Source organism: Vulpes vulpes, chromosome 10, assembly GCF_048418805.1.
Source record: "Vulpes vulpes isolate BD-2025 chromosome 10, VulVul3, whole genome shotgun sequence".
Classification (NCBI taxonomy): Eukaryota; Metazoa; Chordata; class Mammalia; order Carnivora; family Canidae; genus Vulpes; species Vulpes vulpes.
Window position 1 is genome coordinate 80,300,789 of NC_132789.1, and position 72,089 is coordinate 80,372,877.

Sequence of the window (72,089 nt, forward strand, 5' to 3'; positions counted from 1 at the left end):
ATACAGCAAAAGCAGTCCTGAGGGGGAAATACATCACAATACAAGCATCCATCCAAAAACTGGAAAGAACTCAAATACAAAAGCTAACCTTACACCTGAAGGAGCCAGAGAAAAAACAGCAAATAGATCCTACACCCAGCAGAAGAGGAGAGTTAATAAAGATTCAAGCAGAACTCAGTGAAATAGAGACCAGAAGAACTGTGGAACAGATCAACGAAAGCAGGAGTTGGTTCTTTGAAAGAATTAATAAGATAGATAAACCATTAGCCAGCCTTATTAAAAAGAAGAGAGAGGACTCAAATTAATAAAATCATGAATGAGAAAGGAGAGATCACTACCAACACCAAAGAAATACAAACGATTTTAAAAACATATTATGAACAGCTCTATGCCAATAAATCAGGCAATCTAGAAGAAATGGACGCATTTCTGGAAAGCCACAAACTACCAAAACTGGAACAGGAAGAAATAGAAAACCTGAACAGGCCAATAACCAGGGAGGAAATTGAAGCAGTCATCAAAAACCTCCCAAGACACAAAAGTCCAGGGCCACATGGCTTCCCTGGGGAATTCTATCAAACGTTTAAAGAAGAAACCATACCTATTCTACTAAAGCTGTTTGGAAAGACAGAAAGAGATGGAGTACTTCCAAATTCGTTCTATGAGGCCAGCATCACCTAAACTCCAAAACCAAAGACCCCACCAAAAAGGACAATTATAGACCAATATCCCTGATGAACATGGATGCAAACATTCTCAACAAGATAATAGCCAATAGGATACAATAGTACATTAAGAAAATTATTCACCATGACCAAGTAGGATTTATTCCCGGGACACAGGGCTGGTTCAACAGTCATAAAACAATCAATGTGATTCATCATATCAGCAAGAGAAAAACCAAGAACCATATGATCCTCTCAATAGATGCAGAGAAAGCATTTGACAAAATACAGCATCCATTCCTGATCAAAACTCTTCAGAGTGTAGGGATAGAGGGAACATTCCTCAACATCTTAAAAGCCATCTATGAAAACCCCACAGCAAATATAATTCTCAATGGGGAAGCACTGAGAGCCTTTCCTCTAAGATCAGGAACAAGACAGGGGTGTCCACTCTCACCACTGCTATTCAACATAGGTACTGGAAGTCCTAGCCTCAGCAATCAGGCAACAAGAAGAAATAAAAGGCATTCAAATTGGCAAAGAAGAAGTCAAACTCTCCCTCTTCGCCGATGACGTGATACTCTACATAGAAAACCCAAAAGACTCCACCCCAAGATTGCTAGAACTCATACAGCAATTTGGCAGTGTGGCAGGATACAAAATCAATGCCCAGAAATCAGTGGCATTTCTATACACTAACAATGAGACTGAAGAAAGAATAATTAAGGAGTCAATCCCATATACAATTGCTCCCAAAAGCGTAAGATACCTAGGAATAACCTAACTAAAGAGGTAAAGGATCTATACCCTAAAAACTACAGAACACTTCTGAAAGAAAGTGAGGAAGACACAAAGAGATGGAAAAATAGTCCATGCTCATGGATTGGAAGAATTAATATTGTGAAAATGTCCGTGCTACCCAGGGCAATTTATACGTTTAATGCAATCCCTATCAAAATACCATGGACTTTCTTCAGAAAGTTAGAACAAATTATTTTAAGATTTGTGTGGAATCAGAAAAGACCCCAAATAGCGAGGGGAATTTTAAAAAGAAAACCATATCTGGGGGCATCACAATGCCAGATTTCAGGTTATACTACGAAGCTGTGGTCATCAAGACAGTGTGGTACTGGCACAAAAACAGACACAGAGATCAATGGAACAGATTAGAGAATCCAGAAGTGGACCCTCAACTTTATGGTCAACTAATATTCGACAAAGGAGGAAAGACTATCCACTGGAAGAAAGACAGTCTCTTCAATAAATGGTGCTGGGAAAATTGGACATCCATATGCAGAAGAATGAAACTAGACCTCTCTCTTTCACCATACACAAAGATAAACTCAAAATGGATGAAAGATCTAAATGTGAGACAAGATTCCATCAAAATCCTAGAGGAGAACACAGGCAACACCCTTTGAACTCGGCCATAATAACTTCTTGCAAGATACATCCACGAAGGCAAAAGAAAGAAAAGCAAAAATGAACTATTGGGACTTCATCAAGATAAGAAGCTTTTGAACAGCAAAAGAAAGAGTCAACAAAACTAAAAGACAACCTACAGAATGGGAGAAGATATTTGCAAATGGCATATGAGATAAAGGGCTAGTTTCCAAGATCTATAAAGAACTTATTAAACTCTACACCAAAGAAACAAACAATCCAATCATGAAATGGACAAAAGACATGAAGAGAAATCTCACAGAGGAAGACATGGACATGGCCAACATGCACATGAGCAAATACTCTGCATCACTGGCCATCAGGGAAATACAAATCAAAACCACAATGAGATACCACCTCACACCAGTGAGAATGGGGAAAATTAACGAGGCAGGAAACCCCAATTTTGGAGAGAAAAGGGAACCCTCTTACATTGTTGGTGGGAATGTGAACTGATGCAGGCACTCTGGAAAACTGTGTGGAGGTTCCTCAAAGAGTTAAAAATAGACCTGCCTTACGACCCAGCAATTCCATTGCTGGGGATTTACCTCAAAGATGTAGATGCAATGAAACACTGGGACACCTGTACCCCGATGTTTATAGCAGCAATGTCCACAATAACCAAACTGTGGAAGGAGCCTCGGTGCCCATCGAAAGATGAATGGATAAAGAAGATGTGGTTTATGTATACAATGGAATATTACTCAGCCATTAGAAATGACAAATACCCACCATTTGCTTCAGTGTGGATGGAACTGGAGGGTTTTATGCTGAGTGAAATAAGTCAATCGGAGAAGGACAAACATTATATGTTCTCATTCATTTGGGGAATATAAATAATCGTGAAAGGGAATAGAAGGGAAGGGAGAAGAAATGGGTAGGAAGTATCAGAAAGGGAGACAGAACATGGAGACTCCTAACTCTGGGGAATGAACTAAGGGTGGTGGAAGCGGAGGAGGGCAGGGGTTGGGGGTGAATGGGTGATGGGCACTGAGGGGGGCTCTTGACGGGATGAGCACTGAGTGTTATTCTGTATGTTGGCAAATTGAACACCAAGAAAAAATAAATTTATTATTAAAAAAAAAAAAGAATGCAACTAGGTGGGTCTCCCAGCTAGTAACAAAGACTTAGAGAATTTTTTCCCTTACATGTATTCTGGGACATTTACTACAGTCCAAATCTAAAGTTCAACACTTTTGAGGAGCTGTCATTTTGACACACATCAGAAATTGAAAAGAATTTTTTAGAGCTTATAAGTTTTAAGCTCTTATTTTCTCTCATTATGAGTTATTATAGAATAATAACTTCATACTTAAAAGGTAAGAATCACTTACCACCCAGGCACTGATGTGGGCACTTGACAGGATGAGCACTGGGTGTTATTCTGTATGTTGACAAATTGAACACCAATAAAAAATAAATTTATTTTAAAAAACATAAAAGGTAAGAATCAAATTTTCAAATAGGTGAAATTAAGCTCTCACAAAAATACATTTCAACTAAAATTTAGCTGGATGGATTTCAAGTATAATTTAGCTTAGAATTGACACCTTTGATGAAATTTAAGCTGCAATATAAATTTTTAAAAATTACACACATATATACTGAAATATTATTCAGCCATAAAAGTAGAATAAGATCTTGCCATTTGCAACAACATGGGTGGACCTAGAATGTATAAGGCTAAGTGAAGTAAGTCAGTCAGAGAAACACAAATACCATGTGATTTCACTTATATGCCGAATTTAAGAAACAAAACAAATGAACAAACATAAAAAAAAGATAAACAAATAATAGATTCTTAAATACAGAGAGCAAACTGGTGGTTGCTAGATGGGAGGTGAGTGGGGTGATGGGTGAAGTAAGGGTAGAGATTAAGAGTATGTTATCACGATGAGCACTGAGTAATGTATAGAATTGTTGAATCATTATATCGTACACCTGAAAGTAATATAACACTGTGTTAATTATAGTTAAATTTTAAATACAAAAATAAATAAATAAAAGTTTACATAAAAAATGTCACAAAGCTGGGAACATTAATAGTGTTTTCTATTAAAAATAATCGCTGGGTGTTATTCTATATGTTGGCAAATTGAACACCAATAAAAAATAAATTTATTATTATTAAAAAATAAAAAAATAATTTCTGTGGCATAGAACATGAACATGTGTTGGAGATGTCAGTCAATGTCTTGTTTCCACCAGTTTTCTTTTTAAGAGAACCTGCCTCCCACCCTGTTCCTGGTCAAGAGGTAGACCTAGGTAACTATGTTTGTACCCAGTGGTCCTGGCCCTTATTAACAGCTATGAGTCTAAGATGGACACCTGTAACAAACTGGACTACTCTGTCTCCTAACACTAGGAATTTGAAATTGAAATATGGATAGTAATGTACAAAGTACTCTAATGCTTAGCCAGTTGGAATTGGGGTGGACCAAACACAATGCACTTAATTAGTGGCAGAGAAACCTAGTGAAAGCTATTCTAGATAAAGATGAAGAATGACAAAAAGTGTATATACACTACAGTTGGTTACCAGCATGGACATGAATTTCAGTTCTTCCACTTATTGCAAAATAAATAAGAATTAACCAGTTAGGAGGCTACTTAATAGCCAAGTGGGAATTATTCATAATAATCTAGGGCACTGGTGTGTAGGGAAAATGTGCTTCAGTGAAAATTATGAATTATCTAGAGCATGGAGGATGATCTGGGTATTCTGATTCTATGGGAGCTGTTTTTAAGTTCTAAATTACAAATAACTGATACAAGTACAAAATAATTCTTGTCTATAGAAATGCAAATGTTGTCCTATTCAGTAGAGAGTAAATGGACGTCCTTCCCTAGTGTGGAAGAAGATAGTTTTCTTCCATTTGCAAGTTCCTTTCAACATTCTCTTACTTCACATATATTTGCTTTTTTGACTCCTCCTTTGAACTGGTTCAAACACCTCATTAATTTCTTCATTGGTGACTTAAATAAAGCATGCATATAACATGCATTCTTTTTCATGTAAGTGTCATTATTTTACTTCTTAAAAAATGTTCTGGGATCCCTGAGTGGCTCAGTGGTTTGGCGCCTGCCTTCAGCCCGGGGCGTGATCCTGGAGTCCCAGGATCCAGTCCCAGGTCGGGCTTCCTGCATGGAGACTGCTTCTCCCTCTGCCAGTGTCTCTGCCTCTGTGTGTGTGTGTGTGTGTGTGTGTGTGTGTGTGTGTGTGTGTGTGATGAATAAATGAATAAAATCTTTAAAAAAATGTTCTCTAACAGCTTCAGAAGTCTTCCACCAAGATGTCCAGTGGATTCCCCTAATAAAACCAGAGAAGTGCATCTCATGGGTAGTTGAAGCACACATTTGTCTTTTCTTGGCTCTTAGAGGTGAATCCAAAGCAACAAATTTGCAACACTGTTTTTATTTTAAATTTTCCTTTCTACAAATTTTGTGCTTTGTTTTTGGTTCCTCTGTATCTAATAAATTATTTTCCATTGGTGGCAGCAATGGTTGGCGATTTGGTTTTATGATCTGATCATTTGATGATTTCCCTTAAAGAATTAGGGTTTTGGGGAGACCCAGCCTCTGCTAGGTGAGAGACAACAGTATTAAATTTGTTGCCATATTTTTATCTATAAAATGGTGTATTTTATCTATAGTGTTTATTTATCTAGTTTGAACTCAAATCAATTAAGAATTTACTGTTGAGGAAAAATAGCTCTTTGATAGCTGGGCCAGAGACTTAATGTGATGTTGTGTTTACTCTTGCTTGCTTTGTGGTCGAATTCTGGGATTGAAACTGTAAGGGCTCTTTATGTCTATAACCCAGAATGATCTTTACTTGTGAATATGTAATGCTTTTCTATCTCAGGATGCTACTGACAGATTAGATTATAAACTCTCAAATAGTCCAATCCTGATTGGTTGGTAAAGGTAAATAAGCAGTTACATGGTTTGAATATTCCTAAAATTCCCAGAAAACAATTAACTATTATTTAAATATGCCAGAATCTAAAAGGAAAGAAAAGTGTTATTAGCAAAACTAACAGGTAACTTTTGAAGAGGACAATTAACAAAATTTAAGTGAATCTTTAGCAAACAAGACTAGCTCAATATTATTGGTTTAATAAGTCCAGCTATGTCTTCTCTGGTTTATCAGTGTTAAGTATAATGCAAGCCTATATCTTCTTCTGGTTGGGAATATTCTTCCTAAATTTACATTAGTTTATTGATCAAATAAACTAACATTAATTCCACTTAATGTTTAAGATTATAGAAAATATGAATTTGTGTTTAGCCAAATTGAATCAGTTTCATTTTCAACAGTAGTTACATTTTACAGTATGTTGGCTTGAAGATAATTTCTTTAGGTGACTTAAAACCTTGGAGTATCTGGAAATTAATTTAATTTCTAAGTAAAAAATCATTTCTTAGTAAAATATGACATGGAAAAATTGATTACTAAGCATAATTTTCAGTTTATATGCTTTAATTTTAATTTAATTTAATTTATTTTTAAAGATTTTATTTATTTATTCATGAGAGACACAGAGAGAGGCAGAGACATAGGCAGAGGGAGAAGCAGGCTCCTTGCAGGGAGCCCAATGTGGGACTCGATCCTGGATTCCAGGATCACGCCCTGAGGCGAAGGCAGATGCTCAACCACTGAGCCACCCAGGTGTCCCTTATTTTAATTTTAAATGCTACAAAGAGGCTATCTCTATAGGCCTGTTTATAAATGTTATTATTTTCACTGTTTTGAAAAGTCTTATAAAAGATATTTATGGCTGTACAACTTTCTTTTATGTGTATTGACGAGTTTTGTTAGTCTGCTAGAATGTCAGTGTATGACACGTAGCTTATAATTACTTACCCATAAGTTTTGTGTGACATAAAAGTTACTTTGGTTAAAAGTTACAATTACTCAAAACCAAAAGATACCTAGGGATAAACCTAACCAAAGAGGTAAGGTATTTATGCCCTAAAAACTACAGAACACTTCTAAAAGAAATTGAGGAAGACACAAAGAGATGGAAAAATAGTCCATGCTCATGGATTGGAAGAATTAATATTTTGAAAATGTCTATGCTACCCAGGGCAATTTACACATGCAATGCAATCCCTATCAAAATGTCATGGACTTTCTTCAGAGAGTTGGAACAAATCATCTTAAGATTTGTGTGGAATCAGAAAAGACCCTGAATAGCCTGGGGAATATTGAAAAAGAAAACCAGAGCCAGGGGCATCACAATGCCGGATTTCAAATTGTACTACAAAGCTGTGATAATCAAGACAGTGTTATACTGGTACAAAAACAGACACATAGATCAATGGAACAGAAGAGAGAGCCCAGAAATCGGCCCTCAACTCTATGGCCAACTCATCTTTGACAAAGCAGGAAAGACTATCCCCTGGAAAAAGGACAGTCTCTTCAACAAATTGGTGTTGGGAAAATTGGACAGCCAGATGCAGAAGAATGAAAGTAGACCTTTCTCTTACAGCACAGACACAAAGATAAACTCAAAATGGATGAAAGATCTAAATGTGAAACAAGAATCCATCAAAATCCTAGAGGAGAACATGGGCAACACCCTTTTTGAACTTGGCCACAGCAGCTTCTTGCAAGATACATCTATGGAGGCAAGGGAAACAAAAGCAAAAATGAACTATTGGGACTTCATCAAGATTAAAAGCTTCTGCACAGGGCAGCCCCGGTGATGCAGAGGTTTAGCGCCGCCTGCAGCCCAGGGTGTGATCCTGGGGACCCGAGATCAAGTCCCATGTCGGGTTCCTTGCATGGAGCCTGCTTCTCCCTCTGCCTGTGTCTCTGCCTTTCTTTGTGTGTGTCTCCCATGAATAAATAAATAAAATCTTAAAAAAAATAAAAGCTTCTGCACAGCAAAAAAACAGTCAACAAAACTAAAAGACAACCTACAGAATGGGAGAAGATATTTGCAAATGACATATCAGATAAAGGGCTAGTATCCAAGATCTATAAAGAACTTATCAAGCTCAACAGCAAAGAAACAAACAATCCAATCACGAAAAGGGCAGAAGACATGAACAGAAATTTCACCAAGCACACTAGAAAATGTTCTGAATCACTTGCCATCAGGGAAATACAAATCAAAACCACAATGAGATACCACCTCACACCAGTGAGAATGGTGAAACTTAATAAGACAGGAAATAACAAATGTTGGAGAGGATGTGGAGAGAGGGGAACCCTCTTGCACTGTTGGTGGGAATGTGCACTGGTACAACCACTCTGAAAAATAGTGTGGAGGTTCCTCAAAGAGTTAGAAATAGAGCTACCCTACGACCCAGCAATTGCACTGCTGGGGATTTACCCCAAAGATACAGATGCAATGAAATGCCAGGACACCTGTGCCCCAATGTTCATAGCAGCAAGGTCCACAACAGCCAAACTGTGGAAGGAGACTCGGTGTCCACCAAAAGATCTATGGATAAAGTAGATGTGGTCTATATATACAATGGGATATTACTCAGCCATTAGAAATTAGATTAGATTAGATATTACTCACCATTTGCTTTAATGTGGATGGAACTGGAGGGTATCATGCTGAGTGAATAAGTCAATCAGAGAAGGACAATCATCAATATAGAATATAAGAAATAGTGAAAGGGTTTATAAGGGAAAGGAAGGGAACTGAGTGGGAAATATTATAGAGGGAGACAAACCATGAGAGACTCCTAACTGTGAAACAACCAAAGGATTGCAACAGGGGAAGTGGGTGGGGGGATGGGATAGCTGGGTGAGGGTGACTGAAGGGCACTTGATGGGATGAGAACTGGGTGTTATACTCTATGTTGACAAATTGAATTTAAATTAAAAAATTAAAAAAAAACCAGTTATAATTAATACAACTGATTGAGAGTATACTTAGGAGCCATAGTTTCAGAGAAATAAAATTGTGCTTCTGTTTTTCAAGGAAAGGAGTAGTCTTTTCCAAAAATAGCCATTCTCAGTGTTTTTTTGGTCTATAAACTCTGCACTACATTTCCACTAGCAGTGTCTGGTTCAGTTTCTCTTTATTCTCAGCAGCATTTGATGTTATCATTCTTTTATATTTTAGCCATTCTGTTGGGTGTGAGATACTATCTCATTGTGGTTTTAATTTGCATTTTTCTAATGGCTAATGTTGAATATCTTTTCCTGATTTGCCATCTGTATATCTTCTTCAATAAAATGTCTCTTTACTTCTTTTCCCTGTGTTCTTTTTTTAAAAAATCTTTTTATTGGAGTTCAATTTGCCAGCATATAGCATAACACCCAGTGCTCATCCCGCCAAGTGCCCCCCTCAGTGCCCATCACCCAGTCACCCCATCCCCTGCCCACCTCCCTTTCCACTACTCCTTGTTCGTTTCCCAGAGTTAAGTGTCTCTCATGTTTTGTCACCCTCACTGATGCGTTCTTCTAAATTGTTTTTTCACTTGTTGAATTTTGAGCATTCTTTATATATTGTAGATATTCATCCTTTGTTTATATGTGTTCTGCAAATATATTCTCCTACTCTGTAGCTTGTCTTCTAATCTTCTTGATGGTTTTTCACAAGAGCAAGTATTTTTAATTTTGTGATTCAGTTTATCAATTTTTCCTTACATTGACCATGCTTTTGGTTTCAAAGTTTAGGAACTCTATGCTTAGGTCTAGGTCCTTAGCATTTTCTTTTTTTTTTTTTTTTTCTAGAAGATTTATAGTTTTCTGTTTTACATTGAATTCATTATTCACTTTGAGCTAATTTTTGTACAAACTGTGACATCTTTGTTTCTGTCTTTTTTTTTCCCTGATAGATGTTTCTCCAGAACCATTTGTTAGAAAGCCTATTTGAACTGAATCCACATATTTATTGGTAAGTTTTAGAAATACAGTTGATTTGTGAATGTCTATCTTGTATCTTGAAACTTGCATAACTCACTTATTAGGCACTGAAATGTTTTATGTAGATTTCTTGGGATTTTTATGTAGATAATCATGTCATCTGCAAATAGAGACATTTTTATTTTTCCTTTCCAGCTCCATATTGAATATTAGTGATATGAGCAGAATTCTTGCCTACTTCTGATCTTAGAGGGAAAACAGTCAAGTCTCATTAAGCATAATGTTAGCTATAGGTATTGTAAATCTTCTTTATCAAGTAAGTGGAGGAAGTTTCCCTCTCTTTTTTTTTTATGAGATTTTTTATCAGGAATGGGTGTTGAAATTTTGTCAAATGCCTTTTCTGCATCAACTGATATAACTGAGTGAGTTTTATATGCATATAACATTGGTTGACTTTCAAATAGCCCACCAGTCTTGCATCTCTGGAATAAATAGTATTTTGTCAGGGTACATGCTTTTCAAAATATATTTCATAACTGCATTTGCTAGTATTTTATTAAACATTTTTGTGTCTATATTCATCAGGGATATTGATTTTTTTATAGTGTCTTTGTTTGATTGGTTATAGTAATGTCATAAAATAAATTGGAAAGTGTACCCTCTTCTATATTCTGAAGGAGTTTATGTAGAATTGGTATAGAATTGTGCAAAAAATTTGGTGGAGTTCTCTAGGACATTATCTAGGCGTAGACATTTGTTTTGGGGAGCTATTGAGTTATAAATTTTATTTCCTAAATAGCTATGGTTCTATTTAAATTGTCAATTTCATATTATCTAAATTATGATAGCTTGTATTTTTCAAGAAAATGGTTTGTTTCATTTAAGTTGTCAAAAAATTTTTTTTAATTTTTTAATTTATTTATGATAGTCACACAGAGAGAGAGAAAGGCAGAGACATAGGCAGAGGGAGAAGCAGGCTCCATGCACCGGGAGCCTGATGTGGGATTCGATCCCGGGTCTCCAGGATCGCGCCCTGGGCCAAAGGCAGGCGCCAAACCGGCGCAGCGGTTTATGTTTGTAGTATTCCCTTGTTATCCTTTTTATGTTTTCAGAATCTATAGCAGGAACTTCTGTTTCATTCTTAATATTAGTGATTTGTCTGCTTACTTTGTCAATTTTCCTAGAAGTTTGTCAATTTTATCTTTTCAAAGGACTAGTTCTTTGTTTAATTTTCTCTAAATTTTTCTGATTTTAATTTCATTGACTTCTGCTTCTGCCTTTATTATTTTGCTTACTTTGGTTTTACTTTGCTCCTCTATTTCTAGGTTTCTGGGATGAAGGCTTAGATTTGAGACTATTCCCTTTCCTTAAATGTAAGTACTTACTGTTGTAGTTTCCCTCTTAGCACGTTATCTGTGTTCCACAAATTTTGATATATTGTGTTTTTATTCAGTTCAATTTACTTTTTCTCTTAAGGCCTCCTCTGAAACCCATGGATTATTTAGAAGTTTGTTGTTTAGTCTGGAAATATTCCTTGCAACTTTTGACTACTGATTTCTAGCTCAATTCTACTGTGGGAGAAGAACATGCTTTGTATAATTCCAATTTTTAAAAATTTGTTGAGGCTTGCTTTATGGTCTACCTTATATTTTCTATGAGTTCTTGAAAAAATGTGTATTATTTTATTAAATGGAGTGTTCTATAAATGTCGAGCAGATTCTGTCGGTTGACAGTGTCATTGAGTTCTTCTATATCCTTAATTTTCTGCCTAATTTTTTTATCAGTTATTGAGAGATGCTGTGGTCTTCACCTATAATTGTAGATTTCTTCTCATTTCAGTTCTTTCAGTTTTTGCTTTGCATATTTTGCAGCTGTGTCATTCGCTGCATGCACATTTAGAATCGTTATACCTTCTTGGTAGATTAACATTCTCTCTTTGTAAGTTTCTAATAATGATATAGCCACTCCTGCTTTCTTTTGAATAATGTTTGTGGCACATATTTTTCCATCTTTTTATTTTCAAACTTTGTATCGAAGGAATCCCAAATTTCTTAACCATAGCTTTGGCCATCGCTAATTCTTTTGAAAATATTTCAGGAGTGATGGTAGCTAAAATTTAACTTTGGATAATAATGTTTGGGTTCCTAGGAGAATTTTACCTAGAACCAATTAAATAAAGAAGAAAATATTTTTCATGAGTGGGAAGGAAATGCACAGAGAATTTGAATTTTTGACTTGTGTATATTAAAGAAAAGGCAACTTTAAATGATTACATAAATGCACGTATAAACACCCAACAGATACAAAGTCACCACCTGATGTGAGCTGGTGACCAAATATAAGGGTAATATATTTAAACTTTGTTTATTCTTTAAGAGTTTAATGTTTTTAACTGAAATGCTCTTACATGGCAAAAGACGCATGCAGAAGAATTCTGAAAATGATACATACAAGATGTGATCATTGGTATCTACTGTTGGAAATCTCCATTCACAGATTCTCACAAACTTAATACTCTTGTATTGTTTTCATGTAGTAACAGACTTTATTTTCCTAGGCTTTCATAAAATAAAATAAGTGTGTGATTAAGGGAGGCTCAGCATTCCTACTTTGTTCTTGATAAACTTCCTTAACTCCTTTCCCAGGGCACTTGTGTGGCTAGGTTGACTGTGTCTGCCTTCGGCTCAGGTCATGATCCCAGAGTCCTAGGATCAAGCCCCATTTCAGGCTCCCAGCTCAGTGGGGAACTTGCTTCTCCCTCTCCCTCTGCCATTCCCCCTGCTTGAACTTGCTTGCTCTCTCTCTCAATTAAATAAAATCTTTTAAAAAGATTAACTCCTTTCCCTTATCATTCAAGGCCAAAATGCTGAGAATTCTGGATTTGGGCATTTTTCGTCCTCTGGCAACATCTCTCTGTTCTACTCTCCAGCACAGCACATGCTGTGCCGGCACACTAAATCTAACCGAGGAAATTTCAAGTGTAAACAACATGTATTTGCATATTTGAGATGGAATACTAATATGTTTTTACATTGTAACATTCTATTTCTTGGAACATGTTTAAAGCAGCAATTTTTTTCTAGAATTTTCTTGAAATCATTCCTTTTACCTTTCTCTTTATTAAAAATATTATTCTTCCTCCAACAGGACTGATTCTTAGGCTTATGATTCCTCAGGATTAGAATACGAAATATTTGAACACAGAGCTCACTCCATGTCAGATACTGTATTAAACACACTACATGCACAATCTCTTTAATTTTTATGATGTCATTATAAGATTATTACCCCAATATAAAATTGAGATAATAAAAATACAGGAACACTGATTTCAAAGAAGTTGAAAGATAACTTGCCTGCATTCATGCAGCTACTAAGTTCTTGAGCCTGTGCTGGAATCCATGCTTACCTGACTCCGGGGTTACTCTCCTACCACTACACTAATCCTATACTACACTATCAATGCCAGAACTGGCTATTAATTTAACCTATTAGTCTCTGAAGAAAAACAGGTCTTTGTGGTTTGGCCACCATGTAAGTACTATATGCCTAACTTGCTAATATCCCAGTAGCTCAATTGCCCAGCATCCTGCATTTTCTGCAGCTTCTCTGCTTCCAGACCCTGCTCAAAATTTCTCTTTTCCTCATGTTGGATTAGTGGATTCAAACATTGTTTTCTCTTCTTTCTTCTGTATCTCTCCTCTACAATTTTTAAGATTCCTATACAGATTTTATATGCTTGTATGAGAAACTCACAGTATAAACGCACGTTAAAAGACAACTGCCACTTTAAAGGCAGTTTTATTTATTGCTTTTCTTGCTATTTATTGGTTCCCTTAAATAATCCTCAGACTTTTCTTTAAAAAAAGATTTATTTATTCATACAAACACAGAGAGGCAGAGACATAGGCAGAAGGAGAAGGCCCCCTGCAGGAAGCCGGATGTGGGACTCGATTGCAGGACCCCGGGGGGTCATGCCCTGAGCCAAAAGCAGACAAACACTGAGCCACACAGGCATTCCAGTAATTCTCAGACTTAAGAACCTTCCATTTACATACTTACATATATTTTTAGGGTTTCCAAAACAGGGCCCAAGATATGTATTATTATAGAGTGGAGAAATATTCCAAATATTAAATGTTATATTCTTCCTACTTAACAATGTCAATATTAAATACATTTTTATCAAACAATTATTTATTGTGTGTATATGTCAGATACCACCCTGGACACTAACTTTTACCCTGATACCTGAACTTTTTTTAGGTAAAAGAACATTTTTTAATATTAAAAATAAATTTTCTCAATATAATAATATAAAAAAAATTCATTTAAAAAATAAAAAATACAAACAGAAAAGAATTAGGACATATACACCACCACTTTCAATACTTTTATGAAGATCCTTTCAAATTTTATCTATATTTTTGAACTGTTAAAATTTTTTTTCAATTGACACTATGTACAATGAACATTCTTGTACTTAACGGTTGTTAAAAAGTTAGTAATAGTTCGTTTCGTGAGTGTATGGTAGTTTTAAAATCACAGTTCCATGTTAGATTCAGGCTGTTGGTAGCTTTTTGAATTGCATGCGAAGGCTCTGTTGAATGTCATTGCAGGTACTTTTCTAGTATATCCTTAGGTAGTTTCTTATGATCTCAGAAATAGCATTTCTAATGGGTTGGTGGATGTTTCCCAGATCTCAAAAAATTGCCATTTGATTAGTTAAAAGTTTGTAGTCTATACATTCTCAGGAGACCCTCTGTGTATGAAATTCCACATAATTAACCAGTTAGTTGAAAACTTAACTCCTGAAAACTGTCTCTCCTTTACTCAATAAACACTGATGGCATCCTTGGCAGGGGGATGCAAAGATGAGTAAGAGCTTGTGCAATGCAGATAACAATTTACTGTAATACGCAGATTTGCTATCCTACAGAATAGTGTGCTTAAATTCTGTAGTAGACCGATGCACAAGACCCTTAGGCAATGTACAAGTAAGTGTTTAATGAAAGAAAGTGAAAGGAGGTACTTTTTATTGAATATTTGGTGATTGAGGAAAACACAACCGACCGCCTCTCTTCCTTGGTTACTCGTTTCTCACATGGCCACGTGCATAGTTCTTTTTTTACTTTTAGCACGTAAATTTGAGGAAATACAGTCCAACTTGTATCGAAGTACCAGAAATTTAGAAATGATTAATATAGCTACCATGGGAAGACGGAAAAAAAAAAAAATCACACAAACTTTTCATGAGACAACAAGAAAGACGTCATTTGGGATAAGCGTAACGTCACCGCCATGGCGTCACGCCTATAAGCGCAGGCGATAAAGTGTTAAATTCAGCGCACAGTAGCGTTTCAGTGCGCGGCGCGAAATTCCGGCGAGTTCTCAGCCGGTGCCGTCCGCCCCCGCCAAGCCCGGGGGAGAGCACGGACGAGGACAGCCGTTAGACCCCGCGTTTGCGTCACGCCTCGGAGCGACGCCCAAACCTACGTCTTCAAACACTGCCCCGAGGCCACGCCCACTCCTCGCCCTGGAGGCCGCTGGGAGCCCTCAGGGGGCGTGGCCAAAGGTGAGGCGAGGGAACGCGCAGGCGCACTCAGAACCCAGTCAATTAGCCAACTATTAATCTCGCGAGGGTTGAAAGTCGGTGGCGTAGGTAGTTGTCCTGGATGCTGGTGAGATAGATGATTTTTTTTCCCAGAGGAAGAAAAGGGGGCGGCGAAGCTAGTTCCCGGTGTCGGTCTCTCTTTCGCTTTCCTTTCCCCTAACTCCGACCCTCCGCCCTCCCGTAAATCAACCCGCCTTCCCTGACCTCGGTGACCCAGGTGGCCCCGCCCACTCTTGTCGACGTGATTCCCGCCGTGAGGTAAGCGCCGGTCGAATCCCGAGCCCCGCGGAAGAGGAGGCAGACGAAAGGGGGAGGCTGCGGGCCCGGTTCCGGCTCGTCGGAGAGCCGCGGCGCAAGGGGGCATTCGGGTGGCCCTCTCGCTCCTCCGTCAGCTCGCTGCGACGTAACCACCCAGGCCCGGGCCTTCTCATCTCTGCCGAGCCGGGCCTCTGGCCGCAGCGGGTGACGCACACGGAACATCATGTCGTCCGCGGCGGAGCCTCCGCCACCCCCGCCTCCCGAGAGCGCGCCTTCCAAGCCTGCAGCCCCGGCCGCCAGCAGCGTGAGCAACAGCAGCAACAAAGGCGGCCCGGAGGGCGTCGCGGCCCAGGCGACCCCCTCTGCGGCTAGCTCCGGCCCCGCGGACTCCGAGATGGAGGTGAGAGTGGCTTGTGGCGCGGGGAGAGGGCGCAGTGGGGAGGAGGAGCCGGCTCCCTCGCCCGGATTTTAGTGATCGGACGCAGAGCCGTTTTCCACCCCTCCTGCATCCAAACTCGGCCTCAGACCCTTTAGATCCGAAGTGATTAACCCTGCGCCCTTGTGCTTAACCTACCCACGCCGACTCGGGCGGGTTTCTGGCACTTCATATTTACATGATTTGTCTCTAGCGAATCTTGCCAAATTCTCCAACGCTGTTATTAAACAGATGTCATTGATTACCGAGGCCGAGAAGGACCTACCCGGTTTTTGTTTATTGTGGGTTTTTTTTTTTTTTTCGGTAAACTCCCATAATTCCCTCACCCATCTCTGATTCTAGCTTTTAGTTTCCACTAAACTTGCGGGAAGGTAGGGAGAGATGCCCCTTAGTGGCGAGGGAAGGATGCGCGGGGTAGGAAGGCATTTAAAAGCAGTGCGTCCGAGGGCTCAGATCTTGTTTTCTTCATCCCAGGCCTTGTGGGGGCGGTATCCGTTTTGGGCAGAAACAATGGCTTGAGCTGGAAGGCCGAGTGCGCAGTGGGGATAAGCGGGGCGCAGCTGCTCCCATGAAGGGAGACGAAGCTCCTCCCAGGCACTGTTCCTTTGGGAGGGAAAGCGACCAAGGCAGCAGCAGCAGCAGCAGCTGTCTTGGACCCCCATCTAATTTGAGTCAGGGGATGGATGCGTGAATGGTGAATTAATGACAATGGGGCTGTTGGCTTTCAAGTTCAGCGCAATTCCTCTTTTTGGGCCTTGGCCTTCCTCCTCCCCCCACCTCCCCCCCCCCCCCCCCCCCCCGAAAATTGGTACTGCTCGCTAGTCGAGCCTCCCTTCCAGAGCTAGGGTTGGCCAGGGGATGGTGACAGCGCTGCGGGGGTGGAAAAGTTTGGGGAGCTGCCAGACGGGTCTCTTGGGCATGCTCCAAGACTTTGTGATGTCTGGGAACAAAGTAATTGCTTGCTCCTTCCAAATTTTATTCTTGGCCTTCAGTCTGTTTTGAGTTATTTTATAGTCATGGCCTACAGATTTCTGGGATTTTTTCCATCCTTAGGTAGAAGGAGTGAAGGTAATAATGCTCTGAAAAGGATCCTTGATGCAGAATTAACACAATAAGTAAATGGAAGTGCAGTTTATCATTGGAGCATTTGGCGTACCAAAGTTTTACTTGAGCACCAAAGGTTAATCTGGGGTGACGTAACATCACGTTAATAGTTTATGAGAGAATTTTGTGGTGAGGGTAGGTTTTAGTTCAGTAGGACATTGATATCCTGTATTTTTAAGTGATTTGATTTTAGCTTCAAATTCTTATCGAGTGTTGCTTATTTTTCTTAAGGTTTTAAATGGTTGTTTTGAATTACCAGGACTGTTTAACTTGAATTCTTGCTTCGTGGTGTATGTAAGTGGGTTTGAAAATCTTTGACACTGAAAGCAATTGTGTGTAAATAGACAATTCTCTGCAAAAGGGTGTCCATAGTTTTCATCAGCCTCTCAAAAGGGTCTGTCGTTCAAATTCTGCAATAACAACCAGTATCTCACTGGAGAGGTTAAATATTAGAAAGCAGAGTATTTTAAACTGCCTTTCAGTTGCTATTTTAAAATTTAAGTGGAATTAAAGTTTTAAGTATGGATATTGATGTGATAACAAGTACCAAATGAAGTCCAGGCCATATTTATTTGCCAAATAAAGAAATTGAGTCTTTTGATAAGTAGAATCTGTGATAGAACCCAGGTCTGGCTCTGAAATGGACCCATTTCCCACATATTTTACCCTGTCATATTCTTACAAGAAGTATGTTCAAGAATTTTATTTCTTGAGGAATGACTTATTTTTGCTTTTTTGAAATAGGAACATGAGTAATTTCATTTTTTAAATCAATTTCTTAATTTACTAGTTTTAGTCTTGATTTTGTTTCTCTTCGTGTTGATTTAAAAAAATTTTTTTAAGTAAATGTACCTTTAGTCATTTTCTTAACTTGGAAGTCATTGAAGTTCAGTGATAAAAACTAGGTTTGAGTCTATATATTTAATGTATCTGGCAATCCTAAATTAAATGCCTTTTTCTTGTTTAAAAGTAGAATTTAACGTGGATTTTTTTTTTTTCAAAATTAGAAAATAAATGAAGTCTTGCCTTTACAAATTTTTTTCTGACAAGGCTGACCTTCCCAGGAATATTAGCTAGCTTTCTTTGTATGCAGTGAAATTTTCATTTTTGCTTGGTACTGATAAGTTAAGGGAATAATTTCGTCTTTTTGTTTACTATGATTTTTTTTTTTTTTTTGGCAACATGGATGGAACCTGTTTTTTAATCTTTGTTGGTTAGACTGATATTTCAGTACACTGTATGCCAACAGATTAGACTGATAGGTACATTGTATATCAATAATCATCTGACCTGGAATCCAAATCTTTTTTTTTAAACTATGAAAGAAATAGTGACTATTGTTGGAAAACGCATTTTTTTTAAGGGTATATTTTGACCTTTTATGATACCCAGTACCATTTTGTGAAGTAAACTAGTAGAAGGCTTTATCATTTCTATTTGTGGACACCAGAGATTTGTGATGAGCCTAAAGATCTTAGCAATGAAGTTAGACTAGAATATAGATAATTTGACCTCTCAATTCTGGTACTGTACCTGCTCCAGTTCCCCAGTTTTTTAATCAGAGGTAGCTTTATTATAGTACATATTGCCAAGCACAGTTTTGTACGTTGTTAATGAAAATTATACTTTTATTAACTGTTCTTAGTTGTTTTTTTGACAGATGAGTAGAACTTTGCAGAGTAGTTGTTGCTGTTTTTTGTTTGTGGTCGTTTGAATGTCAGGGTGAATAAATTTGCAAGAAAGGATATTTATTACTAATTTAGGAATCAGATTGTAGTTAGGGAGTATTCGATTTAGGATGTATGATAATTTTTTTGTATTTTTTCCAGAAGATGGAAATCAGAGTGAGTAATGATAATTTCTAGGTGTATATTTGGTAGAACACAGTAGATATTGCAGTTTTATGAGTAGAAGGGAACATAATTTCTATGTCATTTAATTTGGTTTTATAATATTTATTGAATAAAAATAGATTTATTAAAAGTTATTTTATTATTATTCTAGGATGATGTAGATAATAATGTTGTGTTTTAATCTTGCAATAGTCCTACAGTTTAAATACTTGGGTTAAATAGGTTGTTGTCATCGTGGCATTTAATTTCACCAAGATACCCTATCTGGTTATACTACAGCCATGTAAGTATCTAGCAAGTTTGGAGTAGGAATGTATTTTTCAGATTGTGTTTTAAGTAGAAATTAGTTTAATAATAGTATGTTAACTAATTTTAAAGAACAATCCATGATTTTTCCCTCCTCCCAGGAAGTATTTGATGATGCATCTCCTGGAAAGCAGAAAGAAATTCAAGAACCAGATCCTACCTATGAAGAAAAAATGGTATGCTTTAGGTATATGAATAGAGTCTATAATAACTTTTCATTAGGTGGTGGCATGGACCAAACTTCTGCATTTAATTTTTATAATTGAAGCACTGATATCCAATTGAAATAGGTGTAACATGGGATACTGTAATTTTTGTTATTTGCCTATGTAAAACAAATTTAGAAGTATTACATGAACATGCATAATAGTATTATGTTAATATATGGGATATGTTACTCTCCTTTATTTTGAGATTTATTGTCAGGGAGTGAGGAGAGTAAAAAACCAGAGAAGTAGTTATTCAGGGTATATTCTGCATCGAACTATCATTCTGTTTCAGTGGGTACAAAGACAGTAATACATGCTCCTTGCCCACAGCTTTTTTACAATATGGGTGAGATCTTTACAAAACAGCATATGATGTTACTCTACTTGAATCCTCAAAGACCCTGAATCACATTTCATACCTTAGGAAACTTGTAGCATGACTTAACCATAACCTATGAAGAGCTTTAAGCTTAAATTCAGATTCAGTAATAATAATGGCTAATAGCAAATGCTTACTATGTACTAAGCCCTATTCTGAATGCTTTATATGGCTTAAACTCATTTAATTATACTGAGATTTTATTTTATTTTTTAAAATATTTTTTAAAGATTTATTTATTTATTTATGATAGAGAGAGAGAGAGGCAGAGACACAGGAGGAGGGAGAAGCAGGCTCCATGCCGGGAGCTAGACACGGGACTCGATCCCAGGACTCCAGGATTGTGGCAGGCGCTAAACCGCTGAGCCACCCAGGGATCCTGAAATCTTATTTTAACATGTTAAATAATAATACCACCATACAATACAACACAGTATATATGCTCTTTAAGAGTAAAAACAGTGTCTTAATCTTACTGTCTTCACCTAGAACAATATCTGGCACATAGTATATTTTAAGAACTATTTTTTGAAATTTACTTTTTCTTCAACCTTTGACTTTCTCTTCAAGATCAGTAAATATTTTTTGAATCTCTTAGTTTCAAAATCCTAAAAATACTTAGGAACACATGTATATATGGATACATAATGTACATGATACACATAGTAATATATAAAACATAAATGATATATTTTAATTTCAGTATAATTAACATACAGTGTTATATGAGCTTCAGGTGTACAGTACAGTTATTCACTAATTCTCTGCATTATTGCTTATCACCTATTTCGTCTGCCTCTGGTAACTAACTACCAGTTCTCTATATTTAAGTCTGTTTTTTCTCTTGTTTCTTAAATTCCACATGTGAGTGAAATCATAAGGTATTTTTTCTTTTTATTTTACTTAGCTTCTTAGATCTATCCATGTTGTAATGGAAAGATTTCATGAAATGACATATATATGTATATTTATATATGATTTCTATTATATTTTATATATGTGTATATCTGTAATTGTTCCATATTTTTTCTTTGCTGTCAGACTTAAAGATATATTTGCCAGCTCTGCTTTTCCCATTCATTTCCTCAAACCCATCACAATGGATGTTCTGTCACTAATACTGTACTAGTGAATCTAATTTCCCATTTATAGCTTAATTTTACTTTCATTCATCTCTCTTTTGTCTGGTACCGTTGACCACTCCTCAGAATTTTTGCTTGCCTTGTGAGAGCTTTTTTTCCTTGTCGATACCCTATTGACAGTTCCTTTGTCCTTTATCACATCCTAAAAATTTCTTGAACAGTTCAATCCTTGTCATTAGTTTTCTTTTTCTTTTTTCTTTTTTTAAGATTTTATCTTTAAGTAATCTGTATATCCAGCATGGGGCTCAAACAATCGCAAGATCGAGAGTAATGTGCTCGCTCCACTAGCTGAACCAGCCAGGAGACCCTATCACTGGTTTTCTTTAAACTGAATTCTCAGCATTTATCTCTAGCCCAGATGCTTCCAGCCATTGTATTTTCATTTGTTTGTTGGACATTTAAGTCTTTCTTAGGAATATCCAAAATTGCATTTATTCTATCTCACACATCTACATTTACTGATAGTGACAGTTTTTCTTAATTTATACCCAAGCTGTCCATGATGGTACTTCATTTTAATAGTCTTGCAAGTTTAACCTCATAATTCCTCTTTTTTCTCCATTGTCCTATTCAGTATTCTTTTATTGCATGGGTTATTTTCTTTGCGTCTGTATCTGTTTCCTTTTAATGATCTGGCCTCTTCCAAATCTCTCCATGTATTTCTTTGAAGTTTTTCAATCTCCTAGTTATTTCCTTGACTAATACTTTTCTTTTAAGCAAGCTCCCTTATCATCTGCTAGTTCCTAACCATAGGTAAGTCTCAGTATCCATTCTTCATTCTTGGTTCCAAAGGATGCTGAATACTATTTGAGAAAACTAAATAATAGTGTTGATTGGTATCAGAATAAATTTATGGTTTATGGTTTTTACTCCCTTAGACTTTCAGTATTTATTGTGCAACAACCCATTTAGTTATTTAAAAACTTTACCACTCTGGTTAAGTTTTCTATTTCGTTTCTGCCATCCTGATTTTTCAGGCTTCTTCTACAGTTACAGGCCTTTAATTTATTTCCCTTCTATTTCCAAATATGTATGGCCTGTACTGCCCTGTGTCATTTCCTCCTGTTTCAAAGAAAGAAGCTGATTTTAAGCTATTGATTTTAATCTATTTGATTTTATGATTTATGTCCTTCAGGTTCCTAATCTTATTGTTTCTACTTTTTAAGGATATTTTCTCTTTTCTCTTTAAGATCTCAAATCCTTTTTATTTTAATATTCTCATTCTCAGCCAAGGTCTTTGCTTATTTTTCCTTCAACCCTTGCCACAGTTCCACTAAAAGGTTAGTCTGTAAATGTTCTGAACTCCTTGGTTCTTTGCAACCATTACCACTTGGAAATGAATGAGTTGTGAGAATTTTGAAGTCACTGACTTTTGTGTAGAACTGTGATGAAATTTATACTTAATTCCTTAAGGCAGTAGTTCGAAACTTGATCATATAGAAGGTCTTGGATATTTTTGCTCTGATGGGTCGTGAAGCACACTTTGAAAACTTAAAACACCTAGAGCCATTAAAGGCTTTTGAACATTAGAGACTTGTGATAAGATCTAAGAACAGGAGTGGGGTACATATCCCCCTCTGTGTTGAAACATTATGTCTTAGGATTTTCCCGGTTATCCCTGTTAAAATTTTAGTGCTATTCCCAGTTCTTTTTACTCTGCTTTATTTTCTGAACATTTATCACCTTCTGACAATCTCATAATCCCTTAGGTTGATATTGGATTATAAGGGGGGAGGGTGCTTTCTTTGGTAGGTACACAAAACTAGTTGTTGAACTGAATGGCTATTTAAGAAGTTAATATTGATTGAACACTTTTGAAAGAAGTGAAAAATACTTAGTGATTTTTGAATACTCCAGAATAGATTTTACCTTAAAATGTCTAACTCTGACCTATCTGAATTACTTTCCAGAGTTTATTTATTCGATTCCAAATATAATTACAATAATTGAATAGATTTTTTTCATCCCCAACATCTTCTAGTTGCATGTTCTTATTTTATTATATATGCATTGAAAAGTGAAATAGTGCAAAATACACATAAGTATCACAATACTTTAAAATAGTTTGTAATCTTCAAAAACAAAAAAGTGAAGCTTGTCTTCTACAGGAAATTATCATGGGGAAGTATGTTGATTTCAAGGATCTTAAGTTTTTTTGGTTTAAATTCTTCCATTAGTGTGATAATAAGGAACATTTCAAAGTGGCAGATGTTAGTCATGAAAGGATGAAATAGTATTAACTGCATTGGGTTAATGAATATTTCATGAACAATAGATTTTTAAAAATTTTTATTTATTTATTTGAGAGAGAGAAAGCATGAGGAGGGGGAGGGAGAGGAAGAAGCGGATTCCCTGATGAGCAGGGAGCCTGACACAGGGCTCAGTCCCAGGACCCCACGATCATGACCTAAGTTGAAGGCAGATACTTAACTGACTGAACCATCCAGGTTGTCCCCCCCCCCTTTTTTAAAGTAAGCTCTCTGCCAGATGTAGGGCTCGAACTCATGACTGAGATCAAGAGTCATGTGCCCTACCCAACTGAACTAGCCAGGTGCTCTTTAATAATTGTTTTTTAACCTGATACCTTTTAAAAATTTGGCACAGCTTCACTGATAAATGACCAATGTATTTTTCCCATTTCTGAATAAATTCACTTGTATTTTTAAAAAAAATTTTTTTAAATTTATTTATTTATTTATTTATTTATTTATTTATTTATTTATTTATGATAGTCACAAAGAGAGAGAGAGAGAGAGAGAGAGAGAGGCAGAGACATAGGCAGAGGGAGAAGCAGGCTCCATGCACCGGGAGCCCGACGTGGGATTCGATCCTGGGTCTCCAGGATCATGCCCTGGGCCAAAGGCAGGCGCTAAACCGCTGCGCCACCCAGGGATCCCTAAATTCACTTGTATTAAATAATTTTTTGGTCAACTATATTGATGAATAATTGACCCAGTGCAGTTTTAAGTATAAATCAGTGAGTTTTGGCAGATTGATGCAATCAGCCACCTTATAGTCTTGATGTAGAACAGTTATATCATTCCCTGAAAAGTTTGCTCTCATCTTTATCTCCTTGACACTTCAGATCTGCTTTCTGTCACTAGCTATAATTTCATGTAAGTGGAATCACAATATGTAGTCTTTCGGCATTTGGCTTCTTTCACTCAGTATAATGCCTTGCCCTTTTTTTTTCTTTTCATTTAGTGCTTTCGAAACTTGCCTATGTTACATGTCTCAACAGTTCCTTTTTTATTGCTGAGTTCATTGTATAAAGGCATGCTGAAACTTTGGACTCTGAAATTGTATTAATATTTTGATAAAATGTTTTGTTTTTTCAGCAAACTGATCGAGCAAATAGATTTGAGTATTTATTAAAGCAGACAGAGCTGTTTGCACATTTCATCCAGCCTGCTGCTCAGAAGACTCCAACCTCACCTTTGAAGATGAAACCAGGGCGCCCACGAATAAAAAAGGATGAGAAACAAAACTTGCTATCAGTTGGCGAGTGAGTAATAGTTTATACTTCAGAGTTGACACATTAATTTTTGATAATATTCATTAGAAGCATAAAATCACTTCATTAAAAAAAATGTTTTAGGGCTGTTATTTATTTGGCCCCAGTTAGCTTGATGGGATGTAGCCATACTTGTATAAATAATTGTAATGCCTTAGCTCTTATGGCATTTTACTGTTTATGGAATTCAGATGTTATCCATTCCTCGTAGAAGAAATAAATGCAGAGTTTAAGCAGCCTATTTAACATCCCATAGGAGTAATTAGAATAATCCAAGCTTGACTTTAAGTCTGCTTTGGGGTATGCTGTAGGCATAAACCACATACATGCATCAAGGGGATCACTTTTATCTGAAGTCTTTGGTTGTTTAACAGAATGTTGTGATGATTTATGCCGTAGCAGTTTGTCTCAAATTTGTATTACTTCGTTGTCCTGCAGATTGAATTGTCAAGTTGTATGGTGCCCTTAGGTGGTTGTTTAAAATGTGTAAAGTAACTTACATGTTCAGTTTATAAATACTTTCTTGGAATTTTTGTACTGATTGGTTAATTAAGGTGTTTAATTAGTTATAACTAATAGATTTGATATTAACAGCTTTAGGATAATCTCAGTTCCCTGAAATGACCTCGTAATTCCCAAAGTGAAAAGTGAAAAATAATCCATAATTAAATCCACTAGATTATCTAAGAGAGGAGATTGTAGACTGTTATCAACAATGTTAAATTTACCATACAGTTTATAGAAACATGAAAACATGAGCTGTACCTTGAAGGAATTTTCATCAAAAGCATAAACACAATACCTTAATCTTTCTGGGCTATTCTACTCCTCTAATATATCTTATTCCTTATCCATTGTGTGTCACCTGTTTGTTTTAATACGTATGAAACTTCATAAGAGAGACATTTGCACTTCAGATGTATTTAAATTGTTCAGACTTGAGAAGTTTGCAGCTATTTTCATTTATTTTTTATTTAAAATTAAAAAAAAAATTTTGAGAGCATGTGAACAGGGGGAAAGGCAGTGGGAGGGAGGGAGAGAATCTCAAGTAGGCTCCACACCCAGAGCCCTACATGAACTTGGATCTCAGGACCCTAAGATCTCTACCTGAGCCAAAGTCAAGAGTAGGCTAAACTACCCAGGTGCCCCTTGCAGCCATTTATGCTTTGGAAATGACAAATACTGTAATGTGTATTTTTATGGTATAGGTAGTTACTATACCTATAAGGTAAAAGAAACACTTTTTAAAAAAAAAAATTTATTTATTTATGATAGGCACACAGTGAGAGAGAGAGGCAGAGACATAGGCAGAGGGAGAAGCAGGCTTCATGCACCGGGAGCCCGACGTGGGATTCGATCCCGGGTCTCCAGGATCATGCCCTGGGCCAAAGGCAGGCGCTAAACTGCTGCGCCACCCAGGGATCCCAAAAGAAACACTTTTATTGAGATTATATAACATAAAGATATTCTGTAGTAAATATATAATAAATTGTTTAGCTTGGTCTTAACTAGTGTTATTGAGGAAAAGAAGTCTTGGTTTAGAGATTTCTTCTCTATCCTTCAAGCCCTTTTAAGTGGAAAATTAGCTTATGCAAAGTCATTAGGGTGATGGTACTATCCTTAAGTATAGGAACGTATATATTTTTCTCTTCCATCCACAGTTATGGTCAACAGACCCTTAACTTGAAGTAATGAGCACATTCCAGCTTTTATCTTCAGTTTTATAACTAATAATCAACTATCTTGATAATAATAGATAATAATAGACTGTGATATATTTTTTTAAAGATTTTATTTATTTATCCACGAGAGACAGAGAGAGGGTCAGAGACACAGGCAGAGGGAGAAGCAGTCTCCCTGTGGGGAGCCCGATGTGGGACTCGATCCCAGGACCCCAGGATCATGACCTGAGCCAAAGGCAGACGCTTAACCCCTGAGCCACCCAGGTGTCCTACCTAGACTGTGAGATTTTATTTTTAAAAAAGTTCTTTCCTAGTTTGTGGAGAATAAATTAGAATTGAGGATATATTTTTGTACTCAGTGTCCTAGGATTAGAATGCAGAGAAGGACGAGGAATACTAAGACATTCTAATTTGAACCATATAAAACAAGCAAGAATACTCTTGAATATATTTCCTGCTTTGGTCTGAGTTTTTAAGAAATGCATCTTTAAGAAGACTGATTATCCTCTTCCATCAAGCATGTAGTTTTAATGGAAATCAAGCTATAAATTAGATTTACGGTTTTCTAATTTAAATGAAAATATTTGTTGAAAATATAAAGGTACAAAATTAGAAGCTTCAGAATTAGAGAGTAAGTACTTTTATTAACATGAGCCCTTTATAGACTATTAAATTTGGCAATATTAAAACTGCAGAAAATTGATTTTTTAAGGGGGTATATCCCAACTTTCTGGGGGTGTAGAATCTGGGCATTTCTAAAAAGCTATGAGTAATTCTGATAAATCCCTGGCTAAGAGTCATTGGTTAACCACTAAATCTCCAGTCTGCATATTCTGCAGCTTTTGGTGAAAGTTGTAGTTTTTACTTACTTTTATTTTTTATTTTTTTAATTTTTATTTATTTATGATAGTCACACAGAGAGAGAGAGAGAGAGAGGCAGAAACATTGGCAGAGGGAGAAGCAGGCTCCATGCACCGGGAGCCCGACGTGGGATTCGATCCCGGGTCTCCAGGATCGCGCCCTGGGCCAAAGGCAGGCGCTAAACCGCTGTGCCACCCAGGGATCCCAGTTTTTACTTATTTTAAAACGTAATATATTCTCAGTAGAAGCATGGTTGACACACAATGTTACATTAATTACAGGTGTACAGCAGAAATTCCACAGCTCTGTACATTATGCTTATGCTCACCATGGTGAAAGTTGTAGTTTATTGGATTCTTAAAAATATTTTATTTGTATTTGAGTATAGTTGATATACAGTGCTATATTAGTTTTAGACGTACAGCTTAGTGATCGGACAAGTTTATACATTATGTTGTGTTCATCACAAGTATGGCTATCATCTATTTTCTTATATTGCTATTACAGTATTATTGATTCTATTCCTATGCTCTGCTCTTTATTTCTGTGACTTATTTGTTCCATAACTGGAGGCCTCTATCTCCCTCTCCCATCATCTATCTGCCCAGCACCCCAACCTTTCCCCTCTGGCAGCTGTTCTTTCTTTGTGTTTATAGTTCTGATTCTGCTTTTTGTTTATTATCTTATTATTTTATTTTTTTTAGATTTCACTTACCAGTGAAGTCATATGGTATTTGTCTTTCTCAGTCTGACTTCTTTCATTTAGCATAACACCCTCTAGGTCTATCCATGTTGTCTCAAATGGCACAATCTCAACCTTTCGAAAGTTGTAATTTTTAAGGGTTGCCTGGGTGGCACAGTCAGTTGAGCGTCTGACTGTTGGGTTTCAGCTCAGGTCATGATCTCTTAGGGTCTTTAGATTGAGCCCTGCATTGGGCTCTGAACTCAGTGGAATCTGGTTAAGTTTCTCACTCTCTTCCTTTGCTCCTGCACCCTCCCCCCACCTGGCTCACTCTCTCAAAAGAAAAAGAAGTCATAGTTTTTAAAATGGGATTCCTGGAACTATTTTCTGGCAAAAATACTTTAAAAGGTAACTTTAAATTACAAACTTTGGAATACCTGGGTAGCTCAGCAGTTGAGCGCCTGCATTTGGCTCAGGGTGTGATCCTGGAGTCCCGGGATCAAGCCCCTAATAGGGCTTCCTGCAGGGAGCCTGCTTCTCCCTGTGCCTATGTCTCTGCTTATGTCTCTGCCTCTGTCTCTGTGTCTCTCATGAATAAATAACTAAAATCTTTAAATAAATAAATTACAAACTTTGAGAGTTTTCTGTGTAGTTCCTCAAAGTGACATTACTTCAAGTGTTACTCTATTTTTAATAATGGTATGTATATCTTAGAAATCCATGTAAATCATTTCAGGTTTAAATTTACTAATCCTCCTGTTCTACGTTTCTAGTATTAAATGCCTAATAAAAATTGTGGAATCTTTGTCAGCCACTTGACAATTATGTTGAAATAGTAGCTAGTACTTAAAGGTAAAGTGCTAATCAATTGATTTAATCTTGAACTTGACAGCTACAGACATCGTAGAACAGAGCAAGAGGAAGATGAAGAACTATTAACAGAAAGCTCTAAAGCAACCAATGTTTGCACTCGATTTGAAGACTCTCCATCATGTATGTTATATACACATATAACTGATTTTTAAAAAATCCTCTTTTAAGACATCCTTTGGTTAATGTTTTGGATCTGTCTTGGCTGTAATTTATAAAGGGAATTTTTAGTAATTTGAAATTTATTGATTGTGAAATAAACCAGATTTTTTTTGATGAAAATCATAGTATTAATATACTATACTATAATATGATAGTGGTGCTGTATTTCAAAGGTGCATAAAATGCCACTGTGCTTATTATTATTGCCTGAATGTATATGTAAACCTAGGAATGATTTTTGCCTTATATTTGTCCCAGTTAAGAAAACTTCATGTGTAAAAGAAAGCACTTCATGAAGGCTTTTGTTAACTAATGCCAGGATTTTGTATTAGTTTTAAGATTTTTTTTCCTGAAACCTTTGTTATTAATGGTTTTCCGAAAGAAAACTTGGTTAACCAGATTTTTAAGTTTTACTTATATATAATCTTGATAGTCTAGTGGCACATTTGTCTTTACTGAAGCCTAGCATTTTTTTTCTGATCTTCCTCTGTCTTACTTGATAATTGATTTGTGTGATGCTAGTGGTTGTGAACAACAATTTAGGATAGTCAACATAGGACATACAATTTGGACTTGTTATTTAACTATAACTTTAACTCATAATAAGTTGAGCTTTAGACAAGATAGGATCTGGTTAGAAATTCCGCAGTCTGGGATGCCTGGGTGGCTCAGCGGTTTGGTGTCTGCCTTTGGCCCATGGCGCCTACCTTCAGCCCAGGGTGTGATCCTGGAGACCCGGGATCGAGTACCGCATCAGGCTCCCTGCATGGAGCCTGCTTCTCTCTCTGCCTCTCTCTCTGCCTGTCTCTCTCTCTCTCTTTCTGTATCTCTCATGAATAAATAAATAAAATCTTAAAAAAAAAAAAATCAGCAGTCTGTTTACAAAGTTTGTATCTTCCAATGTTTTTTGGCTATGAGTACTCAGTTACCATTTCTTTTCATGAAGTTAGAAACTAGAGCCAGATATATGGTACAAATGGTGAAGGAAATTTGAATTATTTGGATTATGTCTTTCTCACATTCTTTGTTGTAACTAGTTTACCAGCATTGGCTAGCTTTTTATCTTAAAACAGTGTTTTTTGAAAGGTGATGGGGTACAGATGTGCATGTTAAAAAAAGAAAATCTAGTGATTGTGATGTGTATATACTTAGTAATTATTCTGGGGTGAGAAATGTGTAGTAAAACCCAAAAGAGATACTGTCTCCTTATTATATAGAGGACCTTTTGAAAAAGTTACTTATGAAGGTAAAGGGAAAACAATCTCTATATATCTTATTTCCCCTTTGTTAGGAGGAAAACTAAATCCCCAGAGAATGTCTGCTTAGGTTATCATGGAAGGTTTAAACACTTGGTGTAGAAACACTTGTGGGGGCCCTTGGATGGCTCGTCTGTTAAGTGTTTGCTTTCAGCTCATCATAGAGTCTTGGGATTAAGCCCCATGTCGGGCTCCCTGCTTGGTGGGGAGTCTGCTTCTCCCTCTCCCTCTGCCCTGCTTGTACTCTCTCTCTCTGTCTCTTTCTCAAATAAATTTAACCGGGGCAGCCCTGGTGGCTCAGCAGTTTAGCGCCGCCTTCAGCCCAGGGTGTGATCCTGGAGATCCAGGATCGAGTCCCACATCAGGCTCCCTGCATGGAGCCTGCTTCTTTCTCTGTGTCTCTGCTGCTATCTCTCTCTCTATGTCTCTTGCGAATAAATAAAATCTTTAAAAAAAAAAAAAAACGAAACCAAACCCACTTGTGATAACATTAAAAAAAGATACAAAGAGGCAAGGGAGTCTCTAGGACCACTATATGGGTAACATAGGAACTGAGTGATTGGGGTAGGCACTCTGATGCTTCACAATCATGGTTTTTGTTTCTTCGTTTTCTTCCTGCACTTGGTTATTGTCCTTATCCAATTGCTCCTTCTCTGCTCCAGATCACAGCAGCTACCTCTAATGACTTGGAAATTGAAGACAGAAAAGTCAGGGTTAACCTGTGTGGGTTCAAGTTAAACCTTTGAATATCAAATGAAGTGGACTGCCTTATATATTCCTTGTGTCTTTAAAATGTGCATTGTGTTTTTTCTTTTATCCTTAGATGTAAAATGGGGTAAACTGAGAGATTATCAGGTCCGAGGATTAAATTGGCTCATTTCCTTGTATGAGAATGGCATCAATGGTATCCTTGCAGATGAAATGGTATGTGTTTGGTAGTTTTTTGGAAGGCTATGTTTTGTAATTTAAAGTATTTCGTACCATGGAATTTTATAAAAGTTAAGATAATGTGACATCATTTTTGTTGATTATAATGCAGAACTGTTAGTAAACTAATCCTCTGTTGTCAAACTTGGTTTAGTCCCATAAGCAGAATCTATACTTCAGTTGTGAGGAATTACTATTTATGAAAGTATAATAAAAGTAATACACTTTGACAAACCTGCTCTTGGTAGACTCTTGTAATAAAATGTTTTGGCTATTTCCCTCCACTTCTGTAAAGTATAGGTTAATTGACTGATTTTTCATCAGTGATTATTTTCTCAAGGGTGGCAGCTTGTACAGTTCTGTCACAAAACATTTATCTCTTATTACTAGTTTTGTAGTGAGTGTTTCAAAGTTTCCTCATGGCTATAGTGCTGAAACATATAACTGCTTGAAGAAACTATGGAGTCAAATGGGTCTTAATTCTAGCCCTTCTGCATGACTTTGGGAAAGTCACTTAAACTTCTGTGCCTTATGGGGATAATTAGTAGTACATCTTTATAGGCGAAGATTAAAAAACATAACACAGCTAAACTCAACACATACCAGGTTCTTGCCATTTGTTGGCTATTATAAACAAATAGCTTTTCTTTTAAATGTTTTTGTATATCAGGAAATATAAATATGGATGTCTGTTTGTTTTGTTTGTTATTGCTTTGTGGTTATTCTTTCAGGGCCTGGGAAAAACTCTTCAAACAATTTCTCTTCTTGGGTACATGAAACACTATAGAAACATTCCTGGTCCTCATATGGTTTTGGTTCCTAAGTCTACATTACACAACTGGATGAGTGAATTCAAGAGATGGGTACCAACACTTAGATCTGTTTGTTTGATAGGAGATAAAGAACAAAGAGTAAGCTTTTCATGTTTTATTACTTTTTTGAAATTAAAAGAATTTGAATTTAGGTTTAGGGGAGGGGGTAACTAGAGGACGGATAAAAGAAAAGTCCAGTAATAAACTTGGTCTTCACAAATATTAATAATGTACGTATGTAATATTGTCTTGATGGTGAAGAATCCTACTGGGGAAAAGGTGTTGTAGACTATAAGATGCCATATGGGTATAGTTTGTTTCTTTTACTTTGGAATTGGTTGTATAAAATCAAAGGCTGTGTTCTCATTCTAGAGGCAACATTCTTATTTTTAAAAGAAATTTTGAGTTTGTGAATTGGTTGGAAATTTGAGGAGCCACATTTTTTTTAGATTGATGTACATAATGCTAATTCATAGTCATAGTTTTTAAAGATGAACTGAGTCAATTATAGTATTTTGGTGAGTTGGTATGGCATTTATTGAAATAAGTTAAAATATTGGTCAGTTGACGTTTTTTGGAAGGAAATAATAGAAATAATACTGATTTGATTAAAATGTACTATTTCGAAAAATAATGTACTTAGTTTTGTTTTCTCTTCATTCAGCTATCAGTGATGATTCTAGGTTTCTTTTTTCCTTTTCTAGATAACTTTGCATAATTTAAGTTACCAAGTTGCTTTTTATGTTTAGGAGCCCAATTTAAACCACTTTTTGCTTTAGTTTCTTGACGTGTAAAATAAGAATAGTAATAGCAAAGTCTTACTAGTTCTGTAAACGTGAAAGGAATGAAAATGTTTACTGCAAACAATCCTGGAGTCTTTATTCTATGGCAGAAACCACCCTCCTCTTTCTAACCCCTTTCCTGAGAATTTCAGGGTCTGGTGGAAATGAAGAGAAGATATTTAAAGTAGTTTATTGAATTTTGCACTGATCAATTCAGTCAATTATTTTTTATTAAATGGCTCTGACATTTAGAAATGATTAATGAAGTTAGTTTGAGCTGATTCTAAATGCTTGCATACTATAGATAACTGTCCCTCTTTAATACTTTCCATCCTGTTTTATGTATTAGATTACTTGTCATCAGTATGTTTAATTTGTAGTTTACTTTTGCATGATGTAATTTTTTTTCTCTTGCTACACAGGCTGCCTTTGTGAGAGATGTATTATTGCCAGGAGAATGGGATGTATGTGTAACATCTTATGAAATGCTTATAAAAGAGAAATCTGTTTTCAAAAAATTTAATTGGCGGTACTTAGTTATAGATGAAGCTCACAGAATCAAAAATGAAAAATCCAAGGTAATTTGGCAGTTGGAAGTGACATCATTAATACCTTTTAGAATTTCATCAATATGTAGAATATTCTAATGATGAATTTGGTTCTTTTAGTTGTCAGAAATAGTGAGGGAATTCAAGACTACAAATCGACTGTTATTAACTGGAACACCTCTTCAAAACAACCTGCATGAGCTCTGGTCACTTCTTAATTTTTTGTTGCCAGATGTCTTTAATTCAGCAGATGTAAGTATGTCTTACTGTCTTCTGATAGTAATATTAATGTTTCTGTTTAATGCTATACATTTTTATAATAAAATTGGCCTTTTAGCACTGCTTGAGATAATTTTTAATTTTTCACTTATATGTAGTCTGGTGTAACCTGCCAAGTTTTTTATGCATCCTGAGAGTTTATTTTTGTGCCTTTCGACTTCAGTATCATTTTATGAGTCATTTTCTTTGGAATGTTACTGATTCACATACCAAATAGGTAGTCATGTTGGTCTGAATTTCTGCAGCTGTAAGTGGACTGCTTGTGTTCTTAAGGTGCTGTTCAGGTTATTTCACAAGTGAATTTATGAACTTCACGTAGCTTGTGTTTCTCCAGGGTGGTCTTCAAATTTGGTAAAGTCTGTCTAGCCATCTTTTTTTATGGTCTAACAAACATAGAACCTAATCTTTACCTTTTAATAGATTTGCACTGATAAAAATGGTTAAATAGATATTCAAACTATCGTTTGTACCTAAGAATGTAATATGTATCTTAAGAGTCTGTGCTATTAGTAATTACAGTGTTTTTTTGCTGAACCAGAGTTCATTTTTGAACTTTGTTTCCATGGTGCGGGGTGGGGAGAAGGAGAGAAAGAGAGAGCATGCACATGTGTGTCTGGCTTTTGAAGAGTTCAGTAAGTTCCAAAACAGTTAATTTTGGTTTTTGTGTTAAAGGTCATTTTAAAAGATTAGAGAAATTTCTGTTTTTGGAAGACATTAATCAATCTCAGGAAAATACTTTAGTTCTGCTTTTATGTATTTTGATGTTTTTATTTTAGAGATTTTTCTTAATACATTGATACTTTCATTTGCTTTAGTAATCTGTGAAAGCTTTGTTCCAGTTAACATAATTAATTCTAAGATCATGTTTACTAACAAAGCACAAATACATAGCAGATGTGTTGAAGAGGTAAGAATATGAAAGTTATTCTTGTTCAGATCCTACCCAAATGCTCATGCTGGTAATTTAAATTTAATTAAAATTGACACTACTCTGGAAACTGAGTAGTCTGAGTGGCCTTGGCGAACAAACTAAAGTGATTTTAATATTTTAGTTTCTCTAAAGATATTTTGCAAGAATATTAATTCTCTAATTCTACAGAACTTCCTTTCCAGCTGTCTTTTTCATTGTGAAACTTGTTATCTTGATGTTTTTGAGAAAAATGTTTAGGAGGTAATTTGATCTTAGGGTAGTTCTAAAATGCATTGCTAACAATGACACATGAAAAATATGGGATTGAACCAAATGATTTTTGCAATTTACATCTCAAATACTAAACTAATTCTAGAATTCATTATTACAGCTAGGATAAATAGGGTATTTATAGTTAATGCTTGTAGTTCATATTTCTGATCTTCATTTTTTTGACTTTTAATCTAGGACTTTGATTCATGGTTTGATACAAATAATTGCCTTGGGGATCAAAAGCTAGTTGAGAGGCTTCATATGGTAAGTGTATTGGAATAAGGTCAAAGCATATATATATATATTTTTTTTTTTTTTAAGATTTTTTTTTTTTTTTTAAAGATTTTATTTATTTATTCATGACACACAGAGAGAGAGGAGGCAGAAACACAGGCAGAGGGAGAAGCAGGCTCCATGTGGGGAGCCTGACGTGGGACTTGATCCTGGGTCTCCAGGCTTTGAGGCCCTGCCCTCAAAGCATATTTCAAATGGGAAAAAATGATAGAAGTTTAAATTAGTGGATTATTTTCTGTTAACAAAAATGTATTGACTAGAATTAGATCTATTTGAATCTTGTCACTTAACTGTTTAATCTTACAATGGGGGCTGGGGGGCTACAAAGTATGGTGCTTTTAGTGTTAGAACCTAGGATGAAATTCTAACTTAATGGAAAAAGTAGTCCAAAAGTAAGAGATTTGGTTCTCAGAGGCTAAAGAGATCCCATCTTTTGTTCTTAAATTCTGCGACTGTGTATATAAGCAACTGCTAATAGTACATCGTGACCAGCGTTGGTAAGTTTTTGCTGTAATACATACATAGCTTTGTTACTTCTTACTGAAGATTCACAAGTGCAAGTTGGTAAGTGGATATATTTCTCAAATAGAACCCAGATTATGATGGCTTGACTAGCAGAATAAAGCCAGACAAGAAACTTGCATGTATCTCATCTTTAATAATTATGGCATTCTAAAATAGAACTTTGCAGTGAGTCTTGAAATGTTTACACTTTTTTCTTGCTGCATTATAAACAAAGGAAACAGGTCTTATATTTGTATCTCTAGCACAATACCTAGTTCATAGTGGATATTTGAACTGAGGAAAAATTAAGTCTTAATGTTCAGATACTTGTTTCTGTATAAATTAATTATAACGTACTTTAAAATTCTTATGTACTGAAATTTTATTATGTTAAATATTTGAAGGTGATTATCTGTTAGACATGTTTGTTTATAATTAGGTGGCATTTAAACACGTAAGCATTCAATTTAGAGTATGGAGTATATGTGTAGACTTTGTTTTAATAAGTAGGTAGATGTATGTGAAGCAAACTACAATTCCACATAACAGAATCAGCAGCCACTATAGGCATCACTATTTTGTTCAGACAGTAGTATGAAAATGCTTATAATCGGGGAGAAGAGGTCTGGTAGCTACCTTTCTGTTCTCTGTCTTTAAACCTCCACCTGTGCTGTGGTCTCATGATGAAAGAAAATATTAAGTATCAGCATAGGTATACTTAGGAATGAGATCATTTTTACTTAATGTATCCTTATCTAATATTGCAAAATACCTCTTCTGCCAAAAACAAAACAAAACAAAACAAAAAAAACCCTTAGTATCTGTTTTAGTAACCCAAGAATTTATGGATTGGCTGAGTGGTTCCTTCACTAATTTTACTTGTACAATTACCTGGACTATTCTGGAAGAGGGCCAGTGGGCTAAGATTATACTAGCTTCCTTACATGATGACATTAGAGAAGTATTGCTGATTATTTTTCTCACCGTTTTTTTATTTGTGATTATATTTTTATAAGCTAGTGTAAACACAGAACATAGGAAGAAACAAATCTTTAGTTTTGTAGATACTCTTGAGTTTAATGAAAATGAGCTACCTACAGCATGGATAGGTTTTATAAACATGCTGTATGAAAGAAACAAGATGAAATGAGTATATGTTAGTATAATTCTATGTATGTAAAGTTAAAAATAATACTTAAAACAAATCTATGATGTTAAAGTGTAAGGGGGCATAGTGACTGGGAAGGTTGCAAGAAGGATTTTTGGAGTACTTTTATCTAGGTGAGATAGTTGATTACGTGGGCATATTTACTTGATTGAAATTTACTGAATTGTATAGTCATGATTTATATACTTTATGCTTTACTTCCAGAAGAAGGGTAATAAATTATTAAGTTTTTATTTTCATTTCAGTATAGTTAACATACAGTGTTATATCACTATTAGGTATATAATGCAACTTTCATACATCACCCAGCACTCATCACAAGGGTAGTCCTTAATCCCCATCACCTATTTCACCTATCTCCCCACCTACCAAAAGGGTAATACTAAAATCTCTAACCATAAAAATATTTTAACATGGACCTAGCTTTAAGTACTGTTAGATAGTCTTCATGAAAGTACAGCATTACGCCTCAGCCCCCTGGTCCCTTATCTGCAGGTGATACATTCCAAGACTTCTAGTGGGTGCCTGAAACCAAGATAGTACCGACCCCTGTATACACTGTTTTTTGTTATATATATCTCTCTGATAATTTAATTTTTTTCCTTTATGATAGTTTAACTTATAAATTAGGCAAGGTAAGAGATTAACAGCAATAATTATAAAATACAATAATTGTTCTGTAGCATATGTTATATAAATATGGTCTCTCAAAATACCTTATTGTACTGTACTCCTCCTCCTTGTGATGATGTGTGAGATGATAAAATGCCTTATATCATGAGATGAAGTAAGGTGAATAATGTAGGCATTATGCCATGCTGTTAGTCTACTGTTGACCTTACGATATGTTAGGGGGAGGATCATCTGTTTCCAGATTATGGTTGATACTGGTAACTGAAGCCATAGATAAGGGAGGATGATAACTAATTTTAAACCTGAAAGCCAGTGAATGGTGAAAGCATCAAAATTTACTGTTTTTAGTATTTTATTACAAATAGCAAGTATATATTCATTATATGTATTGAACAAGTAATGATCCTATATTACCCTTCAGGAACTCAGAAATAATAAATTATATCTGAAAGGGAGAAATTCTAGAAATCTATAAATTTCCATGTACTTAATAAACAATTTTGAGATCCTAAATAATAGTTATAAGATCATTGCCATTTCTTTTTTGTCTTAAGGTTTTGCGTCCATTTCTCCTTCGTCGAATTAAAGCTGATGTTGAAAAGAGTTTGCCTCCAAAGAAGGAAGTAAAAATCTATGTGGGTCTCAGCAAAATGCAAAGGGAATGGTAGGTATTCTTAGACATTTTAAAAGTCACTATTGATTCTTCACTAACTTTCATTTGTATTTTATTTTTCTGATTGTGTCTGCAAGGAATTGGCTGTCTGCCCTGTTGAGCTCAGCCTGAAAAGTTTTCGGTCATATAATTTAGGACTTGCTAATCAAATTTATAATACAAAGCCTTAAAGCTATTAGTTTACAGAATCAGGCTGGGAGATTTGTGAATCTAAGGATTAAACTTGGCATTTAATTAAACGGGGATGTGTGTGTGTGTGTGTGTGTGTGTGTGTGTGTTTGTTTATACCTAAGTTTGGGTTTTTTAAAAAGGGGTGACTCAGATGTAGACATGATGTTAACTTGGTGGTTCATAAATACTGGATTGTGAATCAGTGCTAATCTGATGAAGATGGAGGATGTAGAGAGAGAAAATTTAGGTGCTTTCTTTTAACCCATAAAGCTATTATTTTATATATATAAAAGGCTCTGTTCTGAGTGGATGTTTTAATTCAGGCAAGATAAAATGTCTTTTTGTGGATTTGTGGTGGTAATACAAGGTAGCTATTTTTAACACCTCTCTAGGGCATAATAAAGATGTTGAAAACCTTGTAAGTTTCTTTTTCTTTCTTCTTTTTTTTTTTTTTTTTTTTTACAGATAGAAAGGTCACCATGAATCAACAGTGTGAAATGGTTGTAGTAAAAGATAGCACTTTAGCACATGTTAAAATACACGTTGTGTTCAAAGGAGAGAAATAAATAGCCACCTTATTCTTTATTGGATACACTACATTTCAAGTGTATTTAATCCCATACTTGATAAATGTCTGCAAGCGGCTGGAGTTGTTGGTAGAAGTATAGAAAGAATAGAATGTAAAGAAATGGGCACATCATCTGAGGAAGAGATGACCACTGTAGACTTTTCAAAGACTTTTTTAAGGTAGCAAAGCTATTATTAGGCTTGTCTTGTATGGCTCTAAATAACAAAACTATGACATGAATCAGTGTTAAGGGAAGAGAAAAATTTTTTTTTGTTAAATATTAGTGAACTTTATATCAGTCAGAATTGTATAGAAAGGTTTGCCTTGAATAATACTTTATGCTTCATAACTAGAGTTGTTATGCTTGGATTGCTTAGGTTATTGAAGTTATTCTGTTCAGAGGATTCAAGGTCATGAAATTTTTGTATTTACATAGATTGGTCTTTCCTGCAGGATGTTTACATTCTTGATGTGCATTCAAAGCTTTTTATAATCCATCCTTAGTCTATGACTGTAGCTTTACTGCCCTCATATCCCCCCACCAATTTACTTTTATTTGTATTTAAATCACATTGTATTCATTTTATTCTCATCCTCATGCCTTACCCTATCATGATTCCTCCTCCCTCCTTAGATCTTCATGTTCTCACCCAAATTCTACACTATTTACATTGAATAGTAATTAAATACTATTGGCACTCTTCCATTGGAAAAGACTACAACTTAAAATTATGTTTAAAACTTCCTTGGGGTGCCTGGCTGGCTTAGTCAGTACAGCTTGGGACTCTTGGTCTTGAGGTTGTAAGTTAAGCCCCATGTTAAGTTTAGTGATTACTTAAAAATAAAAAATTAAAAAAATATGTGACTTAGGTTTTAAGTTTTGCTTAATTATTTAAAAACATGTTCTACTGCTTTGTTTTAATTCATCCCAGGGAAGCATACTGTTTTGGACCTCAAGGTCCAAAGTGTAAGTGTTAACATTAGAACAGTGGGGGAATAAAGAAAAACAGGGAAAAAGAAAGATGTTATAATGCATGGTAACTCCTAACCACTTCTTAGAAGTTGATGGGTTCTTTATAGGTATTTTTGAGTTAAGGTATTTTGAGTTAAGGTAAGGGAGGTAATTAAATGTGGAAGTAACAGGGCACATTTGAGCCCTTTTAAAATATTTTTCTTCTCGATAGGTATACTCGGATATTAATGAAGGATATAGATATATTAAACTCTGCAGGGAAGATGGACAAAATGAGGTTATTGAACATCCTGATGCAGTTGAGGAAATGCTGTAATCATCCATATCTCTTTGATGGAGCTGAACCTGGTCCACCTTATACAACTGATATGCATCTAGTGACCAACAGTGGCAAGATGGTGGTGTTGGACAAGCTGCTCCCTAAATTAAAAGAACAAGGTAAGTACGTTATTGATTTCAAATTGAGAAGTGATGAAAACTGTTTTACATTTTAATGTAAAATAAAGGATCAATACAATTTAAAATTACTGATCTGGCAATTTGAAGTATGGGAAGGTATTGAGAAACTTCTATTCTCATTACCCAAACTTCACTTCTCTCCTCAATTTTAGGCTTATACATCTTTTTAGTGATCAGTAGTTAGGGCAGTTACACTCCTAGATTTTGGGGGAGAGTTCTCACTTTATATATGCTTTTATAAGCATATATAAAAGCTTTTATAAGCTTTTTTTTAAAGTGCCAAGAATACTCTTTCCACACATAGTTCCCAGATCCTTTGGTAAACAGTGTTGTGTTCATGGTATTTGTTTTTAATTATTTATGTGGAACTCTTAATTATTTAAATGATTAAATTTTAAAAATAAGGTTAACGGTAATTACTAAATATGTGCATGGACCCAAAGCAGATTTGTTTATAACATGGTGACTTTATGTGTGAAAATGAGTATGTCTGTAGTATATATAGAGTTACAGTTAAAATACATGAGTATAGAATGAATTGATTATGATGCCAGCTTCAGTCATTTTAAATTCATGGCAAAACTTCTTTATATCTATACCACACTTCTTTTCCTCTTCTGGGTTATTTTGAAGTAAGTCCCAGACATCAAAGCATTTCATTCACAAATTATTAATTCTGTGATATTGAAATAATATAGTCAGATTTAAGATTTTTCCATCTGTGTTTTTCCTATGTGTTTTGTTAAGAAAGACTTTGTAGGGCATCCCCGGTGGTGCAGTGGTTTAGCACCGCCTGCAGCCCAGGGTGTGATCCTGGAGACCTGGGATCGAGTCCCACGTTAGGCTCTCTGTATGATGCCTGCTTCTTTCTCTGCCTGTGTCTCTGCCTCTCTCTCTCTCTCTCTCTCTCTGTTTCTATGAATAAATAAAATAAAATCTTAAAAAAAAAAAAAGAATGACTTTGTACCTGTCACCTCTCTAGGATACTAAAAATTAAAAACCTCCTAAGAGTTGTCAGTGAATTGGTTTAGTTTTTTCTTTTTTGCTTCTGTGCCTTTTTGTGGAAATACGTTGTATAAAATGCTTTCTTTGAAAACTAAATAGTAAAGGATTGACTTGGAAAGGAATAGCAAGAACTTGGTAGAAATACTCAAATATTAAAGAAAGCTGTATTAAACTCTGGAAGGAGAATGGAGACTATTGAGCATCCTTAGGTTTTCCAGGTATAAGAAGGTGAGATACCAGCAGATTATCAGCTTCAGTTTATAAGACAAGATAATTTCATAATCCTTACTTTTTTATGATGACTCCTTGGTCTTCTATATTCTACTGTGAAGGCATTGCTTAGTTGGCTGAAGAAATGGAGGCAGTTCAATAAATAGAATCATGGCATAGGTAAAAGATGACCATTTAGATTTGAGGCCACACTTACATTATGGTCTTTCAGTCTGGAATTAGGTCTTCAGAACTAGAAGGAGATGGGTTTTGGGTGTGTGTTATGGGATGTTCAGGGCCATGCACATGGGAGAATTGCGGTGAAAGTGGTGGTGGAAGGTTATTTTTAAATCCATGTGGAATAAAAAGGATTATTCTCTCAGCCTTGGGACAGACTCAGGTCAGGACAGTATACCCTTTTCCATTGATCTTAGTGTGTTGTACAGATATTACATTACCCTTTTCCATTTGTGCCACGGTGGGAAAAATGTGGAGAATGACAGACTTAGATGAATAATGCATATATTTTTTCTTTTCTTTTTTTTTTTTTTTTAAAGATTTCATTTTTATTTATTCATGAGAGACAGAGAGGCAGAGACACAGGCAGAGGGAGAAGCAGACTGTATATATATTTTTTCTTATAACCAACTAGGTAACTTGGAGTTAAGGGGAACTGGTTAGTCTTAGTTTTGGTTAGCCTTAAGTTTTTAAATACTTTTTTTTTTAACTTTTGAAGCTTCTGAAAATGGGCTGTTCTCTTTGTTAACAGGTTCACGAGTACTAATCTTCAGTCAGATGACAAGGGTATTGGACATTTTGGAGGATTACTGCATGTGGAGAAATTATGAATACTGTCGATTGGATGGGCAAACACCCCATGATGAGAGACAAGTGAGTAAGATCCAGGGAGGGAAGATAAAAAAAATTTAACAGATAAAATAATTTCCTGACATTTGTTTCATTTCATATCTATAGGAGTCCATCAATGCATACAATGAACCAAACAGCACAAAGTTTGTTTTCATGTTAAGTACACGTGCCGGTGGTCTTGGCATTAATCTTGCTACTGCTGATGTGGTAATTTTGTATGATTCAGATTGGAATCCCCAAGTAGATCTCCAGGCTATGGTAAGAGATAATAGTAAATATATTCTTAATATTTTCTTAAAGCTTAATTTCGTTAGAGCATGCTAATGGTCTGCAAATTTCAGTGACAACCCAGTAGAATTTTTTCTCTGACTTAATCATTCAGGGAGGGTGTTTTATAGGTAATCTTTCATCTAAAGCAGGATATCTCTCTCTTACAGCTTTGCCATATCTTGGAGTATAGCTATGTCCAGTGTATCCTGATGGCCCAAGTGGGAGGGATAGAGTTGAGGATTGCCTAAGAAATTTTTTTATGGTTCAGATCCTAAAGTGTCCCCACATTCATTGCCAGCACTCAATCAGTATAACTGGGTGCAAGGGAATTGGTAAATGATAGTATAGTTGTGCCTTGGGAGGAAAGGGAAACCAGTTTGGTGAGCTATAGGTCTACCATGTTAGATGCTTAAAATTTATGCCCATGTGTAGGAGTTCTTTGGCTAGAACAGGAGGATCATTCTTAGATTGAGAAAATGTATGATCTGTGGATTAATATGGAAACTTATAAATTCTTAAGTTTGATACTTGACACATGGTATTTGTGACCATAACTCAGGTGTTGGTTGCTTATAAGAGTGGCTGAGGAAAATTGATCAATTAGACATAGGGATGTTTTGTAAGAATGTGTTTTGTGAACTTAATAGAAGTTAAACAAATGGAATTCAAATTAATTTGACTACTTGTATGTAGTTATTTGAAAACTAGGATTTTTATATTGTTTGTGGAGTTCTTTTTTCATGTTACTTCTTTCCCTAATAGCAATGAAGTTTGATATATGATTTAGGTGGAAAAACAATTTGAATTTAAAACTAAGGAAAAAAGATTTTAAAAAAATTTTTATCATCCACCTTAAAATTTATAATTTTATCTGTCTTATCTGGAGATGTGTGAATTTTATTTATTATTTATTTACTTTTAAGATTTTATTTATTTGAGAGAGAGTAGGGGGAGGAGCAGAGGAAGAGGGACAAGCCAACTCCATGCCAAATGTGGAGGCTGACTTGGGGCTTTATCTCACAAACCTGGCATCATGACCTGAGCCAAAATCAAGAGTTGGATGCTCAGTGGATTGAGCCACCGAGGCACTCTTAGAAACCTGTGACTTCTATATCAGTATAACCTAGAAGTTTTCCTTGTGAAATAATCAATTAATTTGATTGAAATAGAGAAGCTGCAAGGATCTGAGAAATATTAATCTAATAAAAATCTATTTTTAGAATAGTTTTGTTACATTAAAAACTTTCACACCTGAGAATATTTTAGTTTTCCGTTTTGGTATGCACAATCAAGTATTATTTGTGTAATTTTTAACTATTCAAAATAACATGGTAATTTGCCTAGGACCGAGCACATAGAATTGGACAAACTAAGACAGTCAGAGTGTTCCGCTTCATAACTGATAACACTGTGGAAGAAAGAATAGTGGAACGTGCTGAGATGAAACTCAGACTGGATTCAATAGTCATTCAACAAGGTGAGCCTTAGAATTGTAAAAAAAAATTACCAAGTTGTATTGACAAATGTTTTTTTCCTAGATTTTCTGGAGGTTCTTATTATTGACCATCTGTGGGATCAAGCTAGCAGCATGAACAATACTTATATTCCAGAAAATAGTAAGCTTTAGTTTTTCATAAGAGGATGGGTTTAGGCTGAGGAAGATTGAGGTTTGCATTTGGCTTTGCCAGTTAGGTCTTTTATAAACCTTTTGAGTCTGTTTCCTCATCTGTTAAGTGGGAATAAAGGGAATTGAAGTTCAGGATTTTTAAGGATTAAAGGGGATAATGTATATAAAATACCCAGCATTCAGTGTGGTACATATTAAATAGAGCTGTGGTAAGTATAATTTATATGTACTGAAAAGCACTCTATTAAATTATTCTGGGGTAAAATGAAGACATAAAGATGAAACTCAAAGAATCTGATGTTATTTTTTTTTTCTAGTCTACACCTGTTTACTTAACAGCACCAGATTCCAGGCATTGATTGGTCTTAGTGCTGAGAATAAAATGGCGAAAGAACGCAATGCATGTGTCCCTACTTTCATGGAGTTTATTTGTAATTTAGTGAGAGGGATGCCCAGAATAAATGTTTATGTAAATAGGACTAGAGCTTGAGAGTGGGATTTTATTTTGGGTTGATTGAAGGGAACTAAATTCTCATGCCAGATTAGCTTTTAAGGAAGGCATTTATGTTTTCATGAAGCTTTATTACAATAAGGTTGGTGATGGGGTGTGTAAAATGGAAAAATAGAAAAAAAAAACCCTTCAATTACCTCGGGGTCATATTGGTTTCTTTCATTCTCAAATTTGCATTTTGAGCATGTTCTTTTATCTGTCTATAAAGAGAGACTGTTAATATTGTTTGCTGATGATTCCATATTGTGTGTCTTCATTTTGTGAACTTTTTAATTTCTGTGTAAAGGAATGTTGCATTTCTTTTATATCCTCTTAATGCCAACCATAGTGTTAATCACACCTCTGAATATGTGAAGACAATAAATGATGGTTTATTATTAGTTTTATTAATAATTATTTATTAAGTGCTTACTTTGTGCCATGCAAGGTGCTAAATACTTTGTATCCATTATCTCATTTAGTTTTCATGCAATTTTGAGGTTGGCATGAAAAGTAGAGGCAAGTCACTTATATACCATTCATGTAACTAGAAATGACTCATCTAGGACCAAGAAGTATATTAACTATTAGAGTGAAGTGTTTACATGCGAAAGTCTTTGGAACTTGCCAAACAGTAAGGTTTCTCTTGGATAATGTAATGGCGAGTTCTTTTCCCTCTCATATTCATCCATGTTTTTAGAAAACACCTGCCTTATAGTATTTTTAATTATTCTTATTTGTGAAACATTTTTGAAAAACGAAAATTATAATCAACTTAGAAAAACTAAGTTTTTTTACTTAGGTTTTTGTTTTTTTGGGGGGTACAAATTTTGTATATGTGCTGCTGAAGTGAGCATGGGTGTGGGGCTTAAATTTTAGAGCAAAATTTTATGCTAATAGCTCTGTAGGCATTAGTCAGATAGCAAGCCTCTGGTGTATCTCTTTGTATTACTGTCTTGTGGAGTAAGAGATGTAATTAAAAATAATGAGAAATCATAGAACTGCTTTCTGTCTGACCAGCTCCCCCTCTGTCCAATGGGGAAGTAGTTTCAATAAGACAGACCATTTTGATAGCAGTGAGGTAGCTTTCAAATGAAGAAACATGTTCTATAGATACATCCTAACTTTGAAATTCATAGATGTTGGTGGATTCTGTTAGGGATGCAAAGCTGTGATACACAAGCATTTAAGATCCAAGAGAACAATTTGATCTTTATCCATACTTCTTTATTACAAGTTGATTGGAATACAAAAAGTGAAGCTTTGTGTAAGTGAAAATATTTCTTGATATTTTTGTTTTGATGCTTGTGTTTTCGAAAACACAAATTATAGGGTTGACCAAATTCCTACCAATTGAAGATCTTAGTTTTCTTATGTTAAATTTCTTCTGTGATCAAAATAAGCTTTGAAGAGTTTCAATTCTTTAGGGAATTTTCAGAAATTAAAAATTTATTTAGTCCTTAGATAAAGTTTGGCAATATGAAGGTTTTTTTTTTTTTTTTTTTTAATGTTATGTTTTTTTTTCCCCACTTCACTTTTCAAAGAACAAGGTGATTGGGGAGTATTAGTATTAATGTCTTTCTGCTTATCAGAACTTCTTGTGATTATGATTTGATCTCTTGATATTTAAAAAAAACCTGCTGCTAATTGTGATTTTCAAATATTCCAGCATGATATTATTCAGCCCATATAAGAATATTTTTTATAGAGATATGGTATGCAGTAGGTTTCATTATGTAATGGATTAACAGTAGGATATTTCAAAGTTTACAACTAAGAGTGGCATATTTTTATGTGAGAATCAGAATTATCGGCAGTGAATAAACATGATTAATATTTGAGGCAAAATACATGGTATTACATCTAACATTTAAAATTCCAAGTTTCAAAACAACCTTGATTAACATTATACAACATGTTTTTTTTCTTTTTCCAGGAAGACTTGTGGATCAGAATCTGAACAAAATTGGGAAAGATGAAATGCTTCAAATGATTAGACATGGGGCAACACATGTGTTTGCTTCAAAAGAAAGTGAGATTACTGATGAGGATATTGATGGTATCTTGGAAAGAGGTGCAAAGAAGGTGAGGTGTAGATTAAATGATTATGTTTTTAATATAAAATCTTTTAAATCAGAACTGTTTGAGGAAATACGTATGTTAGCCATAAAAAGGAATTTTTGGGGATCCCTGGGTGGCGCAGCGGTTTGGCGCCTGCCTTTGGCCCAGGGCGCGATCCTGGAGACCCAGGATCGAATCCCACATCAGGCTCCCGGTGCATGGAGCCTGCTTCTCCCTCCGCCTGTGTCTCTGCCTCTCTCTCTCTCTCTCTCTCTGTGACTATCATAAATAAAAATAAATTAAAAAAAAAAAAAAAAAGGAATTTTTGTGTAATGCAGAGCCTAACTTATTTTGACTACAGTTCTCAAGGTTTTTTTTGTTTTGTTTTTAATTCTCAATATAATAAAGTGGTTTTTTACCTCTAGACTGCAGAGATGAATGAAAAGCTCTCCAAAATGGGTGAAAGCTCACTTAGAAACTTTACAATGGATACAGAGTCGAGTGTTTATAACTTTGAAGGAGAGGATTATAGAGAAAAACAAAAGGTAACTTGAGAAAGCTATTTTGGTTACTTGAAGGCCTTACTTTACTTAAAACTTGCGATTTTAAGTGTTAGCTGTAACACCTTGTAAATTTGTCTCCAAGCAGTCATTTTTGTATATTCACATCTAAATTATTTTCATTTTTACATGTAATATCAAATTTTCAGTTAGTAATCTCTGAAATGTTTTAAAAGCTTATGTAATGAGGCTTACTGTATACACTGTTAGAGTTGAAATAATTGTAGGGGTGATTATAATTTAGAATCTTTGAAAACTAAAATAATTGGCAGAATTAACATAACCTTACTAGATTTTTTTTAAAAAACGTAATTGGCTGGTAGTGATTATAGGGGAAAAACTTCATAATTTCTTAAGTAATTTTTGTTAATATATAGTGAAATTAGAAAATACAAGTTGGAAGAAAAATAGTTCTACTCAATGTTTTTTCTGTTAACATTTAAGCTTTGTGCATCTTCTGGATTTGTTCTAGGCTAAATACATATCTATATTTTTCTCCTAGTTTGAGTTATAGCATTTTCTGTAGGTCTGGTCCTTCCTCCCCCTCACCAGATAAAATGTTCTCCATTTGGTCAAGAAATACTTAAGTATATCTTTGCTATTCACCATACACTGTGCAGTGTATTAATTACATAGTTTTGAGCAAAGTATAGTCCCTTATCCTTGAAGAGCCAATGGTCCAGGATTTTATGAATATCTTGCCACTTACAAATAACAGTTGTAATGATGTATACACAGTATGAATTGCATTCATCTAAGATTTGTGACTGTAAACAATCAAAGTTGGTGATCTGCGTTGTTTTCTGTATGCTAGATTGCATTCACAGAGTGGATTGAACCACCTAAACGAGAAAGAAAAGCCAACTATGCTGTCGATGCCTATTTTAGGGAAGCTCTTCGTGTCAGCGAACCTAAAGCACCCAAGGTGAGTTGATGGAGCAATAAAATATCCAAAAATACTAGAATTGTAAATTTTTTTCTTATATTCTTAATAGTTAAATCAGATTGAGAATTAAAATCTTCTGTGGCTTCTTAACAGTGTATTTCCATCAGTTTTCATTAAAAAGTTTTCTTAAAATTTAGTTGTAAGTATATGCATTTAAAGTTTGATTAATGTTCACAATTAATGATAAGTTCAGTTGCTTGGAGAATTAGCCATCATAAGTTTAGAGAGAGGAAATTACAATTAAAATCAAAGCAAAACTTTTTTTAAATTTTTTATGGATAATACTGTTTTTTTGTTTTGTTTTTTTTCCTCTAGGCTCCTCGGCCTCCAAAACAACCTAATGTTCAGGATTTCCAGTTCTTTCCTCCACGTTTATTTGAATTATTGGAAAAAGAAATTCTGTATTACAGAAAAACAATTGGGTACAAGGTAATGGAAATAACATTTTGTTCATAACTAACCTGGTTTTGTTCTTCATTTAGTAAATGGAGGGTATATCAGGTTTTTTTTTTTTTTTTTTTTTTCTTTTTCACGGTTGGATTAAAACTTGTAAAATGTCATTTGGTTGGTTAAGAATTTAGGGCAGCCCCGGTGGCGCAGCGGTTTGGCTCTGCCTGCAGCCCAGGGTGTGTGATCCTGGAGACCTGGGATCGAGTCCCACATTGGGCTCCTTGCATGGAGCCTGCTTCTCCCTCTGCCTGTGTCTCTGCCTCTCTGTGTGTCTCTCTCATGAATAAATAAATAAAATCTTTAAAAAAAAATAGAATTCATCGCATACTTTCTAAAATCTACTGATGGATGATATAAACAAATACTTTTTTTAGGTGCCTCGAAATCCTGACCTACCAAATGCAGCACAGGCACAAAAAGAAGAACAGCTTAAAATTGATGAAGCTGAACCCCTTAATGACGAAGAGTTAGAGGAAAAAGAGAAACTTCTAACACAGGTATATATAGTCTTTATTCAACATAAAATTTAGTGTAACCATTACTTTGTAAGGGTACTATGCTTAGGTATTTTGGGGTACACAGAGAAGTACATGTTTTGTCTTTCAAAAAGTAAGTCATTGAAGATGATAAAGCATGAGCCATATGGGTGTATGTTACACTTTGATTGTCACTAGTTGTTGAAGTAGAGAAAGATTATAGATTTGCGCAAGCCTTACAGTAGATACGTTTTTGATTACATTTCTTCCAGTATTCATTTTCTTTTCCTGTGAATCTTCCACATTGGTACTAAGTTACTGTTCTCAATTACAAGTCTCTATTTGGTACTTTTTTGTTTAACAACCTTTAGGGTTTAATCAGGATCTTTTAGAATCTGGCCTTAATGTACTTTTGAAGCTTTATTTCTCTTCCATTTTCCCAATTGTTATATCTTTGCTCTTTTAGTATATGTTTATTGCTCTTTGCAAACTCCTGCTTATCCTTCAAAATACCGCAAAATCACTTTCTCACAAAATCTCTTTTTCACAAAGCATTCCTCTCTTCCACTCAGATTTAATTGCTTGGTTATGTAAACAATATGTGATATATTGCTAAAAATACACATCTATGTGTATGAAAAATTACCACTTTAAAATAACTTAAAATCTAGGAGTAATTGAAAATTTTCTAATACTTTAGACATATTCATAAGTGAAATAGCATTTTACCCATGTTCACTCTGCTGTTATTATATGTTTTGTTTCCTTTGCTTTGAAGGGATTTACCAATTGGAATAAGAGAGATTTTAACCAGTTTATCAAAGCTAATGAGAAGTGGGGTCGTGATGATATTGAAAATATAGCAAGAGAAGTAGAAGGGAAAACTCCAGAAGAAGTTATTGAATACTCAGGTAATTTTTAAATCATTTTAATAGATTAAAAACTATTCTCAGGTTTTTGGAGTGCTATTTGGGGAGTTCAGGTTTTATTCTGAATTATGTTTTGATAAGTTAAATTTTGCCACAAGTTTTAGGGCTGTATTTTTTTTGTGTGTTTTTAAAAAACTGAGTTGGAAAGAAAATGTCCTCTTTTTTAAAATGGCATAGTTTTTTTGTTTGTTTTTTTTTTACCCCAGCTAACTGGCTATTGCCAAGAAAATGAGAATAGGTCATTGAATAATTGTGCTTTCATTTTATTTTTCTCCACAACTTCTTAAGCACTATGTGCCATTGTTTCCTGAAATCACTTGGATTGTCAAGTGAAGAGATGTAGTGTGCTGCAGTGAGTGTGCTTAGAATTCAAGAATAATAGAAATTTAAGAGTTGGGAGATACTTTTTTTTTTAAAGATTTATTTATTTATTTATTTATTTATTTATTTATTTATTTATTTATTTATTTAATTTATTTATGAGAGAGAGAGAGAGAGAGAGAGAGAGAGAGGCAGAGACACAGGAGGAATGAGAAGCAGACTCCATGCCAGGAGCCCGACGCGGGACCCGATCCCGGGACTCCAGGATCGCGCCCTGGGCCAAAGGCAGGCGCCAATCCGCTGAGCCACCCAGGGATCCCCCGAGTTGGGAGATACTTAAATCATCCAGTTGATCTCATTTTTTTATACTTGAGAAATTATAAATTTTTTTTTTTTTAATTTATTCATGATAGTCACACATAGAGAGAGAGAGACAGAGAGAGAGAGAGAGAGAGAGGCAGAGACATAGACAGAAGGAGAAGCAGGCTCCATGCACCGGGAGCCCGATGTGGGATTCTATCCTGTGTCTCCAGGATCGCGCCCTGGGCCAAAGACAGGCGCCAAACCGCTGCGCCACCCGGGGATCCCTGAGAAATTATATAATCAACTTATTTTGTAGTATTAGATGTGAGAAAAAGGAAAACATTTCTTAATCCTTAGCAAATTAGAGTATTGGAGTATTTATGATAAATTATTTATGTTTCTCCTCCTTCTTCCACCTGTCCCATCTGTCCAACTTTTATTCTTACCAGCTGTATTCTGGGAAAGATGCAATGAACTCCAGGACATAGAGAAGATTATGGCTCAGATCGAAAGGGGAGAGGCAAGAATTCAAAGAAGAATTAGTATTAAAAAAGCACTTGACACGAAGGTACAGTCTGTATTAATAAATATAGAACTTCTGAGAATATGTGAGTTAAAGGAACTTTTTAAAAGGAAATGAAATGATTTAAAACGAAGATTTTGTTCAAAGAACAGTATTCAAGTGTTATAGTTATTCTCAACAGAATTTACCTTAGTATACTTCAGTTGAAATATCTGGGTCAGAGTCTCTATGATTAGCTCTTTCCTACAAAGTCTGAGCCTGTATTTCTCTTTAGAATAATAAAGATTATAAAGTTGTTTCACAGCAAAGGTTACATAATGCAGTTGAAGTGCCTTTGGATAGAAAATTCTGATTTGGAATGGAACATATTTAGCTAATTTTATTAAGGCTAAGTTTGAAATATAGATTATATAGGATTTATATTTTATATAATATAAAATCTGACTTTGATAGATTGGACGGTACAAAGCACCTTTTCATCAGCTGAGAATATCATATGGTACTAACAAAGGAAAAAACTATACTGAAGAAGAGGATCGTTTTCTAATCTGTATGCTTCACAAACTTGGATTTGACAAAGAAAATGTTTATGATGAATTACGACAGTGTATTCGCAACTCTCCTCAGTTCAGATTTGACTGGTTTCTTAAGTCTAGAACTGCAATGGTGAGTGCTTGGGCCTTTTTGTGTAATGTAGCACAGTTTAGAGTAAGTATTGCTTAATATTCTTTAAGGTAAGTAAGGTAACTTACTAAGAGTAAATTGTGGTTCCACTCTAGCTTTGGGGGGTATATTTTTGTTACAGTATCATGAGTTCAGTCAGTTCCTTAGAAAACAGTTCTCATCTACAGTTAAAAATCTAATATCGCAGATCACGTACAAAATTTACTGGTGGTTCCATCCTTCTTTAATATCACATATCTTTTAACATCACTACGTAGAATAAGGACTGGTTTTTCGTTTTAATCAGGTTCTAAATAGGAAATATCACCATCAGTTTCACCTTATGAATGTGATGATCATAATTTAAGATTTGCATTTTTCATATAATTTTGATTTTCTTAAATGAACACATTTCTATAAGGAAAGAACTCATATTCAGGCATTTGCCTTTCTGAATGTGTTGAGTCTGGATTATTTTATTTTTTTATTTTTTATTTTTTTGGATTATTTTAAAATAGCTTGTAGTAAAGCGCTTTTTGTATGGTTTAATGGTAGGTTTTGTTTCCATTCTCAATACTAGGTTGTTTGTGATAAGCAAGTTCCATTCCTAATGACCAAAAGTTATAATTCAGGAAAGTTTAGCCTCCATGAATTGCTCTTTTAATTATGCATTTTACCACTTCAGAGGTTTTAACTTCCATCTTGTGTTCTTTAGGGTGATAGTACCAAAAATATTCTATGGTCTTTAGTTGGGATATATTAGGATAAGCAGAGTTTAAACATCTTTATATAGTGAGATTTCTCTAAGTTTATTTAAAGTATGTTGTTACTCTTCAAGATGGGGGCCTGTGCACAGTCTTTTCATATTTGACCACGGAAGGATTATTTTTCACTAAACATTAACAGTGGCTACTCTCTTGTGTATTCTTGTTTGGGAAATGTTGCACTATAAAGACATTATAAATAAAATTTGAGGAAAGACCAATTCAATTCCTATAGCTTTATCTTTTTTTTTTTTTTTTTTTTAAGATTTTATTTGTTTATTCATGAGAGACGGAGGGTGGGGGAGAGAGAGAGAGAGAGGCAGAGACAGAGGCTGAAGGAGAAGCAGGCTTCTCTGCAAGGAGCGGGATGAGGGAATCAATCCTAGATCCTGGGATCATGCCCTGAGCCAAAGGCAGATGCTCAACTGCTGAGCCATCCAGGTGTCCCCCTATAGTTCTATCTTTTGTCTTTAAGTGGGAACAATTCATACAGTTAATAAGAAACAAAATGGAGTATCATGTTGATTTACCAGTACAGTACAAACCAGTACCCAAAGCTGTTACTTCCAAACGTGTTTCATGTTAGAGCATACATAAAATGTGAGATTATATATGTGCATGGCCCCTTCTGATGAACACTTAAGGCATAATCCTTGCCTGAGATCACATCTGTAACATTGTGGCATGTATGCCTCAGTACATTTGTTAGGTATAGAATTTTGATGTAGTGTATTACCTTCTATCTATATTATGTTGCAAATATTTCCAAACCTTGTATGGTGTTTTCTATAACCGTATTTTTAAATGATTTTGTTGTAGTTTGCATAGGTCATTTTTTTTTTTTTTTACAAGAAAACCATTTTGCTTACTAAGTCAGCAATGATGCAAATATACTTCTCTTTTCATCAGGGTCGTATGCTAATGCAGCACTATACTTTATACAGCCCACAAAGGATTTCAGTTGACTAGAGAGAGATGATGTAGATATCATCATTAACTTTTACATGGCTATTTTTCCAAAATTGGAAAAATTCTAGTTAAGGGAAAGATGACACTTTATACTTCTTAGTAAAGCTCTGGTTCCCTTAGTTTTGGATATATAGGATAGTTCTCAGGCATAGATACTAAGTAGCAATGTGGCATATATTATGCTAATTTTCACTGGTTGAATTTCTTTGGGAAGGAAGGATTTATGAAGATGAAAACAGTGATTTTAAAGAATGTAAAAACATCGATATCTTGATTTTCATAGAATGGATTGTAATCAGTTCTTTTGGCTGTTCTAGATTTTATCTTTGGGGAATGTATGAGTAATTATATATTATACAATTAAAACGTTATTTTAAAACCTTGGTATCCTGAAAACTTGTAGATGGAAGTACATGTTTACCATATAAATTTATATTTACAATTCAGGAGCTCCAGAGGAGGTGTAATACCTTAATTACCTTGATTGAAAGAGAAAACATGGAACTAGAAGAAAAGGAGAAGGCAGAGAAAAAGAAGAGAGGACCAAAACCTTCAGTAAGTATTCATGAAGATATATATTCTTTCTTTGTAAGAATTTGAACATTATGTAGCTATCAGTAATGTGTTTGTCTTTATGTTATGAATTGTTCTTAAAAGTATAAATTTGATTGCGTTGTGTAGGGAATACATTACGATGGTATTCCGTAATTTGGAGATTCTTGAAAATCGGGGGAAGATATGTCTTATGAATGCCATGAGCCTACAGTTGACCTTGAGAGTAACAAGGTGTAATTTTAGAATATGTAAAGAAATATTAGAAAGCAATGGTTTTACAACCTTTACTGCAAACTTCTAAGGTTTGGTTTATGTCCCAGTGATATTCTTAGCAATGTGAACACAGATATTTTAAGAGAATTAAAAAAAGGTCATCTTTTTATTTAGTAATAATTTAGAAAGTCATGAATAAATGAATGCCTGAGTAATGTCTGGTATTTATGTAAAACCTCATTAAAATAATTTAGTACTGCTTTCTTTTGGTATCAAGGCATGTTATAATTGTTTGGTGTATTGGTTTACTGTTGTGTATTGCAAATTATTTAATTGGCATTAAAATTTTTGTGTTCATTAAGTGAGTAGACAGGATTTTGGAGAATTAAGATTATTCTGGGTAAGAAAGTGTAATACTTATTACCATGTAGCAGTTAAAGTAAAAAAGAGTCCACGTGTTTTATCTTTAATATTAGTCTTGTGATTAAAAGGAATCTTTCTGTTCATTTGTAGACACAGAAACGTAAAATGGATGGAGCACCTGATGGTCGAGGAAGAAAAAAGAAGCTGAAACTATGAATACATATTTGTTTCATAATCACTAACTTTAAACCAGTAGTTCTTTAATTTACGGGTCTTCATAAGATGTACTGTACAATACTCAATTGTTATGTCATTCAAAGACATCAGGTTCATCTGTTTACTAAGCTAGAAACATAGTATGTAGTTTCACTTTTTTAAATGCAACAGCTGTGCTGAAATTTTTTTTATCATTAACACTTGAAGTAATAAAACAGGCTTCATTTATTAATAAATGTTTCATTTGATTTATTTTTCTATTATAGTTCCATTTGTGAAGATTGTGATTTTTTGTTTATCAGCTATAATTTCTACACCCAGAGCTTAAAAAACGAGCAAACAACTAAAAAAAATTGCACAAATAATATTTGTCCTTTGGTCTTCACTTAGTTGTGTAATTGTTTTAATTCACTTTGCCTTTGCAGAAATTTGGGTATCTTTGTAGTGCTATATAGAGTCTCATCTGGGAAGATTATGTAAATTGCATTCTCCTTGATTATTATATGGGTAGAATGAAACAAAAGGCAAGACAAATTATCATTAAATTCTATGCATATATCTGTTACACTTTCTGTTTCTGTAGTTGGTTCTGAGGTGTGAATATGCCCTATTCTGTTGGAAGACTGGCTGTTTAGTTGTATAGCCAAAGACATTTAGTATTTTCTGGTTCCGTAAAGTGTTATTGTACCATTTTGTAAAAGAAATATTAATTTTAATTGTTTGGTAAATGTTTTGACAAATTACCTTCTTGAAGCAGCCACAACTTAGAAAGATAATGTCAAAACTAAGGTGATTTTTTTTTTTTTTTTAAAGACCAGTCAAAATAAGGTATGGATTTGTCATACTGTTAAATTGAAATTGGTAACAGAATGTATGTCCCCTTCCAGTTTACCTTTTTTGAGTTTTTAGAGTAATTGAAAATTTTATATTTTAAAATAATTTTTAAGTGTGAATGGCAAGATTGAGTATAATAACCGGTTTTTATTTTCTATGGACAGACTTGATAAACTGGAGACCCTAAAGCCGGATGACCCAAATTGTAGTGTCAGGTTTTTAGCTGTACCAGAGGCCTTTATGTGCTACACATAATTTGTATAAAGTTTTATATGTGCAAATTGGGTACATAAACAGTTCTCCATTTTTCTAAGGGAATGCAATAAATGTAGCATCGTGAATAAATATAACTTTTATAATCCTTAAGTGGTCTTTTCTTTCCATTTTTTTTCTCATTTGATTTTTTATTTTTTTCCTTAGAACATTATCTCATTCCCTTAGATTTCTTCTAAAATTTCTATTACTTGTCAATTGTCTGCCCACACATAATTGAGACTTTATTTATAATGCTGATTTCTAAAGTATTACTAATACTGCTTACTTTTCCAAACTGGAATCGTGGCTGTGTTAAGCAAAATCCAGTGTTTATGGCACATTGTAATTTGAGCTTCCTTTTCTGCTTCCCCTAAATGACATCATTTTAACCTTGGATTCTGGAAATATTGAGTCTAGTGTATGCAAAATTTGAGGAATAGGGAGTACTCTTAAGGGTGGTAGCCTAATTTTAGAAGAAACACTTGGAAAAACAAGGCTGAAGAAAACTGGAAGTCACCAAAGCAATGTTTTCAAGAGGAGGGGAAAATAAAAAAAGCCATAGAGAGTGGAAATGTGTTAAAGAAGTCAAGCTTAGCCCTTGAAAGCTCAGGGACTCAAATAGGCAAAGGGAAACAGTTAAAAAAGCAGGAAAGAAAAACAATATCCAAATTTTGCATTGTAATTAGCCAATGTATTTCTTTACCACAGTCAATTAGGATATTATTGCATATTTGAGAAAAAAGCCATGATTCTAATGATACTGCTAGTTAAGGAAAAATTAGCCAAAAGTAACTTTTTTCTTCAAAAGTAGCTTTTTAAAAGAAAAATGGTAGAGAAGATAGACTCAAAATTGGAAACCGATTTCCAGTTGATACCTCTTCAACTGAAAATAGAGGATATCCATCAATATGTAGCATGCTATTTGAAGCCAACCTAGAAGAGACTAGGTAGTTTACATGGGTGGCCAAGGTCACAATAATCCATTACCCAGAATATTTCAATTTAGTAAGGTACTGTATTAGTTGTTGGAAAGGTTATAATTTATTGGGAAGATATCCAGGTAAAACTAGTAAAATAATCATTACTTTCAGCTTCAATATTTTAAATAGTAAGTAGAACCTTAGGGAAAAGAGAGAATGGAAGCTTTCCCAATGGCACACCTTTTAAAAATCCAGGACATTTCAAATTTATATAGTAGACTTAGAGTGTGGTTATTTTTATAGCACTACTTGCATATGCTCATGATGGTGTTAGTTTTTACTTAGGAAATCTGAACTAAGCCCTAATTGGGGATTTATGAACCTCTAAATGTCTTCACAGGATAGAGTTTAGTATGATGGATATATGAGAAATAGCAATATTTTGCTAAGTTTTTGGGTATCTAACATTTAACCAATTAACCTACCAATTGGTGATTTCAAGTTTTTCCCCAAATAGAATTACACTCTTTAAATATTACAAAGGGAAAAATATACCATTTTTTAAAAATATACCATTAAAAAAATGCTTTCATGTCCTTAGAGTAATAGTTCAGTTGTAATAACATTTTAAGGATTATTTATAAATTGCATTTCTGAGGAATTGTCAGCCTTCGACACCTTTGTTAGTGTTTTTGTGGGGCAATTCAGTGAGCAGTCTCAAGCTGAGACAGATTGAAGAGGTTGAATCAAGTACAAAATGGTGGACTTGCTTTAGGCATAAATGTAGTCTATGACCTGATTCCTGGGACCATTTTCCAGGGAGAAGCAGCTCTTTATAAAAATAGTGTAACCCATTTTAGTATAAAGGCATACCTCAGATAAGGAGGGTTCAGTTCCAGACCACTGCAATAAAGTGAATATTGCCATAAAGTGAGTCAAGTGGCTATGTTGGTTTCCCAATGCATACAAAAGACGTTTATGCACTAAAGTGTAATAGCATTGTTTTAAAACGGCAATGCACATACCTTAATACCTTATTGCCAAAAATGCTAACGATCTGAGTTTTCAGCAAGTTGCAATCTCTGCTGTGGGAGGGTCTTGCTCCCATGTTGATGGCTGCTGACTGCTCAGAGTGGTGGTTGCTGAAGGTCAGGGTGGCTGTGGCAATTAAAGTTTGCCACATGAAAGATTTCTCTGCAGCAGGTGATGCTGTTTGATAGCATTTTATTCACAGAATATCTTTCAAAATTGTTGTCTTCTCGAACTCTGCTGCTGCTTTATCAACTAAGTTGATGAAATGTCATTTCAAGGTCTTCACAGCATCCTCATTAGGAGTAGATTCCATGTAAAGTCACTGTCTTTGCTCACTCAGAAGCAAACCTTAAAAGTTTTATTATGAGATTGCAGCAGCTTAGTCATATCTTCAGATTCCACTTCTAATATGTTTTTTATTCCCCCCATCTGTAATTCCTTTCTCTACTGAAGTGTTGAACCCTTCAAAATCATAGAAGAGGGTTGTACTCAACATTTCCAAACTCCCAATAATGTTGATAACCTTGACCACTTCTCATTAATCACGAAGGTTTTCAGTGGCATCTAAAATGGTGAATCCTTTCCAAAAGGTTTTCAATGTACTTCACCTAGATCTATCAGAGGAATCACTGTGCCAACTATAGCCTTATGGAATGTATTTCTTAATTAAAAGATTTGAAAGAATGAGTCCTGGGTCTATGGGTTGCAAAAACTGATGCTGTTAGCAGCCGTGAAAGCAATATCCATCTTGTCCATCTCCATCAGAGCCTTGGGTGCCTTGTCAATGACCAGTAGTATTTTGAAATAACTTTTTTTTTTTTTTTTTTCCTGAGCAGGTCTCAAGAGTAGGCTTAAAATAATCAGTAAACCATGTTGTAAACAGATATGCTATCATCCAGGCTTTGTTCCATTTATAGAGTGCAGAGCACATTTAGCGTAATTCCGAGGGGCCCTAGGATTTCAAGAATGGTCAGTGAACGTTGGTTTCAACTCCAAGCCACCAACTGCATTACCCCCCACCAAGAAAGCCTGGAGAGAAATGAGGAGTCAGAATACATGCGATACTTACCCATTAGTTGTGTCCTCTTACATGGGCATGGTGTCCCAAAACAATTATAAAATTCACAGGTCACCATAACAAGTATAATGAAGCTTGAAATACTGTGAAAAGTAACCAAAATATGAATCAGAGACATGGAGCAAGCAAATGCTGTTGGAGAGGGGGCACTGGTAGACTTGCTCCATTCAGGGTTGCCACAGACCTTCACTTAAAAAGGAAAAAAAGGGGGGGGGGCAGTATCTGCGAAGTACAATAAAATGAGGTATGACTGCATCTGGATCCAAAATACTGGTGCATAGGCCCCACACTTAGATTTGTGGCAATCAAGTTTTAGGTGGTCACTGATCATGGTGTTTTTTTAAAATTTTTTATTGGAGTTTCATTTGCCAACATATAGCCTAACACCCAGTGCTCATCCCGCTAAGTGTCCCCCTCAGTGCCCATCACCCAGTCACTCCAACCCCCCTGCACCTCCCCTTCCACTACCCCTTGTTCATTTCCCAGAGTTAGGTGTCTCTCATGTTTTGTCACCGTCACTGATATTTTCACTCATTTTCTCTCCTTTCCCTTTATTCCCCTTCACTAATTTTTATATTCCCCAAATGAATGAGACCATACAATGTTTGTCCTTTTCCGATTGACTTACTTCACTCAGCATAATACCCTCCAGTTCCATCCACGTTGAAGCAAATGGTGGGTATTTGTCATTTCTAATGGCTGAGGAATATTCCATTGTATACATAGACCACAGCTTCTTTATCCATCATCTTTCGATGGACACCGAGGCTCCTTCCACAGTTTGGCTGTTGTGGCCATTGCTGCTAGAAACATCGGGGTGCAGGTGTCCTGCGTTTCATTGCATCTGCATCTTTGGGGTAAATCCCCAGCAGTGCAATTGCTGGGTCGTGGGGCAGATCTATTTTTAACTCTTTGAGGAACCTCCACACAGTTTTCCAGAGTGGCTGCACCAGTTCACATTCCCACCAACAGTGCAAGAGGGTTCCCCTTTCTCCACATCTTCTCCCAACACTTGTGGTTTCCTGTCTTGTTAATTTCCCCATTCTCACTGGTGTGAGGTGGGATCTCATTGTGGTTTTGATTTCACTGGTCACTTTGACAGCAGAAGTGGTGGGGGCAGCATTCTAATGCCCTCACCATGTACACCTCTCCTTTCCTGAAACCACTTTTCTGCTTAGGTCTCTGGCATCACTCAGCATTTTAAGTTTCACTTGAAAAAGTATCAACCTGAATCTGATGTATTTTGAAAATTACGATCACAGTAATCTTTGGATGTAACAGTGATTAGGTGGTTTTTGAACCTTTAGAACCATTTTATTAGAAATGTAGAATCTAAAGCCTCATGTCAGGGGCACATGGCTGGCTCAGTTGGAGGAGTGTAGGACTTGATCTTGGGGTAGTGATTTTTTTTTTAAAGATTTATTTATTTATTTATTTATTTATTTATTTATTTATTTATTTATTCATGATAGACAGTGAGAGAGAGAGAGGCAGAGACACAGGCAGAGGGAGAAGCAGGCTCCATGCTGGGAGCCCGATGCAGGACTCGATTCCGGGACTTCAGGATCGCGCCCTGGGGCAAAGGCAGGTGCTAAACCGCTGAGCCATCAGGGATCCCCTTGGGGTAGTGATCTTGAGCCCCATGTTGGGTACAGAGATTATTTTTTAAAGACTTTATTTTTAATAAATAAAGATAAATTACCTCATGCCAGATGGGCTGAATTAGAATTTGCATTTTAATAAGATCCTCAAAGGTCATTCATATATATGCACAGCAAAATTTGAAAAATACTGCTTTAAAAACATTTTGCCAAAGCAAAATAAAATGTGATCTTAATAGCTGTTCAACAGATACTTTGATGTCATGTTAGTATAAAGGTAACATGGATTCTTTTTAGTTTAGGTGAGGAAAATCACTTAATGCTATGTCAAAGAAAATCCTTTAATCTTAAATTTTGGAGATGCAGATAGTTTTACCAGGAATTTTTCTGGTGACTTTCAATATACTAGCATTTAAGTCATTACATCCCAAATATATTATTTTTTTAAGATTTTATTTATTCACAGAGAGAGAGAGAGAGAGAGAGAGAGAGGCAGAGACACAGGTAGAGGGAGAAGCAGACTCCATGCAGGGAGACTGACGTGGGACTCAATCCCAGGCTGAAGGCGGCACTAAACCGCTGAGCCACCTGGGCTGCCCCATCCCAAATATGTTAGAGTAGTGTTACTCCACTGTGTGGTCTGAGGACTAGCAGCAGTGACAGCAGTGGGGAGCTCGTTAAAAATATAGATTCTCAGATCACCCTCTACTGAATTGAATCTCTGTGTACGGGGTCTTGAAACTTAAGTCTTAAACTTTTCAGGTAATTCTTTAGTCCGTACTGAAGTTTGAGATGCACTGTATTAGCACCTCTCAAAACACCTCTTGGTTGCCTTTAAATGGAATAAATGATCAAACTTGTGATCGTGACTTGCATTGTCTTATTCAAATTTATAAATCTAGTCATGAGACCACGAAAGGAATAATGCCGAGCATGTAGGTAATTCAATGAATGACATCCGAGCAACCTCATTCTTGTAGTGAATGTAAGGCGCTGATGGAGCCCTGTGCCACCTCTCCTTATAGGTATGGTGTACAAATGATGGTTAGAGAATTAGGCTTGCTGACAATCACTTGGATGAGTGGGTCATCTCTTTCATAGGAAGGACAATTTTTAACATCAGAACATGTAAAAGTAATTCTCAGCACATTTGTCTTGCTATATATTAAGACTTAAACTTTTAAATGGTTAATCTGGTTCGAAGTCAGAAAAGTAGGCTCAATATTGATGTGCAGACAACCAAATTTGCTTCCCAGGTATGGTCCAGCTCCACTTGAAGGACCACAGAGAAGGTCCTTCACATTTCAGCAGACAGTAGAGATTTCTGGGGAGTCATCATGACTATATAATGGAGTTACTGTCTGATTGCTCAAAACTTTGCTTACAGAGGGTCAGATTTCTCATCTGAGGCATGTTTCTGAGCAGAAAGGAAGTCCATAGTCTGAGGCTACTCAGTAATAAGAGACAAATTACACCTTCTAAAATGGATATGGTGCTGCTTTGGGTATCCATACTTCTAGTTTGTAGACCCATTTGCTCATGAGCCTTGTCAGCTGGGAATTAGTTTGGAGTAAAGATGACTCATTTAGAGTGGACTCATTCATTTAGAATGGTTCAGGGTGATATATGTTGAATATTAGTGCCCCTGTTTTTATCAGCACCTACATTTTGAGAACATGTCGGGAACCCAGGATGGGCTGTTCCACTGGGTTTTAAGGTTTTGCCCCAGCAAAAGGAAAATATGGACGGACTCCTCTTTCCAAAAGCTGTTTGCATGCTCTCCTGGTTGGACAGTGTAAATTCTGTGGATATACTTTCTCCCAGTTGTCGCCTTTCAAGCAAACCAAAATCTGCTCTGAGGAAGTTTACCAAGTATGAGAAGTGATAGGGGCAGGGAGGTTGGAGGCTATTGCTGCCATGTGAGTTACTGGACATACAACTGAAAGAAGGCAGCAGAGGACTGGATGAAAGCTTCGGATCCTGGCCATTTCTCTAAGAGGAAGTGTTTCCTTGTGGCTGAGCATCAAGATCTGCATTGTGAGGTTTTCTAATTTGAGTCTCTGGGGATAACCTTTACCTTAGAAGATGACATGAGATATTTGGTATTAGGTGGTTTTTTGTTGTTGTTGTTGTTGCTGTTGTTGTTGTTTTTTGGTATTAGCTTTTAAACACTAGTATTAAAAAGTGAATGCTCCATAAGTTTCTTTCTGACTAAAGTGCAAATTTTTGATCTCTGAAGAATCACCATTAAATAAAGCTCATGAAACTGGGCTCAACATACCTAATTGGCCAGCCATGTTGTCCGTTGGTAGCAATAAGATACCCTGTCGGTCTCCCTTTACCCTAAGGTAGTATGTTACTGACCATAAAGTGGATGTTAACATATAAACAAGAATCACATCACCAGGATATTGAACCTGTGGAGGAGGGAGGGTAAGCAACCGTATTTCTTATGTTCTGGAGTATTTCTGTTCTATGTACAGAAACACATCTATCTGTTTCTGTACATAGAACACCTTCTCCATATTGTAATATTGTACTAGGTTGCCCTAGATCCTTGAACCTGGAAGAAAATACACAAGTCTGAGGTCATGGTGACCACAGGGGAAAAGTCTGAGCAGATGAGAGTTGTGTGCTAAAGTGTATTCGTGAATTTGGCATATATTTTCTTTTTTAGATGCAATAGTGATTGCAAGGGTTGAAGAATGAAAAATAAAAATCATAAAGACTTAAAGGAGGGATGCCCATGTGGCTCAGCCGCTGAGCGTCTGCCTTTGGCTCAGGTTGTGATCCCAGGGTCCTGGGATTGAGTCCCACACTGGGCTCCCTGATGGGAGCTTTTTTCTCCTATTGTCTATGTATCTGCCTCTCTTACTGTGTCTCTCATGAATAAATAAATAAAATCTTCAAAAAAAAAAAAAAGACTTAAAAGAGACATTTTCCAGATTTTTTCAAGAGCAGCCAATACATCTGATGATGAATATAAAGTTCTCCTAGAAATTCCTCATAAAACTCGAATACTATAAAAGTTATTGAGATAGAGGATGTCATCACTGGCTCTAAGTTTTGTTTTTTAAACAGATTATTTATCCCAAACAAATGAGGACTTTTCAAAGTCTTTTTACTGAAAGTGATATTCTTGTGCCTAAGTTCATACTGACTAAAGGTTATTTTGTGTTTTTTTTTTACACTAAATTTAGATAAAATTTAGAAGGATACATGGCCAATGGTAGTACATTCTTAGATACAACTTCTGTGGTATTTTAAATCAGAAATAGTATTGGGAGGAGTTTCATCACTCATGACAATTCTGATAATTAGTAGTAGCCACTTGGATATTTGGGGGTTTCAGCAAGAAAGGGAGAACATAGATGATGGACATGTTTGTCTTACATTTGGAAAGAAAATGGTATTTCATGGTTACATGGACCATGTATTTGCCCCCCGCTAGGCTAGAGACTATGGATTTATGTAACTGACTATGACTAAAACTCTAAATTGTACCTTAGATATAAAAGGGCCTTAACCTTCAGAAAAGATCACATCAGTTTCTTCCTCAAAACCCAGGGACCCATCAGACACCCAGAGCTCCTTGATGCCCAGAGACGAGGAATCTCTGGGCATCAAGACCAATTTAGCTGCAAGTGGGTCACTGACTTAATAGGCAGGAGAAAGAGAGACAGTTATGTAACAAAACCCAGGTAATGCAAAATAGAGTTCAGTTTTATAAATCTGAAATGAGTTAGTAAGCAATGTAGATTTTCTACTCTCATAAACAAAGCTTGTCAAGCAACACTATGAAAGTGATAGTCATGTCTGTAAACTACAAGGTCATTGGATCTAACACCACCATGTTAAGTTATCTGAAAATTCTTAGTGTAAGTTAGAAAAAAATAGATATATTCTCTGATATACATTAATCTGTAATACATGGCTTCTTAAAGAATAAGCTCTTTCCCAAAGTATAAGTGCTAGTATTCCTATATTGATCCAGGATTTTCTGAGCATCTAATAAGGTCAAAGGTACTTTTCTTAGTTATTGGAGACAACAGTAAGGAAGACAAAACAAATGTTTGGTTTTGTATTTTGGAAAGCAGTGTGGATCCAAACTCCTTTTAATATCCTTGCATAAAAACCTAGGCTTTGGGAATAAGCGAGCAAGATAGTCACAAACTCCCATGGAGTTTATATCAAACCCAGGGAGACAAAGGATTTATATAAAAGAATTTCTCAACCTCAGTTCCATTGTCATTTTGGGCCGAGTAATTTATTGCAGGGCCTGTCCTGTGCTAGGTGTTGAGCAGCATCACTGGCCTTTACCCACTAGATGCCAGTAACACTCTCCCTAGTGTGACAATCAAAAATGTCTCCAGACATTGCCAAATGTCCTCCTGGGAATAAAATCATTCCTGAATGAAAGCCACTGATATGTAACATCTTCATGAGGTAGTAAATGCTATGAAGAAACATAAAGCAGGGTTTAAAAGACTAGAGAATAATGATGGATTGACAAGGGTTCTTCTAGACAGGTGGTTTTCTGAGGAGGGTTCATTTAAGCAGAGACATAAAGTGAGGGAATGGTCTTTGTATAAATCACTGGATGAAGTCTGCAGGCAAAGGAAACAGCAAGTGTAAAGACTGAGGTCAGAGGAGGCTAGAATTATGGAGAAACAGCAAGCCAGACCTTTGTGACTACAAAGGAATAAGCCAGGGGAAGAGTGAAGTTGAGACTGCAGGGATGGAGGCTAGATAGCATAAGGTTTTGTAGGATATGGTGGGAGATTGGTTTTCATTCTGAGTGATATGAAAAACAATCGAACAATTTTGATTAAAAAGAGCGGTATGAATTATCTGTCATTCTTGAACCAAATTTTATAGATATTTTGGAATGACTCAATTTTGAAGACTAAGTGTAATTTCTATTTTTCTCAAGACATATTTATACCTTCTCAAATTACTAAGATTACTGCAATGCCTTAAATATTAAAATGGTGATTAAGGACAACTTATATATATATGCTTAATTGTACTTCTAGCAAAATAAAGTGCTGGTAGCTACTATAAACTATGAAATACTCTTTTGAAAACACTTTGACATACTTAAACTGAATGTTTTCTGGGTTATACACTTTCAAAAGTAACTGAAACACACCAAAAAGCTGCACTATACTTCATAAAGCAGAGAGATGCAACCCCTAGGCGTAGAGTGCTTTGAACATTATTAACATAGGCCAATTATATGAACTGATATGTATTTAGTTATAGAAGTTATCTGTGGCTTAGGTATATTTCTGACTCTCAGCTTTTTTTTTTTTTTAATTTTTATTTATTTATGATAGTCACAGAGAGAGAGAGAGAGAGAGGCAGAGACACAGGCAGAGGGAGAAGCAGGCTCCATGCACCGGGAGCCTGACGTGGGACTCGATCCCGGGTCTCCAGGATCGCGCCCTGGGCCAAAGGCAGGCGCAGAACCGCTGCGCCACCCAGGGATCCCTGACTCTCAACTTTTAAAAATGTAAAAGACCACTTTTTTACCTCAATTTTTTTCGGAAAACCAAAGTTCATTTATTTTTCTACTTATTTTTAGCCTTAAGAATTCCTTTGAGAGGTTGTGCTATATGTCAAATCAATTGGTTTGTGGCAGAACATGTGTGGGCTAAACACTCTTAAAAATATAGGGATTAAAGGGGAGTTTTTTTTTTTTATTTTTTTTATTTATTTATGATAGTCACAGAGAGAGAGAGAGGCAGAGACACAGGCAGAGGGAGAAGCAGGCTCCATGCACCGGGAGCCCGACGTGGGATTCGATCCCGGGTCTCCAGGATCGCGCCCTGGGCCAAAGGCAGGCGCCAAACCGCTGCGCCACCCAGGGATCCCTAAAGGGGAGTTTTAAACAAGTGAATGGATAATCCAATATGAACTAATAAAATTCAAACTAAGGAAATGCTGGAAGGTATGTAATAACCTAGTAGAAACCTTGAAATACATAGCTGTTACCAAAATATCCTGACCTGTGAGAACCTGATGTCAAGAACAAAGGTGACAGGATCCTTCAGGTAACAGATAATAGGTTTGGAATCAGTGATACATGGAATTAACTTATTAAATACGATTTTCAGCATTAGCTCAACTGTGATTATCAGAAGAGATTATGCCATGAGAACCAATACTGTAGTGAGAATAAGACAAATGATAGGATTCTAAGTGGGAAAAAAAGTGGGATAACTTATTAGTACACATAAAATACAGGTAAGCATCATTTCGGAAGTGGACTGGCACCTTACCTTCTCTGGCAACATAGGGATCCTTTTAGTCTGGATAGATCCCTGAGCTCTGATGACAGACTTCATCTGGGAGTATGGAGGCTAATGAGAGGACCAAGGAAGGAGGTGGTTGCCTCTAATTCTATGGCACCTGAGGTGGATTGGTCTTATCTCTAGGACATCATTGTTGCAGAGCCTGTATCTCCAGTACAAGAACGTCTCTTGGAATTTAACTAAAGCCAGTGGATTTATATTAACAAAAAGGGCTTAAATTAGTGCTTGCAAAGTCCGATCAATTAAGCATGTATTTTTCTTGCTATGGCATATCAGCTTTTTTGATGCTATATTTTACACATTTTTCTTTATTACTCTTCATCACTGAAGAACCCAGGATTTGAATGCCATACTTGATAATGATAGGAACTTCGTTCTTATCCCAGACCAAATCCTGTCCTGAAAACTGAATTCACTGGGAAATCAGAGAGGAAATTCCAGTGCCGTGCTGCTCTATGGAAGGTTGGGTCTACTCCTTCAGGAGGCTCAGAGTGAAGGAGTTATCAGGATGGTGTGTAGGTATCACTTGAGAGGACAGAAAGGTGCCGAGTTGTTGGGAAAAGGATAGAGTCTAGACAATAGCAACATCTTTTTTAGGGCTTGGTTACAGTGAGCATCACTGTTACTCATCAGACACACGCTGGTTTCAAAAAGTCTACAGAAATCCAGCCAAGAAGCAGCATTGCTTCTATAGACCATTGATACTTCTCTATGGCTGATATTTGAATGTTGGTCAAAGCTTCTCATACAGAGGGCAACTTATTTGGGTCAGGTGGTGCTGTTGTCTAGAAGCAAGGCTTACTTGATTAGACATTCCAGCTGCCCTTGGAAGCAAATCTGTATCCCGAAATTTACATCAGCCTGCCTTTCTCATTGATGTGCACACTGATTGGGAACGCAGTGCCCAAGAAGACGTGAAAAGAGGAATATTGTTGATATAGGTTTACTGTGAAGAGGAAAGATTCTTACCAGCTTTCCTTCATGAGTAGATTGGTGATCAGCACACTTTGACTCTTTTCTAGGAGCTGGCTAGGGACCATTTGGTCATCCTGATTTTGCAAGGATTAACTTAACCCTCTTTTTTATTTTGGATTCCTTTTAATCCTAGGACATGAGTATGTTTACTTCTTAGTAGGTTTTCTGATTGTAAAAAGGTTTTTTCCTCTGGATCTCAGGTCTAGATACTTACTAACAGGAAAAGATGCTCCTCTAGGAGAAACACCTTCTTGCCATTTTAAATGCCAGGCAACGCACAAAGAAAGGGGTTAAGGAAGTATTTCCTGGTTACATTATAAGTAAGTCACATAAGGTAGTTTTCAAAGCTTTTTGTGTCTGCTATTAGTTCTCTCTAGATCTGTCTGACCTGCTGCTTATTTGCCCCAAAGGTGAACACAGGGAAGCTCTGGACTCATGATAATGCACATGAGTGCATTACACTCAGGTACATCTCAGCCTCACCTGATCTGGAATATTCACTTCTATCTGTTTGGCTTTTACACTTGAGCCCATCAGAACAGTGAACGGTTGACCCTTGAACAACATGGATTTGAATAACATGGGTCCACTTAAATGTGGATTTTTTTCAATCTAGTGCATACTATATTTTCTATTTTTTTTAACTTTTTAAATCTAGCTTGTATGTATTATATACTAGAGTACTCTTACAACAAAGTAACACACAAGACAGGTGTTAATTGACTGTTATCAGTAAGGCTTTGGTTACTGGTTTCAATACCTCATCTTTTGACCGTTCCTCATTTTTGAGGAAATAGGGATGATGATCACTAGTTGCTTGTTTCTAGGGGCCCCTCTTACCTGAAGTGGGGCAACTGGTGAAGCATTTTTCCAAGTTGGTTTCTTGGCAAGTTTTTTTCCTGTTTTTCCCAGTATTTTTGTTTTTCCGGTTTATTGGGGTTGCTAGGAACCATTTTTTTAATCTTTTTTTTTTAAAGATTTATTTATTTACTTATGATAGACATAGAGAGAGAGAGAGAGAGAGAGAGAGAGAGAGGCAGAGACACAGGCAGAGGGAGAAGCAGGCTCCATGCTGGGAGCCTGACGTGGGACTCGATCCGGGGACTCCAGGATCGCGCCCCGGGCCAAAGGCAGGCGCTAAACCGCTGAGCCACCCAGGGATCCCCTGCTAGGAACCATTTAATTTTTGTTAATGCCCAAGGCATTGGATGCTGCTCATGTGACTTTTTTTTTTGCCCCAAATGCTGCTCTGAGTTACTAACAGAAATCCAAACCTAGGAATAATTTTGTTTAAAAAAGTGTTCTGACAACTTCTGAGGCCTTCTCTGAAGGTTAAGAAGCCAAGCCAAATACTTGCCATCAGACTTCACCTGCAGTATCTAAAGGTTAGGGTGGTGAATTCCTCTCTTCTTGAGGTCCCCAAAATATCCTGATACTCCAGCACCAGTCAGGCAGTGACCCTCTTACTCACCTGGGAAGGATGCTGGGATCTTGTAAGCAGGGTACCAGGTTGATTTTTCCGAAGGGCTTCATTGGCTCCAGTAAGTCAACCTTAGTTCCTTAAAGCTTTCTGGTCATATCCAAGTCTATGCATGGCTCCCTCAGATAGGTGCTATATTACCAAGACTTTGACTGGAATGTCTTATGATTCCTAGGAGAACAGATTCTTATCAAAACTTATGGAAATAAATACACTGAAATAAATGAAAAATAATAAATGAAAACAGAAATAAATGAAATAAATGAAAACAGAAGAATACTCACTGGGAGTTTCTGAATTCTGGAAGGATTAGGTAGGGAGAAAAAGATTAAGGTTTCATATTTGTTTGCAAAGGATTATTTTGCCAGGTTTTGGTAAGTCATAGACATAGATAGCTTCAGAGGCAGAGTTTCCTTAAATCTGGAAGAGCAAACTTTAGAGAACCAGCAACATTTCAAAGGAGAGTCATATAACTATCTTTTTCAATTCACTCAGTCCTATGTTACTAATTTTTGTTTTATTTGATGCAGTTTTCCCACTAGTTTTAGAAATTCTTACTCTGTTTAGCTTTATGATCTTAAAGATATCAGAGACCTGTATTTGTCATTACAGTGCAACTGACAAGGAAATTCTGTGGCACACACTTCAATAATTAGGATTATAGGTAATTACATGATACCAGGACATATCAAAACCTTAGGAATTTTATATAATTTCTGGAACAGTGATAGCAATCACCTCTACTGTATAACCTAAGAAGTTTATCATCACTTATTTGACAATACTTCTCATGTAATTTGATATACCAACTCTATTCAGTCAAAAAGACTTCATTTAGAAGTTAAACTTTGGAAAGTTTGTCAGAAATATCAGAAGGCTTTGATAAGATTCTAAAGGCAAGAGGCATCTGGGTGGCTCAGTGGTTGAATGTGTGCTTTTGGCTCAGGGTGTGATCACAGGTTCCTGGGACTGAGTCCCACATCGGGCTCCCCGTGGGGAGCCTGCTTCTCCCTCTGCCCATGTCTCTGCCTCTCTCTCTGTGTCTCTCAGGAATAAATAAAAAAAAAAAAAAAAAAAAAAAAAAGGATTCTAAAGGCAAGTGTAGAGGCTTACATAGTTGTGTCAACTTTATCTTAATAGAATCTGCCTAGAAAAAAGTATTTTCTCTTATTAGATCTTTGATTAGTTAAAAAAACCCACTTTGTTTCTAATTTAGATTAACCTAAGAAAACTGTCATTTTAACAGAGAGAAAAGCCAAATTCCAATCCCATACTGCTGTACTTCTGATATGAAGACTCATTCAATCCAAGAGGGTGAATTTTTAAAAATTATTCAGTCTCTTCTGGTATCCTCCCTCCCCTGTCCCATGCTGATGATGTTGAGGCAAGGACTCCGGGGCACTGCGAGGACCTGCGTGCCTGTGACAGGTGCTGGGATGTGCTGACCAGAATCCCGATCAGAACAAAGGGCTCTGGGCTGTAGGAATGAGGCCAACAGTTCTCAACTCCCCAAAGCCAGACCTAGGACAATTGCCTCGCCTAGGGCATGCCCTCCCCCAGGTGGTCACGTTCAATGACTGTCCAACCTGAGGATACAGAAATCCAGCCCTTTTGTCCCAGGCTAGGGTAGTTCTGAAGGGTGATCCAATGTTTGGAGCTCCTCAGAGAATCACGAAGACTTCTGCTGATGCACCACTGCTCACCTACTGCCTAATCTTGCCTTTCTCTTCTTCCTTTGCTTCCTCAGGTGATCACTCCTAATAACCTTTACACATGAATCTCCAGAATCTTAGTCCTGACCAGGCACAAAATTCCTTTCCAAAGAGTCCCTTCTCACAAACCTTCTACAACTTTCCTTTTACATTCGTTCAGATTTTGTCCTAAGTTTTCTCTCTTTCTCGCTTTCCTGGCATGCAGAGTTGTTCCCTTTATTTCCAGTAATCCTAAAATTTAGTGTGAAACTACCTGACTTTCAGTCAACACAGGCAGAAGTTCTACATCTAATGCTAGGTCCTCTAAAGACCTGTCCATTATTAATTAAACAACCTTAAATTATTCTTTATATCAAATATTTTCCCAGATCACATAAACATTTGGGTTAGTTCTCATTTTTCTGTGTTTTAAAATGCCCAATTCTTACAAAGGCTGGCCTTTAAACCAATAGAAAGGATCCCTGGGTGGTGCAGCGGTTTGGCGCCTGCCTTTGGCCCAGGGCACGATCCTGGAGACCCTGGATCGAGTCCCACATCAGGCTCCCGGTGCATGGAGCCTGCTTCTCCCTCTGCCTATGTCTCTGCCTCTCTCTCTCTCTCTCTCTCTCTCTCTGTGTGACTATCATAAATAAATAAAAATTAAAAAAAAAGATTTTTTAAAAAAATAAACCAATAGAAAGAGCTCTTTTACAAATTAATTTTAGTAACACCATCCAGAGGTAGAGAGATTATCCCCCATTTACAGTATACATGGACATGTGCACAAATATGCAAACAAGATGCAAACAAAATCTTATAGCTTTTGTCTTACTAGTGTTTGGAGAACACATTAAAGGTCTAATTTTCAAATATCT

At 36.0% G+C, this 72,089-nt stretch overlaps 1 protein-coding gene across 1 annotated transcript; it reads left to right on the forward strand.

Annotated features, from left to right (window-relative positions):
• The first annotated feature begins 15,461 nt into the window (after positions 1-15,461).
• Positions 15,462-56,231, forward strand: SMARCA5 (SNF2 related chromatin remodeling ATPase 5). Its single transcript, XM_026012994.2, has 24 exons — positions 15,462-16,217; positions 19,618-19,692; positions 24,585-24,751; positions 28,878-28,978; positions 31,097-31,197; positions 31,932-32,111; positions 33,217-33,372; positions 33,463-33,594; positions 35,000-35,068; positions 37,958-38,067; positions 40,000-40,226; positions 42,232-42,353; positions 42,438-42,590; positions 43,947-44,079; positions 46,656-46,804; positions 47,206-47,325; positions 48,155-48,265; positions 48,602-48,715; positions 49,111-49,233; positions 49,991-50,123; positions 51,215-51,333; positions 51,742-51,954; positions 54,132-54,239; positions 54,966-56,231. Exons 1-24 carry the CDS (start codon positions 16,041-16,043, stop codon positions 55,029-55,031), a joined length of 3,159 nt encoding a protein of 1,052 aa, XP_025868779.1. The 5' UTR covers positions 15,462-16,040; the 3' UTR covers positions 55,032-56,231.
• The last annotated feature ends 15,858 nt before the right edge of the window (positions 56,232-72,089 follow it).

Bases quoted from the DNA above. Each gene is read 5' to 3' on its own strand.
- SMARCA5 (XM_026012994.2), top strand. From the start codon at position 16,041: ATGTCGTCCGCGGCGGAGCCTCCGCCACCCCCGCCTCCCGAGAGCGCG. The intron at 48,266-48,601 runs GTGAGTTGATGG...TTTTTCCTCTAG, and splicing joins GCGAACCTAAAGCACCCAAG to GCTCCTCGGCCTCCAAAACA. The intron at 49,234-49,990 runs GTATATATAGTC...TTTGCTTTGAAG, and splicing joins AAGAGAAACTTCTAACACAG to GGATTTACCAATTGGAATAA.